At 41.2% G+C, this 68,768-nt stretch overlaps 10 protein-coding genes, 1 long non-coding RNA gene and 1 pseudogene across 12 annotated transcripts in view; 7 read left to right on the top strand and 5 right to left on the bottom strand.

Moving 5' to 3' along the window:
- Positions 1 to 5,056, bottom strand: part of LOC135624862 (probable protein phosphatase 2C member 13, mitochondrial) — a 5,279-nt pseudogene extending 223 nt beyond the window's left edge.
- Positions 5,057 to 18,463: 13,407 nt separating this feature from the next.
- LOC135624860 (probable protein phosphatase 2C 8) lies at positions 18,464 to 19,483 on the top strand. Its single transcript, XM_065128882.1, has one exon. It carries the CDS (start codon positions 18,580 to 18,582, stop codon positions 19,318 to 19,320), a length of 741 nt encoding a protein of 246 aa, XP_064984954.1. The 5' UTR covers positions 18,464 to 18,579; the 3' UTR covers positions 19,321 to 19,483.
- Positions 19,484 to 23,964: 4,481 nt separating this feature from the next.
- LOC135624859 (protein ABCI7, chloroplastic-like) lies at positions 23,965 to 27,423 on the top strand. The gene is made up of 3 exons (XM_065128881.1): positions 23,965 to 24,930; positions 26,399 to 26,658; positions 26,763 to 27,423. The coding sequence occupies exons 1-3, from the start codon at positions 24,022 to 24,024 to the stop codon at positions 27,064 to 27,066; spliced, it is 1,473 nt and encodes a 490-aa protein (XP_064984953.1). The 5' UTR covers positions 23,965 to 24,021; the 3' UTR covers positions 27,067 to 27,423.
- A 5,337-nt stretch (positions 27,424 to 32,760) lies between these two features.
- LOC135625160 (probable F-box protein At3g61730) lies at positions 32,761 to 35,730 on the bottom strand. Its single transcript, XM_065129554.1, has 7 exons — positions 35,159 to 35,730; positions 34,296 to 34,495; positions 34,164 to 34,208; positions 33,929 to 34,096; positions 33,788 to 33,835; positions 33,346 to 33,706; positions 32,761 to 33,267 (listed from the first exon to the last, which is right to left on the bottom strand). Exons 1-6 carry the CDS (start codon positions 35,356 to 35,358, stop codon positions 33,483 to 33,485), a joined length of 885 nt encoding a protein of 294 aa, XP_064985626.1. The 5' UTR covers positions 35,359 to 35,730; the 3' UTR covers positions 32,761 to 33,267; positions 33,346 to 33,482.
- A 195-nt stretch (positions 35,731 to 35,925) lies between these two features.
- Positions 35,926 to 37,854, bottom strand: LOC104000840 (protein SOMBRERO). Its single transcript, XM_009422978.3, has 4 exons — positions 37,485 to 37,854; positions 37,127 to 37,312; positions 36,756 to 37,027; positions 35,926 to 36,596 (listed from the first exon to the last, which is right to left on the bottom strand). The coding sequence occupies exons 2-4, from the start codon at positions 37,293 to 37,295 to the stop codon at positions 36,102 to 36,104; spliced, it is 936 nt and encodes a 311-aa protein (XP_009421253.2). The 5' UTR covers positions 37,296 to 37,312; positions 37,485 to 37,854; the 3' UTR covers positions 35,926 to 36,101.
- Positions 37,855 to 40,602: 2,748 nt separating this feature from the next.
- Positions 40,603 to 40,905, top strand: LOC135625730 (VQ motif-containing protein 1-like). Its single transcript, XM_065130818.1, has one exon. It carries the CDS (start codon positions 40,603 to 40,605, stop codon positions 40,903 to 40,905), a length of 303 nt encoding a protein of 100 aa, XP_064986890.1.
- Positions 40,906 to 43,367: 2,462 nt separating this feature from the next.
- Positions 43,368 to 45,647, top strand: LOC135625889 (glucan endo-1,3-beta-glucosidase 11-like). The gene is made up of 3 exons (XM_065131012.1): positions 43,368 to 43,520; positions 43,606 to 44,681; positions 44,990 to 45,647. The coding sequence occupies exons 1-3, from the start codon at positions 43,481 to 43,483 to the stop codon at positions 45,074 to 45,076; spliced, it is 1,203 nt and encodes a 400-aa protein (XP_064987084.1). The 5' UTR covers positions 43,368 to 43,480; the 3' UTR covers positions 45,077 to 45,647.
- A 1,504-nt stretch (positions 45,648 to 47,151) lies between these two features.
- LOC135624857 (uncharacterized) lies at positions 47,152 to 48,878 on the bottom strand. Of its 2 annotated transcripts, none has more exons than XR_010491803.1 (3): positions 48,738 to 48,878; positions 48,477 to 48,646; positions 47,152 to 47,887 (listed from the first exon to the last, which is right to left on the bottom strand). It is a non-coding gene; the product is annotated as an uncharacterized LOC135624857 (long non-coding RNA). The 2 variants fall into 2 exon arrangements; XR_010491804.1 differs by having other exon boundaries at positions 47,152 to 47,884.
- On the top strand, positions 48,760 to 50,966 carry LOC104000842 (transcription factor bHLH30). Its single transcript, XM_009422980.3, has 2 exons — positions 48,760 to 49,533; positions 50,191 to 50,966. The coding sequence occupies exons 1-2, from the start codon at positions 49,246 to 49,248 to the stop codon at positions 50,671 to 50,673; spliced, it is 771 nt and encodes a 256-aa protein (XP_009421255.1). The 5' UTR covers positions 48,760 to 49,245; the 3' UTR covers positions 50,674 to 50,966.
- A 419-nt stretch (positions 50,967 to 51,385) lies between these two features.
- Positions 51,386 to 53,071, top strand: LOC135625945 (GDSL esterase/lipase At5g45910-like). The gene is made up of 5 exons (XM_065131100.1): positions 51,386 to 51,738; positions 51,809 to 52,024; positions 52,106 to 52,257; positions 52,328 to 52,604; positions 52,673 to 53,071. Exons 1-5 carry the CDS (start codon positions 51,498 to 51,500, stop codon positions 52,897 to 52,899), a joined length of 1,113 nt encoding a protein of 370 aa, XP_064987172.1. The 5' UTR covers positions 51,386 to 51,497; the 3' UTR covers positions 52,900 to 53,071.
- A 1,768-nt stretch (positions 53,072 to 54,839) lies between these two features.
- LOC135624856 (GDSL esterase/lipase At5g45910-like) lies at positions 54,840 to 58,209 on the bottom strand. The gene is made up of 5 exons (XM_065128880.1): positions 57,916 to 58,209; positions 57,558 to 57,776; positions 57,342 to 57,490; positions 56,963 to 57,239; positions 54,840 to 55,345 (listed from the first exon to the last, which is right to left on the bottom strand). The coding sequence occupies exons 1-5, from the start codon at positions 58,115 to 58,117 to the stop codon at positions 55,110 to 55,112; spliced, it is 1,083 nt and encodes a 360-aa protein (XP_064984952.1). The 5' UTR covers positions 58,118 to 58,209; the 3' UTR covers positions 54,840 to 55,109.
- A 9,559-nt stretch (positions 58,210 to 67,768) lies between these two features.
- LOC104000845 (transcription factor PCF5-like) overlaps positions 67,769 to 68,768 on the top strand; it is a 2,611-nt gene continuing 1,611 nt past the window's right edge. The window contains exons 1-2 of the mRNA XM_009422983.3: positions 67,769 to 68,285; positions 68,409 to 68,768. The exon at positions 68,409 to 68,768 is cut by the window's right edge and continues 1,611 nt beyond it. The gene's annotated coding sequence lies outside the window, so the exon portion shown is untranslated. The remainder of the gene's footprint in view (positions 68,286 to 68,408) is intronic.

The following is a 68,768-nucleotide window of genomic DNA, read 5'->3' as shown; positions in this document are numbered from 1 at the left end:
CAGGTGATGTCGATGTCAACAACCGAGCCAGCAGCCTCTGGTTCTTCCTCCACTCTTGCAAGGGACATGGCATCCTATTTGGACAAGTCATATGGATATGATCAGCAAGGCACTTGGAATAATTATATAGCTACAAGTAGCAGGAAGGATGTGAGTTGATTGATGAATGTCTCGGAGAGAGCATTGGGACCTATTATTTTAGTAGACCAGATGGTGACAAATTACCTTTCAGTTTCAAATTACCAGCAGATACATGGGAGAAGCTATGCTCATGAATCTGAATTTACTAAAAGTTCAAGAAACATAGTGATGGCAAGTTAAAAAGTAAAACTTGGAGCATAGATTCATGCGGTTGCAGAAAATTTTTAGGTCAAATGACAGGGTCATATATCAACATTAGTCCAGTCTATCATGAAGCAAAATGTTGCGTGTATGACTACAAAAGCACAATTGATTGTTCTACAACACAAAAGAATTCTGTGAATTTGCAAGAGATTTCTGTAACTTCAGATAGATTTCTAGTATCATCTACAAATTGCTCTCCCTGCCTATGTGATACATCAAACTACATGGTATGCTCACAGATCTCTACACAAGATAAGCAAATGTTACAGTGAGTGGAACAGCTAACCTCCTTTGCGACAACATCCCACAGCCCATTGCTTGCAAGAACCAGCAACTCCAAGTGCTCATCAACCCACAGCCCATTGCTTGCAAGAACCAGCAACTCAAGTGCTCATCAACCTCTTCCTCCTGCAACAAATGAAACAAAATCTTTTACAAGATATTAACTTATGGTAAATACATATCTACAACAATAGTGGTAACTGCACAAGGTTACAGAACATTTATACAATTCTGATTGAGTCTCTTGTGCTTCTGTTAAAATGTGACCAATTTTCATAAGGGGTCTCAATTAACCTGAAAGGTCTAATGAAGCATGTGACACCACTTAATGTAATTTTCTTTGACATCTAATATGTGTAAGTCGAAGATGAATTGAATTCATAGAAGTGCTATTTTGCTGGCAGTATTCCAACAGATGGTTTAGGACTCTATAACATACAAGATAAAGTTATGTACATATGCAAAATGTTACATCAATTGCAATCAGCACTGTCAAACAGGTAGCAGAAACAGAAATATAAGATCCTCAACTTTTGCTTCGTATACAATTCCAGTTAAATAATTTATTTAACATAATATAGTGACAGGAATATCAAAGTAATCATTGTCACCATAAACCACATACAGAGACTGACAGCAGACAGTTATGTTAGAGCGCAGTTCTTATCTGATAAATAAGGTTATATTGATTCACTTTGGTTCAGATTTAAAACTAAATTAAAATTCATTTGCCATTCTTTTTTTTTTCAGTTTGCATCGAAGTGGAGCACAAATAGTTAGCACTTACGACTTCGTTGTTGTTGTTGTATCGAAGTGGAGCACAAATTGCAAGATAAACAGAACCCAAAAACATTAAAGAAAAAAATCTTCAGTGTAGTCTGATTTGAACTTGGCCTATTGATCCATCAACCAAACAGGTAAGCAAAGATAACACCCACAGGGGACGCTGCTGTCTGAACTTTCGCTGATGTTAGACACAAAACCATCAATACAATTCTCAGTTTATTAGTCTTCAGGTTAGATGTCAAAGCCAGTGTGAAAGAAAACATAAATTTCCTTAAAATAACAAACTGTCCAGTTTAAAACCTGATTCATTTATACATAGTGTACCACTATAAGAGTCATAAAGTACTGGACATTAGATAATCTTTATAGACTGGAATCACTGCTAAACAAATTCAAGATCTGTCTCCGTAAGAAAATCTTAATGATTATTATCATGGTCACATTGTGGCAGGCATATTATGATAATGGCTAATAAAGAAAAAATTGAACTTTCATCAATTATTAAAGCTGGAGTTTCCCAATTAAAAATGAAGTGACGTTATGTAGGTTTCACTAATCTGTTTCGTGAGATTGTTAGGCTTTGGTGTAATATTGACACCAATTAAAATACTAAGCTGCAGCTCAGGAAAAGCCTCAAGAAATAAATGGTTTCTGTGGCTAATGTGTATATTCAGCAAACACTTCTAACCCATGCAGCAAAATGTTCAGATCACTTTAGGCTTGCATAGATAGCTTAATTGTTCTTATGGACATAATATACCAAGTCAGAGATTTGACAAATAAATAATTTTTATGTCCCATAGAGTCAAACTAGCAACACATCAAGTTACAATGAGGACACACAAATAGTGTGGATTGTTAGGTATAATTGTATAGCATGATTGCCAAAGCAGTCAAAAAGTTGTACAGGACTTAAATTTCTTCTAAACCAGGATTAACAAACTGATGTACTTAAAAATGAACACATAAAACTTGTCATAGCATGCAGCTCGTCTTTTCATCTATGTCCTATGATAACTGATGCAATATGACAACCTAAATACAGCTACCTTAATATTTTGCTAAGGCCATACAAGTACTGATAACTAAAAGAGCACCACCCTTGGAGAATGGTAAGATACTGCAAATGATAACATGTGGCACATGACATTTGGGTCATGCAGCTCTTCCAGTAGTACACACAATTACAGGAGTTGCTGATGTAGTAGAGTTCCTGATGTAGTGGATTACCCGGATCTCAGGTTCTGCCACTACGCACTGTTTCAAAAGGCGGTTGCCAAATGCACGTGACATTGCCAGAACAACCCTAACCTTCCATGTACCAGCAAACTCAAAATGTTTACAAACCACAAGCATCTGCAATAATCTAAGATATTATGAGCTACGAAATAAAAAAATGTAAAAGATCTTTTTTATCACTCATATATCTTCCAGATTTGGTAATCTAGGTCGTAGGCCTCAGTTCACGGGGTTCAGATAGTTATAAACTTATAATCATAAACTAAATATCCGACTATAAAAATCTGATCTGGGCTTGAACTCATAGTAAGCTCTTGGGAGAATATAAAACAGAACCAACAAGTAAAAACAAGGCCTTTAGTATACTTCAGATTCCTGTTAATCAGAATGACAACTGACTGTAGTAAGTTCTAGAACAGAGACTCACCAGCCCACATAACAAATCCTCCAGCATTTTCAATTCTCTTGCGCTCATCACTTCTGTTTGGTTTGTGATCATCAGATAGAGGGATTGCTTTAAATAAGAACATAAAAGATAATTTAGTCATTGCTCATGAAATGCAGCATGTAGGCAGTGGAAGACAATAAGAATTCTAGATCCATGTCACATAAAAGGAAATAGATTTTACCTTTTCGAAAATCTAGCAGGTTTTCACTATCAAAGTACAAAGTACAAACGATGCTACCATCATCAGCATCTTAAGAATTGTAATATATATTACATAATATGCTCCTTAAAATGCCAAATAATCTTCTGAAGACATGTTCGTTAGATCCCTAGGCAGTAACAGGGAAGGTGAACAAGACAATATAACTTCTCTTTTAATGAACAGAAACTGAAGTTTTCCAATAATACTGTCTTTGCAACAACATCGACAACAAGCCATAATGTACCAACTATCTATCGAGAGCAATATCACTAGTCAAAAGAAAAGCAACCAGATCCCTTTGTATCATTTCTAATAAAGTTTCCTTACGTATCCATCTACCTCATCTTGCATCACTATCCTAATTGACTCACCTTGTCTAATCCATGCATCTATAGGTCTCCAACAGACATGTCCATACATCAGAACCACACTTAGCTGTTCATAAATTCAAGTACTTTTTATTTGATCCTTTCAAGTAATCTCACATGTCCATCTCAACATCCACATCTCCGCTACACCAACTTTTTCATACACATTTCTAGTTAAATAATTCTAATCAATAAAGCACAATTGACCTAATAGTTATCTTTCTTAATCTAAAAGACACATGACATAAAGCTCCAAATGCCCCTATCCGCTTTATCTCCACCAAGTAAACTATCATCAATCTCCATTACATATATTTATAACTTTTGTTTCTATGATAACATTAACAATTATGAAAAATACAGAATCTTTCACAACAATTGCAGCTTGGACAATCAAGTCGAAGATACTACATGGAACTCCTTACATGTGATGAATCATATTCTTAAGTGCAAATCTAGGATTACGCTGGATTTGTGTTCATGAACATGTACTTAAAAGAACAAGAGAAATTGTATATACAAATATACAGGAACTTCAAGCATTAATATGAATAATAAGTGATACAACCAAATGATAGCGCACATCAATAGTTAATCAGTCAGCCAAGCAAAATTTACTCTCCAGCCTAAATGTGATTGTCCAGAACATGCATAAAAATAAGTTTCCGCTTTAATTAACAGATTAAGATCAACTTGTACCTTCACCTTCCTTTGACATCACAGTCCGTGAATCCCCAACACTGGCAACATATTAGCAGTTTCCAATCAGAATAGCAGTCAAAGCCATAGAACCATCATCTCTAAAAGTATTTCTTTCAGCTTCCAGGAAGTCTGAATCAGTTTTTTGACATGTTTCACCTGTAGCATGGCCAAACATAGAAAACAAAGCAGGAACATATCCTAAGCCATTTCAACAATTAATTACCAATATATAGAACCAGATCTAAATAATTTAGACATACTAATTGCGAGCCTTGTGTCTGTCATAAACTGTGGATGGTTCATAAGGTTGTAAAATAAGTGATCATTCAAATATTCAGCGGCTTGTGATTCACCATGACCTAAGGTATTAATAAGTCTATATAACACATTTTTTGCACATAAGAAAAATTTAAAAAGAGAGCAGAAATCTCAAACCATCGAATATTCCAAAGAGGCTAACAGTTTGCTCATTGATATTAGATATTTTTACATCATAAGAGTCCTCCATGCTTGCTTTCCTTCCCCCAAAACTTGTATATCCATAACTCAATCGGCCATCCTCACTGCCAATCACCAGAAGATATATGAAGCTACATACTCAATTTAAACTCCACCCTCCTGCACTCTCCTCGCCACCCCCGCCACACACCCGACACCCCCACCCCCATCCTCTCCCCCACACCCCCCCATGGGATCCCAACGTTGACCCTCTTCGAGTGGGTGCGAAAGGGGGCTGAGGGCGACGAGAGGAGGAGGTCGGTTGAAAGCACGGTGCCTTCATTAAATCGGATCTCTATGTCGTGAAAACCGTTATAAACATGTGATCACGGGACTGTGATATGCAGACTACATAATTGTTACGACATTAGAATTGTGATATTGAAGTTAGAGTGATTATTATCTTCACTAACAAATTGTTAAGCACAACCATTTAGTTTTGTTTAGGTATAAATTTTTTTTGCTAATCCATGATTCATTCTAATCCAAGAAATAAACATAGATAATGATAATCTTTCTAAAAAAATTAAATAAAGGATTTGATATTTTAAGATGATCTATCAACGTTGCCATGTATCATATAACAGTACTATCTTTGTTATATATGCTAGTAATTTAACAACCTATTCATAATTTCATTCATACCCTAGAATAGGATATTATATTTTTAATTTTATTATTATTATTGATAGAAGTATAATAAAAAAATAATCTTAAAATTAAAACATGTTACCTTACTAAACAAAATGATAGAGTTTCTTCTATACATAGTATTTTTAATATTTATACATAATTATAATGTCTAACTAAGAAAAAATATAAACATAAAATACTCAAAATTTATAGATAAAAAATATCAACGGGTCATCATAGGTCATTCCTAGACCAAAATTTATACACTATTGACGTGTGGTCTAGGAATGCATGTATATATTATAAAGTTTACACCTAGTATATATATATATATATTATAACATAAAATGTATGTATATGTTGGGTTATTGTTTAGGTCTTTTACTTCGCCCAACATAGTCTAAACTTAGGCTCATTTGGTCCTTAATTCTGTTAGCCCAATTCTAACCTAATTATATATTAACTACGAATTTTAAGGTATACAATAAGTTAAATAAATATAGTAAGTCTAGGTGTGAACTTTCGACGATCTCTCGATAATATTCCAACAGACTCCCGACAAGCTCCTAGACTTCACGATGATCTTCTTGGCGAGTTCCGACGAGCTTCTTTGGCAAGCTCCTAGACTTCTCGATCAATTCTAGTAGAACTTTTGACGAACGTCCGGACTTCTGACGAACTCTTGAACTCCCAACGAAATCTCATTGTTGACTCTGGGATTTCATTTTGCTTTATGTCTTGATTGCTATCGTAGTTAATCCTACACATTTAAAACCTACTTTGATCTAGACAATTATTACAAAGCTAATCAAGTATTATCCGACATGTCATTGATTCATCGTCGCTTCATCTGATTCTTCAGCACATCATTCTCTTTTGTGGCTTATTGTCTAATTTTTGCTCTTTTTGGCCCGAAGCCTTATGTCGATGCATTGACCAATCTTCCGGCTCAACATCCAATCTTCTGACATGTTCTACTCCGGCCCAATATGATTCTTCCTACTTTTAATTGTCTCTCCCTGATCGAAGCTTCCTGCATCACTCAAAATATAGATCAAATAAACACTATCGATTTGTTTCATCATCAAAATTCGAGATTCAACAATCTCCCCATTTTTTATGATGACAACTAATTGATGACAGAGTTAACCTTAATACTCTCTATCAATATGTCATATTGATAGAACTCTTAGATTCAAAAATTCAAGCAACATGTTATCATAAAATTATACATAACATCATCATACTTCTCCCCCTTTGTCATCAATAAAACGGAGAAGTACAATTATCAAGTGTTTTAGTTGCTAATTTTACAACATACAAGTTAGTAACAATTTTGAGTTGTGAAAGTTTACAAATTTTACTTATTAAGATAGGCAAGATAGCACTTTTGTTTCTTTTGAGATTGCAAGCTAGCAATTTTTGGTGATGTTCAAGCTAGCAAGTTTTTGAAAAAGAATACGAGACAGTAAATATCAAGTTTAGAACATCCAAGCTAGCAAGTTTTTCACGTATGAAAGTTCGACAAAATTTTTACAAGATAGCAACTTTTTGCTTCTCATTGTAATATGCAAGCTAGCAATTTTTGGCTAATTTTTGTCATGCACAAGCTAGTAAGTCTTTCTCTCCCTTTGTCATTATCAAAAAGAAGGGAAGAATATAATGTTGTAATTCTTTTCCCTTTACATCAATTTTGTCATGACAAAGATAAAGTATCATTCTTAATTCAATATGTTTGTGCATCATTATAGTTTCAAATTAAAACATACATAATTTTAAAATCTTACATTTCATTCATGCATGATACCAAAAATAAATCAATCATCACTATGAGCATATCATACATGATACTAAAGCATTCATGATACCAAACATTAAATCAATATTTTTTAAACATTTATCACTTTATGATTATTGGTACCAAACATTTATCATTTATTTTCTCCCCCTTTGTTATAGGCAAAAAGAGGGAAATAACACAAATGTGTAAAGATATCAAGAAAAATTTGGTGACGAGATATACTTCATGAATTCAAGGAATTATCACATAAAAGGAAAGTCCAATTACGATAAGATTGCCATAATAGTAAAAGCTCTCTTAATTATTATATTAGACTATTTGCTCTCGTCTATAAAGGGATAAGACCTCCTAAAGATGAATCATGAGAAATTTGGATTATAAATCTATACTCAATCTCTCTATGTCTCTATTTCATTGCTTATAATTATCCTATTAAACATAGGAAGAAAGAGGAGGTTATTCTAGCTCACCTTGAAAATCAGATTCGATAACAGTGTATTTTTAGATCAAAGAAAGATTTTTGAATAGAGGTATATAATCCTGATCTTGATTCATTTTTATTTGATTTCGATTCTAGCATTAAAGAAGTTTTCGTATAACAAAAGTATTATTTTTTTTTATACTTATATTGTTCAGATATAAAAAATATTTACTAATCCACCGAGTATAGTGATTTATTCTATGGAGACAATGATAATCTTTCTAAAATAATTTTTAAAAAATAAAAGATTTGATATTTTTATCTAGTATTCATGATCCAATAAAATATAACAAGAGATATATCTAGAACTATTTCATGTAAACAAAATGATGATACTAGGGAAAACTACTAACGCTTCAAGATGATCCGTGTCATTCAACAACACAATCATTGTTATATCTGCTAATGATTATAAAGTTCAATCATATAAGATAACATACATATCGTCTATTTTACGACCCAATTTAGATTGAATGATAATATACACTCACTCATAAACAGTTATCAAGCATCATTGGGCAATCTGAAAACCATCATCAATCAAGGTAGAAGAAGATAAATTAAAAGAATTTTATATCAAAAAAGGTAATATCTACTCATTTACAAGACTTCAAAATTTTCATTCAGATTCTCATTTTTAAGAGTAGATTTTGACGCGGAATAGGAAACACTACTTAGTCTTTATTAAGATTCAGAATCCACGCATTGGCTTCGGAATTGCAGACATCCGCATCTCTTCTTCATTGAATCTCACTATCTTTTGTTCCACACTTTCTCTTTGCTTGTTATGACACCTTTTCTGTTTGTTTTGACAAAGGTGGATGCTCGAGGTGGTTCAAGATCATGGAGAGAGACTCATGCAATAAACACAAGAGCGCCGGCGACGACGACGTTCGTTTTCATGCCATGCCCGAGTGGGTGAGCAACTTGACAAGGGTGGAGGGTGGCACCGATGTCCGCTTCATCGCGACCAAGACCATCGGGAACTCCGACCTCGTCTCAGACCAGAATTGCTTCCACCTTCCTGAGGACTCCGTCAAGGCGAATCTTATTCCCATGCTATCGGAATCCGAAAGGGGCGCTGCAAGCCTCTTGGAGGACGACAGAAAGAGGAGCAGGCCCAACGACAGAGTTGCGCAGATGGGTAAACCCGTGGTAGGGAGGGAGCACGGGGGGCTGCCGGTTACGGTGTTCCCCAAGTGCAGGTTCCGCTGCTACTTGGAGCTCACGCGTTGTGACTGCAACGGAGACACTGTCATCAAGGGCAAGGAGCTGAAGGTCTTCAACCTATGGAGTGCCCTGAAGGCGGGTGATGAGGTCGACGTATGGGGCTTCCGTCGAGAAGGTAAACTCTGCTTCACCATCGGGAAGTCCACCTCGTCATCATCAAGCTCTTGATTGTGTTAAGCGGAGAATAGCACATACTATATAGACTCTTGGCTTATCTCAAGAGAAGTCTTAGTATGAGATGCAGGATGTTGATCTTATATATGTTAAAAGGACATTTAATGTCAAAATAATCATCTACATTTGATTTCTAATTGAATCCGAAGCTTTTTCCACTCTTTTGGTAATGTTTAAAAACAACACACACACACACACACACACACACACACACACACATATATATATATATATATATATATATATATATATATATATATATATATATACTAATTAGAAATAGAATATAGAGGATCAAACTCATAGTCTAATAAAGATGCAGAAGGTCACATTCAGTTCTTTTTATGAGAGTATGTATGCTTAAGAAGCCTTTGGGACATCAACATCGACAAAATTTTTTCCATGTAGCATCGTTGAACAATCTAATATATACGAAATTGAAGAAAATTTTGCTAATAGTATACCAATCTAATATATACGAAATGATTAGCCTAAGATGATGTCTGTGTTCTTCTAATAGTATACCAATCTAATATTGAAGAAAATTATACGAAATTGAATTATGATTAAGAGAATCGAAGACTGAGTTATACGTAGAATATACACCATATGCGAGAATCATGAGTTTGCTCAATATTAATATATTAGGAGTTAAAGTGTCATCATATTGAGTTGGCATCCTCGTATTAATAAGGTATGGATCATATGTTATCGAGATATTAGCAATTCTTCCATTGTTTAATCAATTATTTTTAATATAATTTTCAATGTCTTTGGAATGAGATAATAACGCCAAAGTACAAGAAAATAACTAATGAAACAATAAATTACATGGCATTTTCTAATGATATCAATTAGTTATCTCTAAATCAAAGCACAAGAAAATAAAATTGGACCCTACTCAAACTATGGTCCAACCGAAATTATTAATTTTTCTTCGTTGTCCGAAGTCAAATTACGTACTTACATATAAACAAAATTATGTTGACTATCAAATCGAATAAATGCAACACTGTTACTTCTCTCTCTCTCTCTCTCTCTCTCAAATCACATTCTTTTTCCTTGGTGAAAATATTTCCCCTTTCCTGTTCTCAATATCTACTTGTGTAGAGACAGGAGGAAAGAGAGGAGGCATTGATCAAAACCTCTTGTTCTTAATTTCTTTCTTTTTCGTTCTCTCCCTCTCGCTGTCATCAATTTCCTATATTTCTTCTCCTAATGGTCTTCGTCTTTTGGCTTCCAATCACCATGGAAACCTAATAAATTCTGATCACCTAACAAAAAGGAGAGAGAGAAGTTTCTTAGCCCGAGAATAAATTCACCACTAATGAAAATAATATTTAAAATAAGATGCAAATTATCAATCATCAGTGCCAATATCAAAAAGAGAAAAGGTAAATAAAAGAAGATTAACTAAAATAATCCGATATCAAAAAGATAATACACATTCATTTACAAGGCTACAAAGCCCATCTAGATTTCAATTTTCACAAGAATCTATGCTTCCGAGAATAAGCAATTCTTGACACAGAATAGGAAACACTACTTAATTCTGTGTTAGGATTCAGAATCCATACGAGTTTCATATTTTCCATACTTCACCTTGCTCTCACTGCCTTCTTTTCTTAGTAGTTCCTATAAAGATGGAAGTTGAAATCGATTCAAGATCATGGAGAAAGGCTCAACAAAGGAACCCAAGCATGCCATGGACGATGATGTCCACATTCATCCCATACCTATGTCGGTGAGCAACTTGGCAAGGGCAGATGTTTGCTTTATTATGATCAAGATGGTTAAAAAGTTCATATAAATAAGATGTATATATTTTGAGTGATATGATTTATGATATTTATGTTTTATAAATATGATAAATGATATACTCATATTCTCGATTTTTAAAGTTGAAATACATGCTTTTCAAAAATGTTATTCTCGATGTTCTACAAGCATAAGAATCGACGTTGACCTTAAATATATTTTACAACAAAAAAATTATAATTCTTTGATACAACAAGCTTAAGTGTACTAGCATATTTGAGTATGAGATTAAATTATGATAATAAATAAATATATATATAATGACTAGATGTTACGAGTGAATTGTGATGGACCTTAAGTAAATCTTAATGCTAGAATGAGTTTGAATATGATTAAACTAAGAAAATTTATATTTCAAACATCATATATGTCGAGGATAATAAGTTACTCATGAATGAAGTAAAAAAAAATCAAAATATAAATCAAAATGATTGTTATACTAAAAAATGTTGAGATAAATTGTACGATGAGTTTTGATAAAAAAAAATATATCTTTTTAAAATCAAATTTGACTCAATTAAAGTTATTGAAATCTTATAATTATATTAATAAAAAACTTAAAATAAGGTCTAATGGGAGTGAACCTTAGACCCCAATATAATCTTTTAAGCACATATACCTTATTTTAGCCTCGTCCTTTTTACCAACCTAATAACTCATGATCATTTCTCTTCTTCTTCTTATAAAAGCAGACAATGATTTTATCATCCTAGTGGTGTATTTGGTCCTTAGACTTGAGACACCAATGATGTCATGTATAAATACTTCTCTCTTTGATACCAGACTTATAAGTCTAGAAGTTCCAGATCTAGCATAATCAATAATCGAGAGTGACAATTAATCTTATTAGGACAATTGAGTGTCGATAGAAGATTATCCACTCTCGGTGTCATGAGAGAAATATTCTATGTGTTCTTACTTAAGCAAATCTCTAGTTAGGGTCATTCAGATTGAGAGAAATTTTTTTTTTGGAGAATCCAATTAGAGCGAGATTTGAGTAGAAATCGTATGAGCCCGAAAACACCATGTCCGGTATATGGTCTTTGAGATATTAGATGGATGAGGGACTATAAATATATGGTAATTGAGGATAGATATATCCAATATGTTAGATTCCCCTATATTGTTTGGGGACTACAACATAGTGGCCTAGTACGTCCGTAGTCGATGAGTCAAGTGAGATAATAATGCACTGCATTAGAAGGAGTTATATATGACTCACGGCCAGCTTGATATTATTAGGATCGAGAGCACTAAGAGGGGGGGGGGGGTGAATTAGTGCAGCGGAAATCTTACAGCAATTTAAAAGCTAAAGCTGCGTTCGTCCGATAAAAAATGATTTCGATATAAAAGCATAATCACAATGCAGTTTGCGTCTAAGCGCAGTTTTGCGTCTAAGCGCAGTTTGCGTCTAAACACAGTTTGCGTCTAAGCGCAGTTTGCGTCTAAGCACAGTTTGCGTCTAAGCGCAGTTTGCGTCTAAACGCAGTTTTACGTCTAAACGCAGTTTTACGTTCAAACGTAGTTTTACGTCAAAACGTAGTTTTACGTCTAAACGCAGTTTTACGTCTAAACGCAGTTTTACGTCTAAACGCAGTTTTGCGTCTAAACGCAGTTTTACGTCTAAACGTAGTTTTACGTCTAAACGCAGTTTTACGTCTAAACGCAGTTTTGCACCTTGAAAAGCGTTTTACGTAGAAAGCAATTTGCAGTTATAAATGGAATCCGAATGTAAGCGTAAACTGCAGTGTGAAGATCGTACGAAAACACGATTTACGTTTGAATGCAGATTCTGAAAGATCAGAGCTTAGAAACTCGTTCGTAAAGGCGCAGAGGGCAGTAGCAATGTAGGAGGTTTGCAGTAATGATAAAGTGCTCAAGGTAAAAGCAAACCAGAGATTTAGAGTGGTTCGGTCAGTCTTGACCTACTCCACTTTTGGCTTCCTCCTCCGACGAGGTCACCGGCGTCAACTAGCTGCCTTCCTTCAATGGGCGAAGGCTAACTGCCCTTTTACAGTTTCTCTCCTTTTGACAGGCTCAGGAGACAACCTTTACAGATCCTTTCTCTCCTCTCTTTACAACTCAAGACTTGAAGAACAGAAGGAGGAGAACTTTAGGACTTTACACAAATTTGAGCTCTTAGAATCACTGAAAAGATCAAGAATTCGGTGTGGATCTGTTGCTTTTCAGTGCTGAATGGGTGGGGTATTTATAGGCCCCAACCCAGTTCAAATTTGGAGCTCAAAACGATCAAATCGATCAAATCCCAGAATTCTGGGATCAGGCGGTTGCACCTCTTGACTGGAGAGGTGGCACCGCCTGACAGAGCTCGACGACTGAGCTAAGACGATTGCACCTCTCTGCCAGAGCTCGAAGACTGAGCTCGATGGTTGCACCGCCTGGCAGAGCTCGAAGACTGAGCTCGATGGTTGCACCGCCTGGCAGAGCTCGAAGACTGAGCTCGGTGGTTGCACCGCCTGGCAGAGCTCGAAGTCTGAGCTCAGGCTGATGCACCTCTCTGCCAGAGCTCGAAGACTGAGCTCGGTGGTTGCATCACCTGGCAGAGCTCGAGACTGAGCTCAAGCTGATGCACCTCTCTGCCAGAGCTCGAAGACTGAGCTCGGTGGTTGCACCGCCTGGCAGAGCTCGAAACTTGAGCTCTGGCGGTGCTACCTCTTGACAGAGGAGGTTGCACCGCCCAGTCTAGCTCGAAGACTGAGCTCTGGGCGGTTGCACCTCTTGGCTGGGGCGGTTGCACCGCCCAGCCTCGCAGCCCTGGCGGTTGCACCTCCTGGTGCAATCAGGGTCCGAATGGTTCGCTCCATTCGGCCCAATTTGAATCTTTTCAGGGGCCCAATTGCCCCAAGATTAAGCTAATGGGATCACCTCCCATTTTCAAGCTTAATCATCGTGCTAACTACGATTAACTCTAAGACAACTTCTGCAGCTATGCTCCGATGCGTCAGTCGCTTCTTCCGGCGAGTTTCCGGCGAACTTCCGTCGATCATCCGATAAACCCTCGGTGATCCTTCTGCGGACATCCGGCATACTCCTGGACTTTGCGACGATCCACTTGGCGAGTTCCGACGAGCTTCGCTTGGCAAGCTTTTGGACTTCTCGGATCTGTTCTCGCTAAACCTCCGACGACCGTCCGAACTTCCGTCGAACTCTCGAACTCCCAACGTGATCATGATCTTGACTCCGGCGCAACACCTGCTGCTTGTCTTACTCTTATCGTAGTTAATGCTGCACAACAAATCAAAACTTCGATCGAGACAATTAATCCTAAGCAATTAACCAAGTTGTCTGACATGTCATTGGTCCCTCGACGCTTCGTCCGATTCTTCGGCGCATCGTCCTCTTCTGCAGCCTATTGCCCAATCGGCCAGTTGACTCCGCAACTCCGATATCCTTGGCACAATACCCGTTCTTCTTGGCCCGATGCCCGAGTCCACGGCCCGAAGCCTTCTGTCGATACGTCGACCGATCCACCGGCCCGACGTCCAATCTTCTGACACGTTCCTTCGGCACAACATGATTTTCCTGCTTTAATTGTCTCATCCTGATCGAAGCATCCTGCGTCACTCAAAACGCAGATTAAATCATAAACATATATCAAGTAGTTTCATCATCAAAATACGAGATTCAACAGATATTGGGTTTAGAGGGTCACACATATAAGTATTACGACGAGTAGAAGTTCAAATATGAGACATTCGTTGAAGCTTATATCTTATTGGTTATCCAGTAAGCCTTTAAACTATTGGATCTTATAAATAATATACAATAAGAGTCGATGAGAGATTATTGGATAGAGATTCATTAATCTAAGAAGTTTGGGTATTTGGATGGTGATCCAGTACCCAATAAGGCAGGATTCATCATGGTTAAGTTGATAAGAACCTATATAAATAGGAGGGAGCCTAAAGAAATAGGCTAGACCCTTTTTCATTGCCACCTCCTATACTTCTTCTCTCCCTCTCCTCCTTAGCCAACGGTCCCAGTTTAGGGCGTATTGATAGCAAGAAGGGTCGACCCCTTCTTGATCGCGTGGTGTGTATGGAAAGGAGTATTGTGTAGCGATTTAAGAAGTGTCTTCGTAGCGCCTGTCATGTGGATCACCACTAGAGATGAGGACAATTGACATCCTTCACCCTCTCTCATAGATCTGTAGGTTTTCAGAGATATACGATCTCTCTAGGTAACACATCTTTCATATACGCACAGTTTTTCGATTTTATATTTTTTTCGCGCACTAATCTTCGCACGATGATGAGAAACTATTTTCTACGGGAAATCTAAGATTTTGATTTTTTGTTTTTCCACTATGCATATGATGCTACCCTAGGTTTCCCAACAATAATTAGGTTCTATCCTTTTGATATATTTTAAAGGTTCTCTTATCGTTCTATAAGATTTGAAATTGAGTGAATACCATCTTTGTGTACGAGATTTATAAGTTTAAATGATTCCAACCTAGTTTCAATAGATAAGAATAAGTGTTAGTAGTAAATTAAGAGGGTGATTTAGCCTTCAAATGATTATATTTTAAGCTAAAATTAGTATATATTTAGTTTTGTATGTCTTCTAGTTTTACGTAAAATTTTATGATAATTCAATATCATTTGGTCAGCTAGAATAGTGAAGTAAATTTTTTTCATAAAATTATATGATAGTTTGATTAATACTAACTAGTTCATTTGATTGCATAGTGAATTATTGAAAATTGATTGTGGAATGTAGATAATTTTTATGTTAAGTATAGTATTTTTAAGAAATTTTATCAATTTTTTTAATAAATTATTATAAATTAATAATTCAAGAGATATGATTCTTAATTAAGATATCTCATGACCCTATACACCTAATTTGATAGGTGTATCGCTCTTAACACACTCGATCGAATATGATCTTTCATTAGCATCTTCATTTTTTTTAATTCAGGTAAGTATAAGTTTAATTCACTATAAAATAGTGATCATATAAATTATCATATTCATAATATATTTTAGAAAGCATGTTTCAAATGATATGATTGTTATGAGCTAGATATGAGCCAAATATAAACATATTTTTTTTTATAAATATAAATATATATATAAATTATGATAAAAATATATATATATTATATATATGTAAATATGATGACGTGCGATGTGGGAATGTATGTGTTTTCGATAACGTACAGTGTACGAGTGCACAAATGTATTACAACATGCAATGTATGTATATACTATGATGTATGGTGTGAGAATGCACGAATGTATTATGATGTGCTCATATATATTATAACATGCGATATAGAAGTATATATATATATACATATATATATATATACATACATATATATATACATATATATATATATATATATATATATATATATATATATATATATATATATATATATACATACATATATATATATACATACATATATATACATATATATATATATATATATATATATATATACATATATATATATATATACATATATATATATATATACATACATATATATAATGGTCCCAGTATTGATTAATAGAGAATAAAAATGGATTTACCAATATGTCACAAAACCCTATGGTTCTTACCTATAAATTTTTAATTTGTTTAGAAATAATTCATTGAGATCGTGCTTTTTTTTATTTCTCCTATAAATATCATAAATAAAATATATTTATTCTTGAAATATATAATTAAAATATAATATTAAACTCATAGCTCCCAATGGATGGCTAACGGCTTAAGTAAACCAAAGAATCGATTCTATTTTTTTCATATACTCCCCTCTATCATCGATAGAATTAATAAAGAACACATTTTTTTAGTTCTTTTGATCGATTTCTATTTATGGTTTTTATACACCACAGCTTTATAAAAAGCTTTAAGCTTTCAGAAATTTCCAAATAATATTTTTTTAAATGACGATATTACACATGTTATCCATTGCCTCCGCCCAACGTCGTAGCTAGTCATCTTTGTTGTCCTCGCTCATGTCAAGATAACGATAAGCAAAGAGATGGCTTGTGCACTCTTGCCTATACCTCTTGTGCTTATGTTTTTGTTGCTAGTTGATTAGTTACGAGTAAACAATGATGGTGAGACACACGAAGGATGCGTTTGATAAGGGCCAACAAAGTCTATGGAGGCAACAACCCTCATGCCCCTTCCTTTCATGCATGAGAGTTGCAAGTGAGGATATCGGTCACAACCTCCTCTATCGATAACTATTTATACCATAAGGATAACTAGGTGGCAGTGGGGCTCGATAAAAATCCGTGGAGACAAGGATAGTCCAGTAAAACAGAAGAGAGGAAAGATAGGGTAACGATGCAAGATGAACACAACAATGAGTTCGATAGAAGCAGGAGTAAAATAATCTTTTTAATAAAGAAGAGATACATTATAAGAAATTATCAAAAATTGAGACATTTTTCATAAAATTTACTCTATATATATATATATATATACTTCTCCCCTGATGACTGATGACCACAGTGACCGGCAGCCGCCCGTACTCTCTCCCTACTGTCTTCTCCTTCCTCTGCCTCACCTCCGGCCCCGCTCCTCGATTCTGTCGTAGGGCCGGCTCTTTAGTCGTCCGAGAAACTTGCAGCGGCTTCTCCGATTTCGATAGCACGGGGATGAGGGTCGCCGGAGTCCTTGGGAAGGTAGAAGCGATTCTGAGCGACGAGGTGGGCATCTTGATGGTCATGGTGGATGAAGCGGACATCGTTGCCGCCCTCCGCTAAGTGTTTTACTCACTCTGGGATAATGCGAACGTCGTCGTACATGACATTGCGTTTCTTGGATGAGTCTTTCTCGATGATCTTAAACCGCGATTTTGAGCCAAAGCATCGACGCTCCCAGTGACCTCTCGGAGTTGTTAATGCCACCTGAACTCTCTCTCTGGCTCGCTTCCTTTCTCTTCTTTACTGGCTACGCTTCCCTTGACTTGAACGAGAAGCCGCGCTGTACATAACGGCAGCAAAACAACCTTGTTCATGTCTCTGCCTCGAAAGGACACGAGACGCATTGGTGCACGCGCCGCCCGCCATGGTTCCCCACCACCACGCGTGTAACGGCGCCAAAGCCCTCCGGGCGACCCTCCCTACCCCCAACCCTCGCCTAACACCCCCGTGGCCCTCAGAGCCGAGCCGACCCGAGGGAGTAGCCTCAAAAGGGTCCCCGATGGCCGGAGACCGGCGCAACGTGTCCGGCTCTTTAGATCCCCACCGTCCACGCCCTCCTGCCTAGCGATCTATATTGCGGGGCTCGGGCTCTGGCGGCCCACTGCAGGCCCAGCACACGCGGATGGCATCCGGTAGATTCCGGGCTATCCGACGGCCCGGCGTGGCTCCTGGTCCTGTGCTTTCCAGGTGTTACATTATAATATAAACGCGTCACACAGCTGCAGCGTACGCTCGGCACATCAAACCCCCCGAGCGTAACGGCCGGCGATTCTCATATCAATAAAAAACGGCATGGTATGCGCCGCAGCACAGCAAACGTCGCAGCTGCGGACACAGCCTGAGTCGGAAGGCCCACGTCACATAAGCTTCCAAAATGGAGGGGACTCCCCCCAGCAACACCAACACAAGCAACCACCACCGCCGCTGCCGGGACCGCCGCTCCCGTCCCCAGAACCTTAACGCCCATAAGCGCATCCGCGAAGAGGGCGAGAGCTCTGGTTCCGCCTGCAGCATCTCCCCTGCGGCCCCCCCCGTCCGCCAGCCCTCCGAGGACGACGGCGGCGGGGAGACTGAGGCAGAGGGCACGGCCGACGGCTTCGTGATCCTCCTCGCCGAGCCCGTGCCGTCGAGGCGCGTGCGGGACGCGCACTGCCCGTCGCACGGATCTGTATCCCTAGTGGGAAGGCGGAGGAACATGGAGGACGCAGTGGTCGAGGTGACGGGGTTCGCGGCGGGCGGGTACGGATACTTCGCGGTGTACGATGGGCACGGAGGAGCAACAGTAGCGCAGGCGTGCCGAGACAGGCTGCACGTGGCGGTCGCAGAAGAGGTGGGGCGGCGGAGGGCAGCGGGGGAGGGGGAGGGGGTGGACATGTGGAGGCGGGCGTTGGTAGCGGGGTTCGCGCGGGTGGATGAGGAGGTGATGGGGGAGACAAGGCAGCTGCGACAGGGGATGGTGGGGTCGACAGCGGTGGTGGCGGTGGTGGCGGAGAAGTGGATAATAGTGGCCAACTGCGGTGACTCCAGGGCTGTGCTCTCACGTGGCGGAGTGGCCGTGCCCCTCTCCATGGATCACAAGGTCTACTTCTTCCTTCCTATTCCTTTCTTTCTCTAGGAGGGGAAGAAAGGAAACTTATTTTAGGCTTCCCTATTATTTTTATTCTCTTAAAATTGTGAGTATATGCTTTATTACATGTGATTCTGATATACTATATAACTTTAATATTGTGTAGTGTGTTCTTAGTCCTCTAATGCAGAATAGTAGACAAACTTCTTCATGTGTTATTTTATGCTTCTGCATGTTGATTCCCAAAATGCTCCTCATTTTCTCAAGTAGATCAGTATGTTGGGTCTGACTCAAACCTGCAAAGATATATTGTGGTAAGCTTCTTAAGTTTTATGTTGCTATAAAGAATTCTGAGGGTAAGTTATTGTTATTCTTAGGATAAGTTATTGTTATTCCTGAAATGCCCTTGCATGACATGATTCGAGCAAGTGCTTGTTCCTATAGTCCTGTAAAGGGGTAGATTGTGGCTCTTAAGAATTGCTGGGATAGCAGACTGCAGATGCAAATTCATGGAAGAGAAAGGGGATGAGCAGCTAGGACTTCGAGATCCTACTCTATATAGCATAAAGTTATCATACTTGTAAGGAAAAAAAGGCTGATTCATTAATCAAACATATATGTTTTAGGACAAGGTCTATATATGTTTTAGTGCTCAGCATTTTGGCATGCAACCCTGACCAGTTAGCTGGTAGGTTACATCCTCCATAAGTGCCATTAACCTTATTTGTACATATAAAAAACTCAAAAGGAAAAGAGAAGATGATGCTAAAAGTATTACAAGTCTTCACATCACCATCCTTCTGTGATGTGAGCCGAGACTGGTAAGTTGACTTGTTTCATTTTGTAAGACGAAATGTCAATAAGAAAGAACTACAGGAAAAAGAAATATCAGTTTAAGTGTTTGCTTGCTATATAATCGAGTAATAAACAATCAAAACAAGGCAGTCGATGATTAAATTCTCATAAAGTAAACAGGAAGTTCAACAAAGATCTAGTTAAAGCACTAGCGTGCAATCTAATTGACCATAAAACACCAAGAACATGGAAGCAGAGCTGTTAAATTCTAGAATTAAAGAGGAAATGGACAGAAAACGTATTAAAATGATTCACATGACCTTAGAACATGACGGCAGATAAACTCAACACTAAATTAAGAAAGTATGACAAAGAACTTCATTAAGTTTATTGCATGAACTCTAATTGATTGATGAATGTTTGAAACATGGCATTAGATAACGTTATTTGTCATGTATGACATTAAGATTGTTCTTCCATATTTGTTGTTAGGATCATTTGATAAATTTCAACACAAAAGATTCATTCAGGTTGAATCTGTGCATGTGATAGGTGAATAAAATGTATAATTTTCAGTGTATTGATCCTGGGATTGCCTTTGGCCATTCATGTTGTACTGTCATAGTTAATTTTGAGCTATGCAGCACATGGCATGTGCAGATGCTGTGTGCCTATGTATGCACAAAGTCTTTGATACTTCCCTAGTTTATACAGGTAAGTGAAGTTGTCTTCATTACATGCTTTGAAACATCTTGGTATAAAGTTGTGTTACTACAATTTTGGAAGTTTTTGGTCAATTATTCAAACTTAAGTCACTGGTTTGATGCCTATCACTGTCATTGCATTATATTTGTTCGTTTATTATCAGATATTATCAGATATATCCAGTGACTGTTTTTTAATTTCTTAGTCGACCAACTCGGATCATTTGTCTTTAGGCTATCATGTAACTTTTCTTCAATCACTCGATTATTCTCTGCAGTTATCTAGTTAGTCACTTCCATCATTAATGGATCAGCCATGTTATCTCCTCTGCATGATCAGATTAGCTGTTGTCTATTGAAAAAATAGTTGACCATAAGGAACTTAAGGATTGATTTTGTCACCTTATTTGTTGCTTAATATTTCCTAGGTATAATTTCGGATTGCCATCCCCAGTATAATTCACAATATATGCCAGTACTGAGTTAGGCAACTTAAGTCCGAGAGACGGCTGTATAAGTTCCATAGTGATACAAGCCAAGAAACATTTATACACACTAATATGTATTATGTATATATGCACTTGTATGTGTCACCTGTAGATAGTAGTATAACCACTTGTCTTCTCAATTCACTCTGTATGATGGACAAATACTTTCATGATATTGATGCCTGGGGCTGTAGCCAATGCCTTGTTTCATGTGCTTGTTGGTGAGCAGCATGCTGTGGTGGTATAGCACTAGAGATTATGTTAGTGGATAAGTATCTTGAAATTCAATGTATAAATTTATGCATCTGATTGAAATGACTAGGTGGAGGAAATTCATGCAATTTTCTCGGTTAATCTTTTGTTTCCTTTAGCATATTTAACATCTACCAAGATGATGTATGCTGTTTTGCACTGTCATTAAGTGTTTTTTTTTTTTCATTTATTAACCTATAACTGGATAGTTGATGTTTGTTCTCAGCGCATATGCCCTTGAGTCAATACTAATGAATTTATCAGAAAAAAGAGAAAGTCAATACTAATGGTTAGCTTCTTCCTAAACAGCCTGACAGGCCAGATGAGCGAGGAAGAGTGGAAGCTCTAGGAGGGAGAATCCTTTGTTGGGACTGTCCTCGTGTCTTAGGAGTACTGGCCACTTCTAGGTCCTTTGGTACGTGCATATTTATGCTTAATAGATGACAAGGATAAATACATTCATCCAATCAGTTAATGTTGAAATACTAAATCGAATGTTCAACATGACGACAATTGACAAATGATCTCCAATTCATCGAGGTCATTCCTTCACAAAGAAGACACAGGGTAAAACTCTTCTTCTTTTGATACTGAGTGAGGAGAGTCTACAAAGCGAAACCGGGCACAAAAGATTCTAGAACTCAGAACTCTGAATCTCATGAGCAGGCAAGTTAAAAATACTCAAGATATTGTTTTTGTTATAGTCAACTTCAGTAAACCAAGCTGAGCCTATCATTTATCTTCTTCATCTTATAAGTTTGTAAAAACACAAATTTTTTGCCCTCATCTTATTTCTACACTTCCTCAACAAGGATTGGTTTATGCTCTTTGCTGCTTTTTTTTTGTTTGTTTGATGCATTTAACTATTAAGGCAGAACTCAAAAAACTTAACTTATGTGATTTGGTTACTATATAGGCGAGAGTAGAGTGAAAAAGTTCTCAGTTGGTGTTGTCGGACTAAAAGGGAAATCGAGTTTTTCTACTTTAGGTTTCAACATTAACAAGGTGCATCGTGATGATCGACCTAAATTTACTTGCATATCAAAACCTTAGAAAGTGCCAATTGAGTAGATTATGAGAAAATGTCTCCTAAACAAAAGATGTGCTTCCTCTAACTATGAATAGCTATCCACTTGAAGCTTGAATGCTTCTTAACTCGGTTGCGAGCTTTCTGCTTCAACTCCAAGTCATCCTTAATCCTGCTTTATGTCTTGCATAGCTTCATTTATTATCTTATGATTCATCAAGTCTGTGTAGTTTGTCTTCAGAGTCCTGTTTCTTCAATCCTGAACCTGTGCAGGAGACTACCTTCTCAAGCCATATGTCAGCTCGGACCCTGAATTTATGGTGACTGATCGATCGGAGGAAGATGAGTTCCTCGTTCTGGCAAGCGATGGATTATGGGATGTAATATCAAGTGAGATGGCATGCAGAGTGATAAGAAAATGCATGGCGAGTCCAACAGGCAACAATTATCCAAGTGGAATTGCTGGTTCTGCTGCCCGAGACGCAGCTGCTGTGTTGGCCAGGCTTGCAATTTCTCGAGGCAGCTTTGACAACGTTAGTGTGGTGGTGGTGGAGCTGAGGACTTCCAGGGTGGCTGTGGCCGCTGAATAATTGCTCATTTGCACTGATAGATTGACTCCAAGGTGACCTTTATATTTACCCTTAACTTGTTTCAGGTTACCTGAGAATGGGGGGGAATGGATTCATGTGAATGCTGTTCAAGTGTAGCAGTACAAAAGCTTCAGTGTGCAGTCTCGTTTAAATGTATATAGATACGTCAAGTCTTGCGCTTAAATATAAATGCCTCAACCTTATATGCGCTTATGTAAGTTTTCATGTTCCATGAGATCTGATATGCTACAGGAAGCGTAGTAATGGAGATTGATGGGCAAGCTTCTTGCTAATTGCCTGTGTTCTTTAACTGTATAAACTTGTTGCTACTTTTCGGAACATCATCAATAGGATTTTTCTTTTTTTTTTTTGGACTCATCAGCAACATATTTGAAGGGGTAAATTTAAGGTCAACTTTCTAAAAATTATAGATATTTTTTTATAATTAGTTATTTTTAGTATTTTCATCTTTATATTTTTAAAAATTATATTAAGATTTCTAACATTTGATCGTGTTACTCCAATAATTTTTTTTTCCTAAGAAATTATATTTTTAATCCTGTATAGTTATCTTAATATTTTACTTATGTAAATATAAGAATAATAATATAATTTTTAAAAGAGTAAGAATTAAAATATTAAAATAATTAATTATAAAAATATAATTAATCCTATTTTAGATGGGTCCCAAGGTCGAACTTTGGGTGCGGGAACTCGTTGGACCCAACCCGATGATGAAGCCGTCACTGACGCGAATGTTTATTTTGACCAGCTTTGTTATTTTTTCGTTTTTGTTTTTCTTTGAATATCTCAGATTGAAATCCACAGCCACCACTCCGTGACTGTGCGCACCCAATTCCAAATCTACTCATCTTTAAGCCAAGCAGCGAACCATGTCCTGCTGCTCGTCTTCCGTCCCGATCGCCCCTCCCCTTCCCACGACGCTACCCCCTCTCCGCCGCCGTTGCCGCGCGGCCGCCCTCACCCTTCCCACCACCGCCCGAGCACACCGCACCGCGGCCGCCCGCGCGGCCCTTTCCGACCCCTTCGTCCTTGAGATCGCCGAAAAGTTCGAGGACTCCCTCTCCTCCTCTGATGCCGCGGCCTCTCCTCTCCCTCTCCAGAAGCTGCGCGATTCCGCCTCTCAATCCCTCCTGTCCAAGCGCTGGCCCTCCACCAAAGACGAGCCCTTCCGCTTCACCAACCTCTCCTTCCTCAGGAGCTCCCTTCTCCTCCCCGCCCCCTCTCCGACCTTTCCCCTCGATCCTGCCCTCGATTCCCCCTCCCCTCACGTCCTCGCCATCGTCGATGGCCACGTCGCCCCCTCCCTCTCCCGCCTTTCCGCCCTCCCCTCCGGCGTCTTCGCTGGCAGCGTCTCCGCCCTCCCGCCCGGCCCCACCCTCGATCGGGTGCTCACCGCCCTTGCCCAAGGGTTCGGAGATGGGGACCTGTTCTGGGATTTGAACGGGGTAGGCGCCCCCGATATGGCGGTGATCTTTGTGCCTGCCGGGGTTCGGGTCGTCGACGAGCCGGTTCACGTGCAAATATGCTATTCCGAGGGGGGCGAGGTCGGGTCGGAGCGGCTTCCCGTTTCGAGCCCGAGGGTCTTGGTTGTGGTTGAGAAGGGAGCAGAGGTCTCAATCGTGGAGGAGCACATGGGGATCGGGGGTAGTGAGGAGAGGTGCTACTGGGCCAACTCCGTGATGGAGATTCTGGTCGGCGAGGGCGGCAAAGTGGTGCACTCCTATGTGCAGAGGCAATCGGTGAATGCTGCCCACATCAAGTGGACATTTGCGCGGCAGGTGAGTTCATTATAGGGCTTGCAACAGCTTTGTCTTCGACGTTTGTAAATTAACAAGTAATTGCTGTTTTAATCCATTTGCTAATGATACTGTCGAAGAGAATTCTGAAATGCAGATTAGAGATGATCAGGGTGATTAATGGAATGTTATTTTCATAATTGGACTGTAATCATGTAGGTGTACATATAAGTGTAGATAACTTGTTATTCACTCTGAGCTAACCCTTTTCTTAGGTGTATCAATAATTTTAATCTTGCACTTTCTATTAACCCCTAGGAGCATAGCTTGATCTTTCACATTGTTAAGGGAAAGTAATACTAGAAAGTAAGAGAAAGAAGCAACACAATTGTATTCTATATATATATATATATATATATATATATATATATATATATATATATATATTCTGCAGAGAAGGTAGACAGGCAACATGATATATCTACATTATTCACACTGTAAACAATTTTTTGTGGAATAAACATATCCATCCTTTGTTGCTAGCCACATTGTGTATCACACCAATTGCTAGTTAGCTCAGGAACAGGCCATTAAAGGTAGTCCTTGTTTTGATGTTTTGTAAAGTCATTCATGGATTTGTGTTGCACTTTATCACTGACCTATGTTGAAAATATCATATAAAACATTTCATTCTTCTCACCGTCCACAAAGGGAGTTTCCTTCATATGAGAAGTAGATCTAGTGGCAATTTGTGCTTATGCTTGAATGTGAATGGGACTCTAATCATTATCTGACTCTTCTAGTGCCTAGTAGTGACAAACCATACATAGTACAGATTCTTTTGCTTCGTTGATTCTCCTTAGATAATATTGTTAGAAGTGAAGTTTAAATGACTTTTGATAACAAAAAAAAAAGATTAAAATGTTTGCTCACATTTTCTATCCATCCATGCTTTTGAAAGTTCTTTTTACAAGAGATAAGGTGTGTTCAAGATTCATGTTAAGTTGCATATGCGATTTGACAAATTATGTTTTGCAGTGTTCTAAAAATCCAGAATTATTGTGTTAAACTAAGTTGTGCTTTTTATGATTGATTATTCTAAAAGTTTTGTATTGCCGTCCTGGATAAGATTAGTGGAACATAAATTTTAGGACTTTAAATTCAGTATAGTTCTAAAGTATTCATAACTGTTGGATATTTTGCAAATACTTGGTATGAACTGCATCGAAAGGTAGGGCTCATCTGATGGGCAGACATGTAGGTATAAAATGTTCTTTTCTGATTCATAATTTTGGTCACAATGGAAAAAAAATGGAGGTGGATTTTATCAATCGAGAAACAGGGACCATTAATTTTCTGAATTTTGGATGATTCAAGGTTCTCCAGTTTTGCTAGTATCACTTTTTTATATTTCAAATTTCAAGAACTGGTTTTGTGGTTGCCTGTCTTGCTAAAAGCCCAGTCATGCAGCCCCTAAAGGATCATAAATATTGTGTGTTGTTATTTTCAGGAGACATCCAGTGTTTATGAGCTCATCGAGGTCAGTAATGGTGGAAGATTGAGCAGACACAATCTCCATATTCAGCAGTTAGGCCCTGATACTGTGACCGAGCTTTCAGCATTTCATGTATGTCAAAATAACCAGACACAAGATTTGCACAGCACGTTGATCTTGGATCACCCTAGAGGGTATTCTCGTCAGCTTCACAAGTGCATTGTATCCCATTCCTCAGGACACGCTGTATTTGATGGAAACATCAGGGTCAACAGGTACTTTATTCCTCTTTTGCCAAGAAATTAGAGTAGTGCAGAAACTTCGTAAAGCATGTTTTGTGGTTCCATTATATGATCTGATCAGGTTCGGGGTTTCACAGATTCGCACAGCAGACTGATGCTGGGCAGCTGACGAGAACACTTCTGTTGGCACCTCGTGCTACAGCCAATGTAAAACCTAACTTGCAAATCGTTGCTGATGATGTCAAATGCTCCCATGGGGCTGCCATCAGTGACCTTGAAGAAGACCAGCTCTTCTACTTCCAGGCCAGAGGCATCGACTTAAAGACAGCAAGAGAAGCACTCGTCTTCTCCTTTGGATCAGAAGTGATATCGCGCATTCCATTTGAACCCATAAGGAAGAGCGTAACTAGTCAATTGAAGCATTTGCTAGCAACTCAATGATCAAATGGCTCAATGGACTGATCCTGCCCTGCCGCTTGAAATCCAGTTATTTTCAGCATTGGTGCATGACGGAGCCAATGGTGTGATCAGTTTGGTTTATACGGCTGAGCTGTTGTCATATTCGAAAATATCTTTCTTTTTCGTTTTCCTGCTTTTGTAATTTTCCAAGTTACAACAGAGAAAGGAAATCAGGTGTCATGCTAGACGAATGCAAAGCGGAACATTAGTTACTACTGTTCTCGGTACATGTTATTCCCCTAAAGTGTTGTATTAATTTGACTTCGTTATCCTCGGCACTATGGTGCATGTTACAATCTGCAAAGTATTTTTAACAAATTGGTGAAATATTGTTGATTATGTAGAGATTCAAAATGTGTATCATCAGCCAAGCTGGCCATCATTGTTGTGTGTGTCAGGACAATCTTGTCGTGATGAACACTTTTACCATTTCCGAACCTCTGGATAATGTTGGAAAATGCTATCATGATTAGTGCATTATTGCATGAGTAAACATGTTTGAATCGTCTAAGCGTCTCGTATGATATTTGATGTTATACAAAAAAGATTTTGTTATTATTTAAAAAAATACTGCAATCACAGTAAATATGATTTAGAAATTTCAATTTTTGTACGTGTAGCAAAAAACACATAGATGTAGTGAGATGACGACTGGATTAAAAATAATAATAAATTATTCATGCAAAATATATGGAGGCCTGACAACTTGGAAATTTTAATTGTAGTCTTCTACCCAACAATTATATGTTCTACGCCATCTGTAACTATATGACAAGGTCAATATTTTGGATCAATTAAAATTCAACATGGGATTCATCGAAATGATATATCTAATATTAGATTTGCACATGTCATGAGAGACTCATCGTTAAGAGTAATATCCGGTTCTCAAGTCGATTCGACTTCATCATATGGTTCTACAATCAATTCTGACAATAGTAGTGTTATCGTTTGAGATGTACATTGGAAATGGATCCAATTGAACCAAATGGAGCCAAATTTCGAGATCCATAGTCGAAAAATCAAATTGAATTCGGGTCAGTGATTGACCAAATTGGTCGAATCCATTACAGTGCTGGGTCGACACAAGGATCATCACTACAGCTTGCCTCGGTGACGCGATCGTCATGTCATGCTCATCTCAGCAGGAACGAGCATCAGGAGTCAACAGTGCGTCCCAACCTCCGAAAACGACTGTCCCCGAAGCCCGTGGCCATGTCAAGACACTTAGAAACAGCTATCGACGTCGCCCCTTTCGTACTCATTAAGATGCGTGATTGAGTGAATGACCTGGAAACAGTGGTGACCATCTGGTCATTAGCTCGCGAGGAGGGATGAGGAAGACGAACGAGTCCGGCACAGCGTGAACAAATCCCGCAGAATCAATGCCATCTTGGTGCTTATGCAAGTGGTCTCTCCCTCATAGGGACATCCGTCCATCTTAGGGTTGGAAATCTTGAATCTAATAACCTATGTAACATTCAATGCCGACTGATTCACACCTGCTGCGTTCGGAAGAGTCCACATGCCGGAACGTGTCTTCCTTTTCCTCTCGTGCCTTGTCGGCCTTCTTCTTGTTTTCTTGCTAATAAAAATCGTAAGCTTGTTCTCCCTCCCACCTTTTGTTTTCAGTTTGGTTTCTCTCACATCCCTCTTGTCTTTTATAATCACTCATCTGCAGCCACCCGTCTGCGATAAAAATGGAGAGGCGGCCTTTCTTTTTGCTCTGAAGTGATCACCTGATAGAAGTGGAGAGTGATTCCTCCCTTGTTTTGTTGCGTGATGCATGTAGCACGATATATATTTCTTGGATCATGACAAATACGACTGGTCCTTCGCAGAAACCGAGAGTAGTAGATGCCCTGTGGAAGTAGGAGCCGTGGAAGACTCGAGTCAGACAACGCGCTGAATGGTGGAAGCTACTCGGTCATCCCCTCAGCTGGGCAAAAGGGTAAAGCTGCGGATGAGTGCCGGCAACGAGCCAATGAGGACCAAAATGAACTAAGTAAAGCGAAGAACACAGCCCGGCAGAGAAAAGTCTCCACTGACAGATACGAGTGTTGGGTGCTCGGCACATTCGCCAGCAGCAGTGGCACTTTAGGTCTGCACAAAACCAGTCAAATTATATAAACTCCAAGAGACTTTTAACACAGGACGGCATGCGTTAGATTCTATCTGATTAGATTAGAAAATATTATAAAATTGATTAGATTTTAATTATAATTATTGATTAATAAAAAATATATAATTTTTTAGAAGACATTCTTAATGACAGAAAATCTCCTAATTATTCATCCTAGATTATTTCTTTTTGTCTATAAATAAATAACATAATATTATATTAAATTATACACATGGAGAGATTGTAGATTCCATCACTTAAAATGATAGGAATTTCGAATTTGACGTTGGTTTTCTTTTTTTCGAACGTTTGTAGATCAAATAATTTTTTTAAATAATATTATATATATATATATATAATTTAATTTATTATTATTTAATTTTAACTGTTAATATTAAAATTTTGGTATAAAAATATAATTATAAGTTTTATGCGTACAATCCAGCGGAGTGGTGAGGCTGCGCCAAAAGAAAGCCGGAGGTGAAGCAACGACAGCTACTTAACCCTGCCTTTCACCGCTTACTGCGTATCCACCACCGCATACTACGACGTCGTTGTCGACGGAAGGGGAATCCATTGTTTAATCTGTTGTGCTTGAAGTCACCAAATGCATGTTTCCATTGGACCCCCCATGTGCTGCTTAGCTTTGGCTTGTTAAATCCCTTGGATCACTCCTCCTTTTACTAGTGGGAGAAGGTTCCTGCCACCGCTGATTGCTGATATCTACTCCTTTCTCTCTGGTTCCACTTGGTGCCTGCAGGGATCCATGGGCAACTGCATGGAGAGAAGCGCTCCGAGGAAACGGGGAGAAGAGATGGAGCCAGAGAAAGGAGATGGAGGTGTTGCTGACCAGGCAGGAGGCTGCAAGGTGAAGATCTTGCTGACAAGAAAGGAGCTGGAATGGTTGGTGCTTCGCTTGAAGGAGAAGAGCGAGCAGAGCCTGGAAGATGTGTTGGTGGAGATGGGTAGAGAGCTGGAGAAAGAGAGAGGAAAAGCCACAGGGTGGAAGCCCACTTTGGAGAGCATAGTGGAGATCCCGGAGACTCTCGACGAGGTTGTATGAGTTTTTCTTCTCCAGCACCACCTGATCCAAGACATCCTTTTTGTCTCTGTGTTTATGGCTCAGGGAGCCAAATACCATTAGAGATTTCTCTGTGCCTCCATCAATGGAGTGGGAGAGATTAATCTTTCTCGTGTCAGGGTGCATTATATGGAGTGCTTGTAAATACTTGTGATGTCCGAATGATGAGTTACTGATCTAGAGTGGAGAGTCTTGGTTTATGTGATACTCGTTTGTGATCATTCCAAGATTCAGAGTGGTAGGTTCCATCTTCCTCTTCCTCATCAGCAATTACAACTGGTTTTGCCACTGTTTCCATGTGCAGTTCACTGAAACATTTGCTGTCAAAGTATGGTTTCATAACATTTATGTCAACGACTGTGTGTGTGTGAGAGAGAGAGAGAGAGAGAGAGATAGTGAGAGAGGGAGGCAGATCTGGAAATCACATCGATGCTTTGTTATTGAATACATATACAAAACAGAACTTATCAGCTATTACTGTCCTTTTAGGCAATTTAAATGGTGTTTTATGTCATCCGCCCCGCTAAAGATGTAACCTACTGCAAGTTCATCGTGCATCTTAGTGTTGTTCTACACTCGATTGCTTGGCGTGTGTAATAAAGACTGCTTCAAGTAAATTATACATTAAAACGTTCTGCCCACGTAGGTGAAGCTTAGACACAGCCAATCTACCCAGTGAGAAGGTTGGAGTCCAAAGTCTGTGGGAGCTGCAAACTGGCGTGATCATCTTACCAGTGTAATCCTTTGGAGGAGGAACTCAGACTTGGAGCATATCGGGTTCCAGGATTCCTTCAAGAATCATCAAACGGATCGAAGATTATCTAACATATCCCATTGACCGATATATCGTCAGCCCGCAGATGTAGTCTGCTATATGTAAAGGCCAGAAGATGGAGTATCTGTTTACCGGGGTTTGTTGAGACATGCAGAGTTGCTGGCGTGTGATCGATCACCAACCAAAAATCCTGTGTTGTTGAAGTGGGTAGGTGGTCTCGTTTAAGTTATGCAACCAGGGCTTCAACCATGCAATTCACCAACAACACTACGTTCTTGCTTTCCATTTCCGAGCTAATTGAACTCTCATTTGTTGTAGAAGAAGCTGAGACTCGTGTTAGCTTTTCCCTTCAGACGTTACCGACAACAAATATTCCAAGAATAACTAGCAAATTAAAGGCAAGTGAGACATCTTCAAGAATCACCCATACAAAATAGTGAAACTACAAGTCTTTTTACGACATAGGTGGAAACAAACTATAGGAAACCGCCATTTCCTAGTGCAGTATTTAGTAGAGAAGCATCAAGAGACCGCTACGTCCTATTTAAATGTCCCTCTTTCTCCTCATATTTTGGCTTTCATGGGCAGAAGACATCATAATCTTCTCGACGATTCCTAGTCAGGGATACTATCTGCCATCGGTCTGCACATAGCATCTCGATCCAATTCAACTTTGCAGCCTCCATCTTTCAAGCTTCCTCACGGTCTTCGCGGACAACTTGCCTTGGACTCTGACGCACATGGCTAGCAGCCGTTCTGCTTCCTTGTAACCACCGCGTTACTCTGACGATTCTCTTATTCTGATGACCTTTCTTCATCATATGCTTTCAAGAGCTTTCTGTGCCTACGAAGCTGGGGAAGCAGAGGATCGAGAACATGTAGTTTCTTCTTGGTAAAGTTGACTCCGAAAACCAAGGTGGTCAAGCAAGATTATGAAGAAAAAGTGATGATATGTAACTGTAATTCTTTCATAAATAAAGAAAAAAATATCTTATATAAGTATGATCCTATCTCGAATAATAATAAAAATATACTATTAACACAAGATCAAATTAAACAAAAGAAAAAATTAAGATGAAAGTAAAAAATAATAATAATCAAGACAAAAGTTTAAAAAAAGTTATATTGAATTCCTTAAAAATAAATCTAAACATATATATATATAATAGATGTAATCTATTTATAGATATAGAATAATAATTTAAATCAAGAGACTGTTTTTTTCTAAAATTTTATCTAATTTATTTATTTAAAATATAAAAGATAAAAAAAATTATTTATTTTTAAATAATAATTTAAGAACTTGTGATTCATTAACAGTGTCATGTTGATTCATGACATCTGTGGGCATGACTCGGGGATCATTGGATCATGTGGGTTGTTGGTCATAGAAAACCATAAAATACAAACGAATTATTGGACCCCGTGACCTCTACTTGCCTGGTTTTTGGATTTACAGCTAAGTTCTGGAACTGACTAATTTATTTATTTGATAAACATGTGCTGAGATCCAAGGCATCCGAGACGTCCATGGAAGGTGATTCCGTTCTTGTCGACAATCTAAGAGATAAGGGAAACAAGGCTTTAAACCAACTTGTGATGGGTTTGTCGTGTTCTTGATTTAAACTTTTCCTACTTATTCAAGGAAGATCATCATTTCTTTTCTTTTTCTTTTGTGGATTGTAGACATCAACTGCTTCCCATGAACACGGCCCGAAAGAGCGGTTGTATTATGGGTTGATGATCCCAATTCTGTGTCCACACAAGGGCCGCTTTTGGTGGGCATGGCGGGTCTAATGAAATGGACTAATAGCCCATATAATACAAAAAAAACATATGCCAGTCACTGTTTCCCTGAGATTTGAGTCATGCCATATATGCCATATCTGAGAATGTTTACGTCGATTCCAAAACATACAATCAATCTCAAACAACTACATGTACGTGGTCGCTAAAATCTACAATAGTATGCACATAAAAAACAGAATGCTCACAGTATTTAGAAAAAAAAAGAAAAAAAAAAGACTATACAATGTAAATGCTAGTAGAAGAGTTAGTCTGTGAAGCGAGATCTTATCTTGTGGAAAATTACTCTTTGTTCTACAAAGTGGTAATAGTCCTAAACGAGCTGCTGCGAGATTCTAATAGAAACTACCTTCCGGTCCGCCCCTGTGCTCCGCATCGCCTGGAACCGCACTTGAAGCCCTGCATGGTTGGTTGTATCCCATAGTAATAAATTTAAAGACTGGATTCTTATCAATCTTATTACGAGTGCAATCTCACCCTCGTTCGGCTGTAGATTGGTATTGACGGCGACGGCGTGGAGCGACAGCCTCGCCTTAGGCTGCCAGTCATCCTGCTGCCCAATCCACGCCTTTGCATCCAGGACCCCTTCCACCACCAGCACCGCCGCCGCCGTGTCAATCTAAAACTAGGAGGAAAAGCAATGCGACTGAAGCTACACGGGCGTTACCGGCAGTGGAAGGATCAGGCAGGTGCTTGGAGTCGAAGATGGCCCCAGCGGCAGCGATGGACTGCTTCGCGATCCGGTGGGACCCGATGTCTTCGAACTCCCAGCTCCCGTCCTTGAAACCCTCCTCCAAGAACAGCTCCACGTGTCTCGCATCCAGCACCTGCATCGTCCCTGAGTAGACACCCGTAACTACATCTTAAGCCGTCTATTCCACGAACGACAAGTTTAGTTCTCCGCGTCGTCCGGTTATACCTTCACATGTGTTGAGGTTGCACACTGGGCATCGAACCAGTTGCAGATCTGAAACGTCCATTAATCAATCACGTTAGGATGTAGAAAAGAGAACAAATCGAGATTCGAACGGTCGGGATCAGCGGTAGCCAACTGGATTACCGGCGATCCAGATTCCAGTCCGGGCGCCAGCTAACAGGCACGTGCCGGTGGTCTGAATCGTCTTCGCGGGGTCGTCCTCCGGCCGCGGCAGCATTTTGGGCAGCGTCAGGTTTTCCGTCAGCAACACGACGGGCGAATCAAGTAAGAACGCACCAATCCGAATCCAGTCTAACGGCCAGGCAACGGCATTAGCATCACCAAGAACAAATATAACAATTGAACAGGTGCTTCTTACCAATGTGCTTTTCCTGCTGCCGATAGTTATAAGAGTGGCTGCCATCTGGAGGGAGAAAAGGGCAAGTGTCAGTCAGGCGGGGGAATGGGGAATAAGTAATAGCCGGGAGTGGGAGATGGATGGTATGTGTACCAAAGGCTGAGCCGTAGATATCCTTCCAGGGAAAGGAAACTTCTCCAGAAGGGGGGACATGGAGGTCGCGGAGGCTGGCATGCATCCAGACGCTCTCCTCTGCGATCAGATGGTTGAACCAGCGGTTGGCCAGGCTCAGACGCATCAGATCGCTGCCGTCCAAGTATTTGGCTATCTCCGTCCACAAGTCCACGTCGTACCTTTAATTTAATTTGTATTTATTTTTCAATTTCAAAAATAAAAGGGCAATTTCCTTTTGTCACTGACACAAGACCAGACAAAATGAGTTAGCTCTTAAATTAAACCATAAATTAGGACGTTAATTGATGAGATTACCCTCATCGTGGCGACCTGGTAAACTGTATTAAACAAAAAGCAGGGAGAACCGAGTCGGTGATGTACGTGTATGTATGTATATCAATCTCGGACTCGATAAATCGGACGGTTATGATCGAATGAGTAAATGAATCGAAAGCGATGATTCATCTTTTGGCAGAATTTTAAAGTTCACCCACTGGTAACCAGATTGGAGGTTTGATAAGTAGAATCAGGAATTTAAGCAGTCCTTAGGAGTTGATAATTCTTTGAGATCGGCAATATGATCTGAAAAGAGAGAAAGATCAAACCCCAAAAGTTCCAACCTAAGAGCATCCTGAAGCGGTAAATTCTGGCAGAACAGATGTCAATAGGTCTCAGTGAGCTCTTGGAAACGATTAGAATTCCATATCTGAAGCAAGGTATGATCAAATTTCATAATGAAAACTCTTCGGATCCAAAGAGATTAACTGAATTAACCACGAAAAGAAGAGGATAATCTGATCTAAGCGTCATCGTGAAATATAACAGAGAGAGAGAGAGAGCACCAGTTGAAGCTAGAATGGCGAGAGAGGAAGGTGGAGCGAGGCGAGTTACAAGAAGAGATGCTTCTTTGTCGCTTCCTTGATCGCTGGATCAGTCCGCCTCCGCTTGCTCTCGTCCCCCTCCTTGACAGCTGCAACGCTTGTCCTCCTCGTTCTTCTCGGCCCTCTCCTTTCCTCAACTCCTCTCCCTCCTCGGAACCCATTGAAGTTCGAAGCGAGCAACGAAATCACCACAGACCGATCTCTCTCTCTCTCTCTCTCTCTCTCTCTCTCTCTCCCTGCATTTATAGGCGCGCGAATGAGTTCCCGTTGCAAGTCATTTCAAATATTCGAATAGACTTTTTTGTGGGTCCCACTCCCAGAGGTCTCCAACGACTGCGAGTCAGGTGGCCGAATGGGTACCCGAGAAACAGGTAGAAAAATATTGCCCTGATTCTGTTTGAGATGGGTTTCTACATTAACTAATCCTACTTGCGTGTCGCCCTCCGACTAATGATTCATTGGGACCCGCACCGTGTACATCTCTATAGAGCGAATCGAAGAACGCACTGCTTAATAAGACTGAAGCTTAGTAGCATGCGGCAAATATATATCCATGGTGGCTCGAGAAGCTCTGCTGGAAGAAATTGGTGCTTCATCAGCATACAAAACTTTACTTTCGGACAAACGATTTAGAAATAAGAAAAATCAGTATATGATAAGTAATTTAATCCAAACGAAAATTTAGTTGATCTCCACAAATAATGGCTTGAGGTATAATAAGGTTCGTCATGTTTTCGCTGACAAACCCTACGTCTGAATCAACTAGATAATTGCACCATTTAAATCAAAGAGAAACTTAAAATGATCATCGTCCAAACAGCACTGAATCTATATACATTTACAACCACAAACCTGTAATCGTAGGTAGATATCCATTCGAAACAAATGGGGCTTAGTGGTAACCCTAATTAGAAAACCTCAGGAGGTCAGCCTCACTACCAAGGAAGAGCAAAGGGTTCCTCCGGACTGATGATCCCATGTCCATGAGTTGGGAAGGTGGGTTGCATTTGCTGTGAAAAAGCTGGTCCAGATTTTTGTGAGATGCTAGAAGCTTGTCTAAAATGGACCAATCCCCAGTAAACCTCTCCTGTGGGAGAATACCACCTCCACTTGATGTCAGTTTCATGAGGTTCTGAGAACACTCGAGGTCGAGCGAGTTGATGGGGAGTGGAGGCACGAAAGGTGGAATGGTGGGTTCAGAGCTCAAAAGCTGAGGCAGGTGGAAGGAGCGATTAAATGACAGATCACATGGGTTTTGGAAGTGCAGCTTCTGATCCACTGGAACAGACCTACGTGCCTTCAACGAATTGAACTGGTCTTCGTCGAGGATTGCTTCCGGTGGAACTCCACTTTGATGATTCTTCTTCTTGAACACCCTGCAGACAACCCATCCGTCTTCCTAGATAACCAAAAGAAGGTTTCTCTTAGAATGGCTTAAAATGTCGATTGTTACATACTTTTGTCAAACTGCATAAAAAGAAAGAAGAACAAGAATGAACTTTTCCACCCAAAGGGTTGCAACAACAGAAGAGAGTGTAGTTTGCTGTATTCACGATACCTGAATGTCTGAGCTTTCGTCGTCAAGGCGATACTCATGCATGATCCATTCAGTCTTCTGGCCATGAGGCGCTCTGCCGGTGTAGAAGACTAGGGTTTTCCTCATGCCAATCCTCTTTGAGTTGCTAAGGTGGATAGTCTTGTCCCTCCCTGTGGCCTTCCAGAAGCCAGCAGTAGTTGCTCGGTTGGTCCGAGTTCCGGTGGGATACTTCTTGTCCTTGTGGCTGAAGAAGTACCACTCGTTTTGAGGCCCAGATCCAATTCTGCACTTCTCTGCAAGAATTCGGACTCCAAGTTAGATTCATTCATATCATGATCGTGATCACACATATGACCTGCCTGCGATAGATTCATAATCTATAAGCGGAAAACCTTTGAGATCCCATGGCTCCAGTTTGTTGACGTCGACGTCTCTTATAATATCAAGATCAATGGCTTCATAGGCTACTTTCTTCCTCAGGTAATAATAGAGTAGCTCTTCATCTGTTGGGTGAAACCGGAAACCGGGGGGCACCGATAGCTGCCCGTTGCTCGGCATCATACTCGTTTGCGTTTGCTCTGAGAAAGAGACGATGGGAGAGCAAAGGAAAATGAGGAAACCAATCAAGATTTGAAGAGGAAACAGAAAAGGAAGTGTGTGTTAACTTGTGTCATGGCTCATGTCTAAAAACCAGCACTAAAAGCAATTTGAGCTTCCATAAGTTACCACATGAAGAACACTGAAACACACCTTGACGGAACTTGGGTTTCCTGAACTCCTTCGAACAGCAACAGCAAAGGACGACAAGGTGAGGCAAGAGGCAAGGGCAGCTCTTGGCTTGTTCCAGAAGGAGATGGGCTTTAAGGGAGAGAAGGCAAGCGAGAGAAAAGCTCACAGCCAGCCATGAAAGCGGTACATAATATATTTATATATCTAGGTTTAGTGTCATAGGCGTGGTTTTTGGATGATTCTTAAAGAGGCCGATGAGAAGAAGGGGAGCTGTCCGTTGAACAGGAAACCTCCCCAAAAATCGCCTCATAAGAAGCATGGAAGTGTTCGCGGATTGTCAATCGTGCAGTGGCCTTTTCAGACTGTGACAGCGGGTCAGAGGGAATGAAAAGAATCACAACTCTCATTCCATATTCTGCTTCCATTCCTGCGTCCTCCTTCTATTCCCCCACCAATCAAACCTATTTTATTCTCCCCGCTCCTGCAGCTCTGACGTTTCTCCCTTATTTTAGTTCTCTTCTGCCCAGAGATGATTCACGTAAATTCTCAAAAGTGCCCCTTTACCAGCGCGGGGTTCACTCATAACGGGACACTATGATGACTAGTTTGCCCTCTCCTCGCTGGTCGCCTTCTGCGGCGGTGCACGTGAGGTGGACGTGGGTGACCAAAAGGGCAGGATCGGCCAAGCGGGTGTGGCACCAGAGGGGTTGGCACATGCGAGGATCCCGCAACCGCACGCCACCGCGGCCCTGCGTTCGGGGCGGCCTCGAATCCAACCAAAACGAAAGAATTGTTATGCTATCAACATAATAGGAAGCGAGCGATCGTTGTGGCACGTGGGCCTCTAATTGCTGACAGGGGGATTCTTACGCCATCTCCTCTCTCCTCTCCGTCCCACGCCCGGTCAAACACGGAGGCGATTAGATTACAATAACAATATCTGTTATCAATTATTATTATTATTATGGATAGAGGAGGAAGAGACTAACCTCTGCAATTAGCAGTGTGGTTGTCGGTCCCCTTTCTTGCTCAAGCGAACAGGAGCTGTGAGCCACCCATGAGCTATGTCTATCGTTTTGTGCTAGATGACGTGCTCTCTTGCTGCCATGGACAATGATTTGCATGTGAGTAATGGGAATGCACATGACAGACATCGACAAAAAATTTACTGTTTTTGCCTCTTCAATAATGTTTTCCTTTGTAGTGTTGGATTATCCTGATTAATGATGATAAATTGAGGTGTAATATGGTTCCTCTTTGGACTAAATTTACTGCTTCGACATTTTATATCCGATGCAATCTTTATAAGCTCACAACTTAATGGTTTTGAGGATATTACATTCTATCGGTTCTTCCCTCGATATTTCACCTAACGTTTATGATTTGTAGATGAGCAGTTATGCACTGAGACAAATGAGAATCCAGATCCAATCTCAATACATATATAATATCATTTCTAACTATATAGTCGGTGCATCACTGTCATAATGTGGTTATATATTGTGGTCAATGGCTAAAAGGGCTTGTGGCTACCTTAATGTGTATTGGAACACGGAAATAGGAGGAGGGGGCCTTTAATGTTTCAACCTCGAAGGGTGAGAGGGGAGAGAGGAAGTAAGAGAAGTTGAGAGGTTACATACAAGTCTCTGACCTCCCTTCTTCTTCGCCTACATTTCTGTGCTCTGTCTCCCCTCTCATCCCTTGGAAAGGGAGGCGGTGACTTCCTTCTTCCTACCACTTTCCTTGATTTCTTTCCATGCCTTGTCCCATATGGGAGCACGCTGTTCTGTGCATGCAGTGTGCCACTGGCTACACTCGAGTCTGATAGATTGGTATCTTCACAACATAGTTTAAGAAGCAGACAAAGGATGATCTTTACTGCTTCTGCAACACCATCTCCACGTTATTGCTTGTCCTCAATTTTGTATTAGGTAGTAAATCAAATATCAAGATTATTGTCCAAATATGTATACTCGAATTATGTATCTGTCTTAATGTTTGAAGCATCTAGTAATGAGCTAGTTTGTATGGCCACTCTTTCGTCATATCGTGTGATCACGTCGAGGTATCATAACTCTAGTATTTGAGGTTATCTCTTGGTGAGAGAACGAACGGGTGTGATGGCCTCACCAGAAAACTTAAGCTGAGGTCAATTCATGCGGAATTCAGTCCTCTTGACGCATTTTAGGTTCTGCACTTAGATAATCCCAAGCACAACCAGTGTAGTTATTTCATCTTTCACTCTCTTTCTTTTGGTGTTGAACGACACCCATCAGTTGCATTGGACGAATTCTCATATATAATTATAAAGAAAAATAGCGTCCTATCTAAAGCATTGAAATCGTCGTCAATGATTGACAAAGAAGATATAATCTGCCTACAAGTCAACCGAGTTTTATCAAAAAAAAGAAAATTTCAATCGAATTCCATCACCAATAAATAACCTTCTGTCGTTTTGGATCTTAAAAATAACATTCAACGAATTCGATCACCAATTTGCATGGAGACTTTGATTTGGAGACGGCTGAATTGAGTAGCAGGACACCTCGTCGAGGAAATTGAGCCACCGGAAATATCTCTGTGGAATTGCACTTGGAGGCTCGATCCTGTGGTTGAGGCCAACCAGCTCCAGACACAGCAACTCTCTTGCGTCGAAGCTCCGCCATCTCACGTTCGTGCGAGGGTCGTCGTGTTGGCCCTTCGGTAGGAATTGGACCTTCAAACGAGATGGCTTGGTGAGCAAGAAGCCCAACGGAAGCGTGTTTCGTGAAGACGCCTGGAGAGGTTTGTCTCTACATCTACAGACGTCCAGTGATCACACTGGGGACGTGACGTTCAGAAGATCAAGGTAGAGTCAAGCACTACGTGGCAACCAGTGAGAAGCCCGCATATGGAATGTGCGTGTTGCTCACACGTACGTACGAAATGAATCGCATTTGTACTTTTCATGTCAGTCGACTATAAGATGACTATTCTCAGTCGCTGTACGCCTGTTTCTCTTTGTTCCGACTGGTCTACAAGCCCTGCCTCGGCCTATCACGCGACCACCACCGTGTATAAATACGTTCGTGTAGAATTACACCAGAAATAACGTTACAGCAGAGCTCCACACGATCTACAGAGCTCTCTTACCGTTCCCATGTCTTACAGCCAGGGGGAGAGAGTCCCGACGAAGGTGCGAGTCATCGTCACCAAGTTCGTGCAAGTCGATGCCGGGCAATTCAAGTCCGTGGTGCAATGCCTCACCGGGAAGGATTCCGTCGTCGCTGAGGCGCCGGAGAGCTGGAACGGTCGTAGCGAGAAGAGCCATGTGGTCGATCGAAGCTGCCGCAGAGGCGGAAAGCGGGTGACACTGGGGGATCATGAGGTGCAAAGGGAGGATGAGGGAGGAGTTGAGTTGCTGCCTACTATAGACGAGTTATTTGAGTTGTTGGGAGATTAAGTTTTTTTTATCTTGCAGGAGCAAAAACAAAATTATCTTTTACGGATGTGTTAATATTTTATGAATTAATATATGAATAATATTTGTTACTCTTTTCGTCCGAATGTACTAACCAAAATAGATGTCTCAACAAAGATATTTCTAACATATGAAGAAGGAAAAAAATAAAATTATTTTTTACTGAAGGTGTTAATATTTTATGAATTAATATATGAATAATATTTATTATTCTTTTCGTCCGAATATACTAACCAATATAGATAAATGTCTCAATAAAGATATTTTTATCATATGAAGAAGGAGAAAAACAAAATTATCATTTACTAAAGGTGTTAATATTTTATGAATTGATATATGAATAATATTTGTTACTCTTTTCGCCCGAATGTACTAATCAATACAGATGTCTCAACAAAGATATTTCTATCGTATCAAGGAAGGAGAAAGATAAAATTATCTTTTACTAGAGGTGTTAATATTTTATGAATTAATATATGAATAATATTTATTATTCTACGTCTGAATGTACTAACCAATACAGATGTCTCAGCAAATAAAGATATTTCTATTATCATACGAAGGAAGGAAGGAGAAAAACTTGTCCTTGACAATGACATTAGAGAAAACTTCCCATTTTTAGTGTTGAATTAAACCTTATTATGCCGATAAAGATTACTCTTGTGATGATTTATTTAAAAGATACATGGTAGCAATAGAAAAGTATTTATTTGTTTAGAAGATACAAGATCCACCAAAACCTTTACATGTTCTTCTCTATTCTACTCTCTCTTCATCCAACAGATCATGGAGATTAGACTAAGCTGACTCTTTAATCTTTATGTTTTTGACATCCTGCCCATCCGCAGCACAGAACAAAGCAAATGGATAAAGCTTCCTTTCCACACTCGTGCATGTTGACCATTTCAAAATACATTCACAGGCCTAACTTGGACAATGGGAAAAGCACCGGATCTTCCATGCAAAAGAGTACACGATCCTCCATGCAACCCTTCGACAAGACAGTGCAACTCTCAAGTCAACTTTTTCTTTTCCTTTGGCCCTTGCTGATGCAAATTCCATAAAGGGGGAGTAACAAAGCAGGCTGTGTTCCAATCTCCACGTAACAAAACCATTATCCATGACGCAGTATGATGCATGCTTTTGCCCTTCTCCGAGTCACCCGCAACAGTGCTCATCGGACATGAAACATGTGATTGCTTGCTGGGTTGTCTGAGGTCCATGGATGGTCATCCTTATCTTTCCCAACCCACCAAACCAAAGTTCTTCTTCTTCTCTTGCATGCCAAATCATCCGCTTTAGACATTTTGTCAGTGAAAAGAAGGTATATGCCTGCGGGATCCAATCTGTCAAACATGAAGCGATAACAGAGTTCGGTTCATCGGCTGGAAGACCTTTTATAGTTGCAGTCAGTTCTGAGGTAGTGCATAGCTGCAGCTAAATGTTAATAAGATGTTGATGGTATAGAGCCACAAAACCCATGTTTCATGCAACTTTCGGCTGCTCAGCAGTTAAGTTGCCACTAAGCCTCACTGGATTATGACTCGATCTTAGTTTATTTTCAGCATATCGTCTGGGCCATTCTACCCACATCAATATGTTGGTCCTTGCAAAGCAGCACTACAATTCGACCAATGATTGTAATCTTGTAAGATCATCGATTCACCAACCCTCTGTCGCCTATGACCTGAATCTTGCCGTGAGGATACGCAACGGGTGTGTAGATGATAAGTAAATCGAGTCAAACAGGAGAGGCAGCCTTTTCATATCAGTGACAGATCGTATGATTCGGACTCGATCTTATTAAATCCATGTCTTGATGCCTTTTCCCCTTTTTCTTGTCGTGTTTCAGTCGCAAAAAGATGGCGCAGCCTATTCATCATAATCTGATCCATATGTATCATCTTTCACCAAAGGTTATAGCATAGACTATTTCACGAAAACTGATTGATCTCAGTGGACACAGTCATCGATTATGAAGAGTGCTCCTTTTTTTGTCTGACCAAAAGTAAGTTCAAGCGTGTTGAGACAACTGTGGGTCTCTTCGATCACCTAATACTGCATTAACATCTCGGTGGTCAGTCAACGACCAAATCTTGAGATAACTTCATCAATGTGGAAGGCTCCTTTGCCCATTTTGAGCTGCTCTGCTCTGCTCAAACAACATCGAGATGAAGAACGGAGAAGCTTCCTGTCTTTGGTTGCATGCAGTTAGTGGATCATTAGGGCTCAAAAATTGATGGAAGAGGAATCAGCATCGTGCTGTCTCCTTCTTCCCCTTTGGACCTTCTCCTCCTCGTTTTCGCGGTCTAAAGTAAGCAGCTGTGTGGCCTACCCGCCACCCGGGTCGAAGTAGAGCGCAGTGTAGCCACGTGTGATGCACTACAAACTCGGAGAGAAATATAAATCCTCTCTTCGAAGGCAACATTGGGAAAATAGAAGAAAACTTCCTTCTAACTTTCACGCAAGCAAGCAAAGAGGGAGGTGCCAAAGGTGATCGCCTTCCTTTCCTCTCTCTCGGTGTACAAGAGGTCATTTGATAGTCATCGAATCGAGAATGACTCCCGTCTTCGTTCTGTTCGTCCTTCTCTGCTCAGGTGCACTATTCTTATCCATGTCAATGAACTTGTAGTTGAGGTCTGATAGAACTTAGAATGACTCCTTTTCTTTTTCTTGGGACAGAATTCGGCTTCCTTCGTCTTGGCTTCGCATTAGGCATCAACTATGGCCAAGTAGCCAACGATCTTCCCACTCCAGATCAGGTTCTCAGCATCTTGACATCCCTCAAGATCACGAACACAAGGATTTACGACACCAACCCCAAAGTCCTGGCAGCGTTCGCGAACACTGGTATCGAACTCATCGTCACGGTTCCTAATGAATCCGTCGGCCTGCTCACCGACCCTCGACAAGCTCTGCAATGGGTGGCGACTAACGTGAAACCTTACTTCCCTGCCACAAAGATCACCGGCATCGCGGTGGGGAACGAGGTGTTCACGAGCGACGACCCGACGTTGATGTCGAACCTCGTCCCGGCCATGGTCAGCATCCACGCCGCGCTCGTCCAACTCGGCCTCGACTCGTACATCCACACCTCGAGCGCCAATTCCCTGGCCGTGCTCGAGAACTCATACCCCCCTTCCTTCGGGTCATTCCGGCCGGACCTCGCGAACCTGATGGCGCCATTCCTCCAGTTCTTGGCCGCAACCAAGTCCCCGTTTTGGATCAACGCATACCCTTACTTCGCCTACAAGGACGACCCCGAGAGGGTTCCCTTGGACTACGTCCTGTTCAACCCCAATTCGGGGATGAAGGACCCTTCCACAAGTCTGCACTACGACAACATGCTATACGCCCAAGTCGACGCCGTGATCTTCGCCATGGGTCGGTTGGGGTACGGCGGCGTGGAGGTGAGGGTGTCGGAGACCGGCTGGCCATCGAAAGGCGACCCCGACGAGATCGGTGCGAGTGCAGAAAATGCGAGGGTCTACAACAGGAACCTGTTGCTGAGGCAGATGGGGAACGAGGGGACTCCACTGGTGCCTCACCGGCGACTGGAGGTGTACTTGTTCGCACTGTTTAACGAGGATATGAAGCCCGGGCCAACGTCGGAGAGGAACTACGGTCTGTTCCGGCCGGACGGCACCGTGGCCTACAACATGGGGTTGACTGCACTGCCTGCTTCTTCTTCTTCTTCTTCTTCTTCTTCTTCTTCTGCTGCTGCTGCTTCCGTTTTTCTCACATCCTCTGCCACAAGGGTAAGCTGCAACTCTGTTCTGATTTGTCTTATGCTCCATCATTATCCTAACATATAAGAAATACCACAATTGATCTTTGTTTCTTTCTCATTTAGAAATTAATATTAGTGAGGTTCGTTGATGCAAAGCAAGAGTATCAAACATTTAGGAACATACAAAACTCATGAGAATTACAAAAGGTAGACATGCAAAAACAAGCTTCCATTACATGCTAAAGGAAGAAGATGGAAGAAAAGAGGGTTGCCACTATTATTGGTCAAATGCATCTTTATATTTACAATAACATGATTTCGGTACATCTGATGCAGGAAAGTAAGGAGACGGGCAGCTTCTGGCAATGGGGGACTTTGGTATTCTCTCTGACCATCCAAGCTTTGTTGAGAAAAGCATTCTAACAAAGGCGGATTGGCTTTGGTTCTCGTTTACAAGGACTCAAGAAAATTTGCAGGATCCATTGTTGTGCTTGCTCTCTGAAAGACACAGGAAATTTCCGAGCCCAAAGGAGATGTACCAAACCAAGGCAAAGACCACCGCTGTACCATATCCTACCTTTCCGAGAGCACTAAAGTTCCTTTGGAGGATTCTTCTTTGCATGGCCAGTGACTCAAGAAGAAAGTCCTTGGATTCTCGAGGATACAAGGAATGGGACGGGCTCTCAGACGACAGCCAAGATGGGACTTCCGTTTCCCACTTTGCGGCCTTTGGCTTCCGCTTAAAGCTGGTATTGAGATAAGCTAAATTATAGTTGACGGCAACTCGATTCGGTGAACTAAACTAAGTGTAAGAAAGATTGGATACGGTGGGTCTCGTCCGAGTGCACTTTATTCTCTGACCGAAATGTCGGCAGCGGATCCGAAGCCATGTGATGTGAGCTCGCTTTGTGTTTGTGGGCGGTGGGATTCATCTCTCTCAAAAATATGGATTTAAGCTTTCTATCTATCTCAGAAATTTTTTGATACAAATTAATCATGCTATGATGGGATGTGCCAATTTCTGTAATGATATTTTAGTGATGAACTTATTTATTACAAACTTTATTGATACAATAAGTTGTAAATTATGATACCAAAATTGTGTAGGGGAAGAAGAAATCTAATATCAAAATAAAAAGGTATTAGTGAGAACAAATCATCATTATTCAATTGGATCTAATAAAATAATCAAGATCGATAACCAAAGTTTCAATTTCAAACCGGATCAAGTGATGGGCAGCAAAGAGTCCAATGGTCGATGGACAATTAGGTTATCGAATAAGGGATGATACCAATAGAGTAATCTTTAAGAGGATGGAACTATTTGCAACTACAACCAAATTCTTCGTAGATCCGATCAACTGTGATTTTTTAAATTTAATTTTTTATTTATTATATTAAAGAGCGTACGTGAGATATTATTATTATTTATTTTTAAAAATTTAATTTAATTTAATTTTTAATTTAATATTTTAAAAAAATAATTGATAGTTTACTATTTGACTATTTATGAATCGAATCCATATGAAATCAAAATCGAATGGGGTGAATAATTTGATGGTTTCGAATTGAACCGGAATCGATGCGTATTGATATGAGTTTGAATCTTAATAGAATATTTTTTTTTTCAATTGAAATTAGTAGGTCAAATCAAAATCGAAATTAAACTGATAGTTTCAAATCTGATTCTAAATTTGATGAAACCAAAATAATTTTGGAGCGAATTTTGGAACGATAACCCAATGTGGTCACCGCTCATTAGAACCTCAAATCATCCTAATTCTCATGTTTCTCGATCACCTTTGAGTCGATTAACTTAATACAATAGTTTTACTCTTATATTTCCAAAAAGAAAACAACAACAACAATAATAGCGATAAGAGGACGGACAGGAATTCACATCAAACGAACGAGGGCTGATGAATTCTTTTGGTCCACCTAACCATCACGCTCAAATTGTTAAGTAATTTTGGTTATCATGCTAGTCGAATTAGGTATGTTCTTGGATTATTATTCTTGTTGTGGCCGAATTAGGTATATTGTTGCTATCTATAGCAAGGATTGAAAGCAACATCGAGCATCAAAATAAGGAGTTGTAGAGAATAAAAATAATAATAAAATCAATAATATTAAGACTATAAATAGTAAAAACAGTTATTATTTCTTGAACATAAGGGAAACAAAATCGAAGTCATGCTCTATATGAATATATTATAATTTATTTCTATAAAGTGATGCAATCTTGAAACAGGAAGGAAAAATTTTCTTCAATTATTCGCATAGCCAAGAAGGCGTAAATATGTTTTACTTTGATTTATTGCTTTCTTAAGGCTTCTCCGTGCATGCATTTTGCTTGGTGGCAAAGACTACAATCCTTCCCTTTTTTGCCCACAGGAACGTCTTTCCTCGCTGAAGAAGCTAATAGATGATAATCTCTCTATTTTGATTTTGTTGAGAAAAATCCTCTAATCTGTTGAGAGAAATCCTTTTTCATAACCTGTATAAATAGGAGATTTATGAAAGAATGAGCCGGTAAGAGTTAGAAAATGCCTTCTCTTTCAACTCAAGTTTCTTCGACTTGTTTGACAAAGACATCACATCTTCCTTCATTATTTTCTTTTCTTATGAGCTAAGGCTTTCGAGATGACATTACACGTTGGCCAACTCTCTGCTAATCGAAGTTATCTGCTACAACTTGCATTAGAAACTCACACAGATGTGATAGATTCCCAACCTCTGATGCGAGGGGGTGAGACTTTTTTGGGCCAAATGCGAATGTTAACAATCATAAGACAACCTTCTTATTGTTTGTCCGCTTATATAAGTTGCCAGGAAGTCTCCTCTTCCGCATGCATATCAACAACAAGTCTTCGTTACATGTCCCACACCACTGCCCTTAAATTACCTCTTCCGGTCTTCCTGCCCTAATCATCAATCATGTTATGTTCTCGTATTTTGTTTCTGCAAGCACGAGAAGAGCCATTCAGGTTGTCGTTCCATGACAGCCACTTCCGTGTGGAGAAGACGACTTATAATGATCTACTTTTAACGACCAATAAGTGAAGATTTATTCTCAGTTCTCGCTGTACCTGCAAAAAACGAAAAACTCGTAATCTGTTGTCATCTCTCTAATGCTTCTTAGAGAACTCGTCATTAGGTGATCCGTCCCACCGGCGATCGACGTGGTGGACCAACCCACCGCCCCCTGGTGTGACACCACGTATCGAAAGCCTTCTGCACATATACAGATAATTAAACCAAGAACCTAATCCCCAATGTTTATTTAAGTAATCTCCACCTTATCTACGATCAGATCAGCATAGACTCCATTTGTCCGTATATTATTTTAATCGACGATCGGTGGAAGATGCAAACGAGACTCGATATAAAAATCCAAGTACCTCAAGTCCTACCCAAACAATATATAGGTTCTCGGCAGGTCAATGGGTCGCTGGGAGCAACTCATTGGCCAAACACGAGATGTCCCGAGCTGAACCATCATTTTGGCATTATGAAATCACAGGAAGCTGCTGTTCTTGAATGCTAAAGATCACCAAAAGCAGATTGGTGATAAGGTATTATTATAAGATGCCAGAAGAGATGACAGACGATCATCTCGTCACTTGTTAGGTTATTGAGGTGGACTTTCAAGGCGAAGCTGCAGGTCTGCTGTGACCATTTAAAATGAACAGGTAAGAAAAATAGTGGTTTTGACAATAATATATTACGTTCAAGGACGAAAGTAAATAATAATAATAATAATAATAATAATAATAATAATTGATTTTGATAATAATAAATTTTATTGCTGAATTTAGATTACCAGCATGTCATCGGGTCCCATTCCCCCCTGTGCTGATCGGGCAACCACGCTGCGATAGGTCTTGGAGAAATCACCTCGGAGGAAACCCACTCATCGCCATTGGAATATTCCGCAGATTCTACAACATGCTTCTTGATGTCTCTTATCATCTCTCATGTTACTGATCGACTCTTGAGTTTAAATATAAAGAAAAAGAGCATCAGCAATTGTCTTACTCTATTAATTTATCCGAATTAGTCATATATAAAATTCAATACCCACTTGCTCTGTTCTGTCCATCCACATTGCCTCCTTTCTCTTCTCTTCTTCCGAGAGTTCACTCCCATCCTTGGAGGTCTGCTTCTTCCCTCTTCTGAGTAGAAGGTTCCGCCTTTGCGACGAGTCCATTCTCCTCTGCTCGTGATCAGCGACGATCGAAGAGAGATGATCGAATTCAGCAGAAGATCGAAGATGAAACCCTTGTCCCAGTAGCTCCTGCCTCCAAATCTCTCCTTGTATCGTAATGGTAATGGAAGCAATCGATTGGATTCTAAGAAGAAGAGCGAAACATGGATCCATCTTCGGCGAGTGGGTAGAGGGCGAAGTGAGGAAGCTGCGGCGCCTGCGACTCTCCTTCTGGTCCTGCCCCCCGAACCGCCCTCCCGGTTCCTGACTTCCCAACAAAGAAATTTCTTCTTCCTTTTCCTCCTCCTCCTCTTCTTCTGCTTCTTCTTCTTCAAGCTCTTTGCCTTTGGATTCTGGCTCTGCTCCTGGGTCGTTTCTACAGCCGATGGGTTCTGTTCCTGTTGGGGATTTGGGGTTCTTGAGAGGGTTTCCGAATGGACTGGGGTTCGGTTTCGGATCGGATTCGTCGTCGTCGTCGACAGTGTTGGACCTGGAAAGAAGGGAGTTTGTGAAGGCGCCTTCGAGGCTGGGGGGCAAGAAGGAGGGCGGCGGGGTGGTGGATGCGAAGACAGCGTTGGCGCTGAAGAGCCATAGCGAGGCCGAGAGGCGGCGGAGGGAGAGAATAAACCACCACCTGGCCGTGCTGAGGAGTATGATCCCCTGCGCCGACAAGGTTGGTGGTTGCTCCCTCTCTCTCTCTCTCTCTCTCTCTGTTCTTGTGCTGTGTTTATGGGCCGCCGTTGAAGATCGGTGCATCTGAAGCTCACCAGGCCTCGCCAAAGATCGTTCTTTGCTGTTAAATCACTACCTACTGCGATCCGGTGCGCGACTTTGGGCACGAGCCACGGTGATGGTGCCCATCTGGAGACACACCCCACCACCTCTGGCGCTCTGGATGCTTACCACCTCCGCAGCACCGTGTGCCTAAACTCGTGGGTCGAGTCGCGGTTCGTCTCAGATGCCTATGCGATATTATTATTTGCATCAATGCCCTCCAAACCATAATATCAATTATTTTTTTTCTCTTTTTATTATTTTATTAAGCTATGTCATCAGCATGCTCGTGATGGTACAGCACGCCCGTGATTGACACGGAGTCGTTGCACGCCAGAAAACCCTTAGTAGTTTATTATTAGGACGAAAGAATCAAGGTTACCCAAGATTCATCTGTAATGAGTTTTGGGAACTGGTGATGTCGATATCCTTCCTCGTAGGACGTCCCCACTGTCAATGTTTATAGCATTTGCTTCGTCGAAATATTATAGATTGAATGAATGATGTTAGATTCATTGATACTTGCGTAGTAAGACGTACTGGTTACTTCTTGCAGTTGGACAAAGCTGCGTTGCTCACACAAGTGATCAACCACGTAAAGAAACTCAAGAAGAATGCCGCAGAAATCAGCGAAGGCTACACTATACCATCCGACGTCGATGAGGTGAGGGTCGAAGTTGAAGGAGATGCAACGAAGAGTGGCAGCTTTATAGTCAAAGCATCTCTATGTTGTGAGGAAGGGCCGGAGATCCTGACAGATCTAAGACAGACACTTCAGAGCCTGCATCTGAAAATTATCAGGGCTGAGATTTCAACTTTAGGTGGCCGAGTAAAGAATGTTCTTGTGATGACATCTGATGGAAGCTCCCGCGCCATCGACAAGCATGTTTTAATGGCTACTGTTCACCAGGCACTCAAGTCCATACTTGACAGAGTCAACTCACAGGTGGACTTTCTGCCAAGGACCTCATTTTCTAGCAAGAGGCGAAGGATCTCACCGTTCGAGTCCTCAAGCTCCTCTTCATCACTTTTATACTGAGGAGTCGAAGCTTGCGACTACGCTATTGCTGATGCTACTTTGGTTTGCTTACCGTGTGTGATGCTTTCTTTCAGATGTCCTGTAATAAATAAACTTCAGAATGCTTGTTAGGGAAGCCTGCAGTAGGTTTCTGTTGCTTTGAACTTCTAGAGCTTCCCTTCTAAGAAGCTGGTGCTTGTTCGATTGATGTATGATCTCCGTTGTTCATGAGAAGTATGTTGTATTGGGGTTGCTCGTATGTAAAACAGCTCTGTATGTGAACTCGATGAATTACAGCAGTAACTCTTTGATTATATTGCTACTGTCATCTGATTCCTTGGGCTCGTTTTGGTTTGGAGATTGAAGATTAGATTCAGCTGATCTTATTGCAGAGTAAGAACAGGAACGTATAGAGGGCGTTTGAAAAGGAAAATATACGAGGATCGAAGGTTGTTTGGTCCATACCTTAAGGAAACTAAATTTACGGCTCGTGATCCATCGAATAATAAAAATAATCTAGAAAGTCAACGGTGGTTGGTTTGGGCGATGCATTCGTTGAAAATGGGCATTGAACCATATACCACATTCTAAAATGATGAGAAACGAAAGGGACGATCTAAGCAATAGGTAATGTGGAAAGTCAACGAAATTGATCATGTATCAATGCTCAATCGTGCACGCAATTCACTTCCAATGCTAAAAACAATGACTATCACCTGTTCAACTGGGCAGCACGGTCGTCGACTGGTTCAGCTATAGATTTCGCGGAAGAGCGAGCAGAGCAGAGCAGATCAGAGTTCCAGATGAGACCGTAAAGCTTCGTTAAGGTCCTTCAGGTGCTTACCATGCAGCCTCCTGTCTGCATCTTGTTCCTTTTGATCTCGTGCTTCCATCTCTCCTCCTCCACCCGCACTTTTGATGCCATATTCAACTTCGGGGACTCGCTCTCCGACACCGGCAATTTTCTTATTGCTAACGCCAATGCCTTCCCCGCTCCAAATATCGGCAATACTCCTTATGGCATGACCTTCTTCGGCCACCCGACGGGCCGCTGCTCCGACGGCCGCCTGATCATCGATTTCTTTGGTACCACCACCTTCATCTTCTCTTTCTTTCTTGGCAAAATAATATTATACCGCACTCTGTTCTGATGCAGCCGAGGCTTTCGGACTTCCGCTGCTCCCGCCATTCCTGTCGCGAAACCAGAGCTTCGCCAGAGGAGTAAACTTCGCTGTCACTGGTGCCACGGCACTCGACGTGTCCTTCTTCGAACAGAGAGGACTCGGAGGGATGCTTGGGACGAACTTGTCACTGAACGTCCAGCTTGGGTGGTTCGAGCAGCTGATTCCTTCCCTCTGCAACACGACTGAAGGTCACAGCAGCTTACTTTTGTTACTGTTGTCGGTCCCCGAGAAAGAGGCCTTGATTACCACATGAGGTGAGATGCGTGTAGACTGCAGGAAGCTCTTCAGCAAATATCTCTTCCTGGTTGGGGAGATCGGGGGCAACGACTACCTGGTTCCTCTGACCTTCCACCGACTGACCGAGGAGCAGGTGACCGCGTACGTGCCTACGGTCGTCGAAGCAATCAACAATGCCACCGAGGTAGGAAGCGCCATACCGCCACGACTTTGCATACCTTGACTGACCACCTCCTCTTTCATGGCACCTACAGAGATTGATCGAGCTCGGGGCCGTGAACCTGGTGGTTCCGGGGAACCCACCGAGCGGGTGCTTCTCGGGCATCCTCACCATGTTGAACGGCACCAGCAAGCGGGATTTCGAGCACGACACCGGATGCTTGAAGAAAGCTAACGATCTCCTCAAGTATCACAATCGATTGCTCCGCGAGGAAGTGGTGAGGCTCAGGAGGAAGTACCCTCATGTGAGGATTAGCTATGCCGACTTCTACAAGCCCATCATCCGTTTCGCTCGCTCCCCCGGCAAGTTCGGTGAGTTATACTATTTACCATGCATTCAGATGAAGAGTGAGTGACCTACGCAACTCTTCCACATGCAGGATTTAGCTATCCATCTCTAAAAGCTTGCTGTGGCGGGGGTGGGCCTTACAACTTCAACATCCAAGCCTTGTGCGGGCTACCGGGATCGAGCGCCTGTGCCAATCCCTCGGCCGCCATGAATTGGGATGGTTGGCACGCCACCGAAGCTTCCTATCGACAAATCGCAGCCTCTTGGTTGCACGGACCCTACGCGCACCCGCCCATCATGAGCCTAATGAAGGATTAACGGGTGAGACGCAGCAAACGAAACCTATCCAAGAACCAGTTGCATGGGCAACTCGGATCTCATCTATTTACCATTTGATCTCTGGAATCGTTTCATCCGTTTTCCTCCGGTGATCTTATGTACCATGTAAGCCTCACTGTCTGCAAGTACTTTGCTTGATCTTATGACAAAATCTAATCTTTCTTTAAATAATCAACATCACGAAGGATTTAGCTACAAAAAACAAAGATTTCAAATTCACCCTCTAGCATACGTCATCAGTGACCATTAAGTGCACAGGATCCATATTCAATCAAATTTCATAACCTGCATACGCGTAGCCATTATTACATGAGGAAAAGTGTGCGATTGAAGGTCAAACCTGACTAGCCAAGGGTAGAAACAGATACTGGGATCACTCAAATAAAATTACGATGCGGATAGTAATTATGATAAGACTCGGCTGACGTCATATGATGCCTCACGGAACAGCACCTGGTCAATGCAGACCGGAACACCGATCGAGGCACATTAACATCCTGCCAAAGCTCAATTCTTCAAGCCACGCCAACACAAAGTCAGACGCTACCAACCTGCCCCCTGCAAGCGGGCAGCTCAGGAAGCAGTATGCTTCCCTATAAATACCCCCTCGTTCATTAGAAAAGGGGGGGGGACAGACACACAAAAACACTTCTTCATCTGAAACCCCCTCCACATCTGCTAACTTGATCGTCGGAGGAGTCGGGCCGAGCGCCTCGGCCCGACCTTTGTACAGGTGCGAAGCCGAAGGTCCCCTCCGGACGTGCAGACGAGGAGTTCCTGCCCGGAGGAGACGGCTACACCGTCCCGATTGGACACTGCACTCGACCGCCTCAGTAGGCTCGAGGAACGCCCCAGGGAGATCCCCGTCGTCTGGACCCGAATCGAGCCGCGTCGGCCCCGAGGCCACGGCTCAAAGTTGTTTCCCACAACACATATAACTTTGAATTTTTTTGTATCAAAGAAAACTCGCCATGCACACCAACACAAGATTGTTGTGCCTCATCTTTCAATGGACATGTAGATCTGCAACTCAAGTCAAATTTCGTTCTTCTGGTTATAGTCAGCATTGTCAAATTTCATGGTTTGAGATGTCGACCATGAAATCTATGTAGAATGACTAACGTTTCATATTCTAAACCATTATGAGAGAGAAACAAGTTTATCATAGTAAACGTTTCTTTTATAATATTATCGATCTCAATTAACGAATCCTTGCTTATGTTAAATTAATTTTATCATACTTTTTATGATCTTTTTAATACTTATGATTTTTCGAGTTGAAGAATTAAGAGCATAAGAAGTGGTAGATGTCAAGATAACTAGATCCGACTCAGTTCAAGCGTGCATGCATAAAAAGTCTGACGTTACTAAAACGAAGACTCGGCTCAATAGTTGACCTATATGAAGATCAAAATCGAATGACTTTTCAATATAGTCCCTCCGATGCTCTAATCAGTTTTTGAGTAAATAGTCATCATCTTATATTTCTGTGGTACGATGAACTTAGCTCAAGGGAATATTCTACATTATGGATGAGATGTTTTTTTATATTAGATTAATATTCATATGACCCGATTATGAATTAGTGAACTTAGTGTGAGAAAATATTTTACAATATGAATAAAATATTTCTATGATATTTTATGTTCTTGACCCCGATAGTTTCACTTTGTTGCCATGTGATGATGACTGGGGTGAATATTTTCCATATTATTATCAATTAAAATACTTGAAAACTTTGATCTCTCGCCCTGTCTCCATCAAATGGTAACCTTATTAATAGATAGAATGGAACAGGCTTATATTTATATGGTGGGCTGAAGATTAACATGATCATTCTAATGACTGTAAGATCTACGAAAACAATCATAAACCTCAGAGCTCTAATTTGGGAGAGAAGGTATCAGATGGACAATTAATGAAACCAATTCAAGAGATGTATATTTTCCCTTCCCGTTCCTGCACTTGGATGACAACGACTGGCTTATGGGATGAATACAATATCAGATCGAATGATTAACATAATGGAATGCAGACGCTAAAGCGTTGCAGTCCTGTAACAATTCCTTCGTACAAGACACAAGAATCTGCACTGGTGTTCGATGAGCAATGACCGTTCCTTGAAATGCTGACGCCAAGCCTTGCGTGTGAAACTTGCAGAAACGTAGCAGGTATAGGTGATGATAGTATCAGCTCTGGGAGGAGGAGGAGCTCAGGATGGGCGGGTCGACGTAGGGGCCGTGCAGCCAACCGGTGGCGATGACACGGTGAGCGGCCTCCGTCATGTGGATGCCGTCCCAGCTCACATGCGTCGACACATTCTCGCACACGGTGTAGCCCTTGTCGTTGCACCTCCGGCCTTGATCGTAGTTGTAGATGCCGCCCCCGTTCCCGCAACACGTTCGTAGAGCTCCCGCAGTGAACCCTGACGAGCAAGTTTCACAAGATGGGTGGAGACGATGAAGATTTCTACACATAAAACTTAGGCTTCTTTCATTTCTATACGCAAATTAACTACTAAACTTGCCAAACTTGTTCTTTTGTGAATATGTTCTTATGTCATTTAGATATGAAAGATTTGGTCCAAGATATTGTTGTCGATATCATGAACAGGTGAAAATAAATACTTGCTCAATAATTGTTGTTGCTATCATCCAGAAAAAAAGTGGTTCATACTATTAGACCTTTCAAAGGAGGAGACAAAATGAGTGATCACGCCTTTGTCGATTTCTCCTTTCTCTATTACTTGCATCTAAATCAACCGGTCACGGTTAAACCGCTGGACAATCAATTATATTCAATTTGATTGCCACTGTAAGTGACGAGACGATAAATGGCAGACCTGTTCAAGTTGCCTACAATCAACCACCCTTAGCTTTATTGAATCTTCAAACACACTATTAAAAGCGCACACGTTATTGACGAGAATTATCAGCCGTGCATGTCGACTTCCAAATGCGCGCCCTAAGCAGAACTTTATTCCAGAGATCACGAGCTTCCTTCCCGTCCGGGCACCTAAGCCATGTTCCCTGATCTTTCTTCCAGAGAGACACATGTAGATGTGACACTCGACCAACCACCCTTACATACATTATGTACTTGATGACACAAGAAAAGATAATAAGAGTCACGATTCCAATCCTTGCGCTCGTAAGCCCGACACCGACCTCGTGCCCCCGATTGGCTCGAGCAGCTGGTCCCGCTAGATCGAGTTAAGACTCGGTGCAAAAGCCCAATCGTTGGGGGTTGCCTAGTGTTCATTTAATAGTGGGAGGGCGCCATTCAAAGGATCGCCACCCATCATTATCATGGATGTCTCTCGATCATCACTCATTCCAACTACCACCACGTACCCATATGATCGTAAGTTTATTATGAATAAGAGAATATAGACATTGAATTGGATTCACGCTTAAGTAATGCTGATGTTTAGACTTTGTCAAATCCCACGTGTGACACTAATTCTTGGGAAGTGGTACGAAGCAGCCTTCTATTTGTCCACTTTCTTCATCAAAATATATCTTCTTTTTTGCTGCTAACAATTATCTCCCCCTCCTAATTAGATCTCATCCGAAAATGATAACTCATCTACGACAAATAATATGCTCTCATGTGACAGGTTAAAAAGATTCTCCGCCACACCGTATCTAAACAAAGAGGAATCGACAAGTTGAACTACCCCACTAGATATGGCCCACTAATGTTCCATCACCAAAGGAGGACTCCAAATTTTACTACGTAAGATGCGTGCTTAGAACTTCTCAAGACTGGCTTTCCTATGATAAAAGAATCATTAAAGAAACAGAGATCGAACAGGAGCACACGTTACCCTTCCGATCACGTAGGCAATTAGTCACTGACAAGGTAGTTCAACCTAAAGCTGGCAACGATGGGAAATATTATACACTCTTCCACTAATCAAAGGTTATGTCTTGAGGAGATGAGATTAATAGACTATTACTCGGAAACCTGGAGCTATTCATGATCAGCAACCCATGCATAACGGAGACTGTATGCGAACAAAAGGAAGATAAAGACTGACCATATTTCAACGGGTTGAGGGTGAAATCGATGATCTGCGAGTAATAATCCGCGTATCTGATGGATACGGACGGGTACTTGCGCTGGAGATGGTCGAGAGCCTTCCGGAGCATTGCGTTGTGCAGCCATGACAGAGCGTTGTACTTCCTTCCGCATCCAGTCTTGGGGCCGTAGTCTTCAGGGTCAGGTGTGTGGTAGTTCGTCAGGTACAAGGGGAAGCACCCTACCGGCAGCAATCCTGGCACAACGATGTCGACGGCGCCGAGGCCGATCAACCTCTGCGTATATATGAGAATTTGTATGATCTTGTTGAGCCATGGCAAGTAGTGGGATCAAAGAACTTGAGGCGGTATGGTCGGATAGATATGCCCGAAGCTTACCTCAACACCATCTGAGATGGCACTGACGACATGAGGCACAAAGGTGCTCACTTCATCGATTCGTCTCCCAAAGAAGAGCGCGGTGCTGTAATCGTTTCCTCCGAACTCGCCCACGATAAAGAGTGATTTGCTGAGGAAGTCCTTGCAGTCTGCCATCAGTTTGTACAATTCTTTAGTAGCGAGAACAAATTGAAGTACAGAGTTATGGTCGATCACCTTGTGGCGCGCCGCAGATCGTCGGCAACAGCTTCTCGAACCGCTCCACCTGGATGTAAATGGAAGCGTTGACCCATAGACCTTTGCTAAGCCCTCTCTCGTTGAAGAACTCGAAGCCGAGTGTGGTGGCGGCCACCACCGCGAAGTTTGCACCCTGCTTGAAGTCGTGATCCAAGAACTCTGAAGACGGCGGAAGCAACGGAAACCCGAGGTCTTGAGCTGCAACATGCACAGAAACACCCGCGAACAGTTAGTGTTTGGTCGGTCTACAGTTGGCCATGATTGGCTCGACATGCTCGACAAGCAAACTTAAACAGGGGAAAGGATCCATAGGAGTTTATTCGCCGGCAGTACGTACCTATGAAGTCGATAACCAGGCGTCCGTCGGAGCACCGTCCGGTGGCGCGGCCGAAGAAGGTCATGCCATAAGGGAGCCTGCCGATGCGGACGTTGCCAGTGTCGGACATGGAGTCCCCGAAGTTGTACAACGCATTATAGCGATGAGAGACGGATGGACGGAGGAAGAAGAGGAAAAAGCAGATGAAGATGGAGAGCTTCATTGCTGGAGCGGAGGAGGAAGGGGGGAAAGCGCCGATGCTTTGACGATTCCCTCGTTTCTCGAGAACTCTTCCCTGTATTAATTTCTGGCCAGCTTACAGCATCCTTTTTATCTTTTTCTTTCCCATTTACAACCAAAATATCTTGTCATCGTGACCAGTATGCAGGGGTGATCGTTGGACCAGATCACCCATGAATCCCATCACGGCTGACGTATCATACGCGCAGGTCACATCAGGTCTGACAAGTCTGCGGAAGCCCGCAGGGATCGACTGTAGAGTATTTGGCTTCAACAACAGTTCATCAGATGCACCACATGAGTAATAAAATAATGGAATTCGAGAGAGAGGCCAATGACTGGTGAGCGTTGACTAAGCATGAGGGCCTTCTTTTAAAACTGTTCCTGGGGGTGTAGTAAATTGTTCCCACGACAGCGAGCCAGTGACTGATAGTTGACTAAACCTATACAATATGCAAACAACTAAGGAATCAGAGAGCAACAATAATGTTGATAAGCCTTGCCTTTCTCAAGCTTCATGTGCAGTTTCTCTCCTCAACTACATCGCTCGACCTGAGACCACCCACGCGTCCGGCAAGACTCCGGCATCGCCAACGCCCGCTTGGGTCCACCGCTGCCGAGGAGGAAGTGGGAGGGGAAAGAAGATAAACTTTAGGGAAAAGTAAAGGAAAGACGAAGGACAAAAGGAGGATTAACGAAAAAGTGGTAGAGATAAAGACAGGGAGTGCATTGGAATATGTTTCTCGATCGCCTTTGTTTACTGTCGTTGTCATTGTCTTTGCTCTTTTATCTTATTCAGCTGTGGCGCGTCTACGCTAGTGATTTAATTGCTTTCTTTCTTAGCGACAGGAGACAAAGGTTATACACAGTCTTCCTCCAGGAACCCATTCAGAGAGGGCTTTTCCCATCCATTGGTGATGGGCTGCTCACATGGTGAAGCAGTCATGGCTAGACTCGATCTCCTGGAGTTGTTATGAACAAGTCCACAGCACTTAATCAATTTGTCTTGTTATTTATATAAACTTGCAGCCCTCTTGTGGCTCACCTAACCTAATTTTAGTCATAAGATATAATGGTCAATCTGCCTGCTGCATTAATGGTCTTAAATTAGGGTGTTGCAGGGATGATATGTTGCCTCTTCAGTTGCCTAAGGGATTCATGATCGATCTTATTATTGATCTCATGCTTATGGGTTCGTACGTGTTATTCACAAAACCTTGCCATCATCCTTATGGCTGATTGCAAGTGATCCATAAGGCCACATTGAGAAAGTTTGATAGGTTGGACTTGATATGTACACACACACACATCTTCCATGCCACTGCTAGAACAGATAAAATAGAACTCCATTGCACGTTAGCAAGTTGGAAATCATTGGAAGTTCATTGATTGTATTTGATATCAAGCTGTCCTTTAACATTGAGGAGGCTACTTTAAGCAGTGGTTCGGTCATACCTCCTAAAGCATCCCTTGCAAGGGGGACCATAGATGCAAGACTCCAAAGACTAAACCATATCAATATTAGATCATGCGCTGCACGGGCGAAGATGCAATCGACATGTTGGGCTGCCATTATTTAAGAATCTGTGCTATCGATAGCCTCCAACTGTAAGTTCGTCTTCATGAGCATGCAGTCTGCAAACACTATTGCCTTACAGTTGATTCTGGTCCTCCATTTCCATAAGCAAATAAGAGATCATTGTGCAATCATGCACATCACCGTCACATTCTGTCTTCTCTGTGCGTGTGGTACTCCCACTCATGTCCAGCGAATAAGGGAAGATCTCTTTCGAGTACCAAAGCGAGCACTAGTACACTGTCACCAGCAATACCAAGTCTCCCCACTGACAAGACGTTGGCTTATGTTCATAGAAGGCAAATCTACCAAATTATAGGAGGCTGACTTGTGAATAGTCCCTTCATATTATCGCCTCCAGCATAAATGTCAAAGCATAGTTGCTAAGCTTTTGAGTTGTCATGCAAATCTCTAGTATCCCTTAACCTGATCAGGGTTATTTCAATCTCTGCTCACGTACGGATACATCTTAACAAGGTTTCGTCGGTGCAGAGATGCATGTTCTTTGTACCAAACTTGCACCATCGGCTGAAAGAGAATAAGCTTTCCAAGTCTATTCCATGATTGAAAGGTAAGTTAGCTACTATCTTTAGCCGTCAAGGGATGAATGGACTGAAACATCAGACACTCGTAAAGCCTTACTTTGATTCGCAATAAAGGGACCGATTCGATGAACAAACCAGACCTCTGAGGTTAGAAGCGAACAAGGCCCGCAGCTGGTGGCTCCATTTATTATCACTGAAGAATCCAACTGCATGTGGAGAGTGTTCCTCATCAGTTCCAGTGTTCTCACAAGGTCCAAAGTAGATTCACTACAGATGCCCTTTAAATAAAGCTTAAAACAATGGATTTCTTTTCGTACTTACTTCTCTTACAGTTCATTTGTGTTGGGGTGGTTAGTGAATTGCGAGTAATTACTCTGTTTTCAGACAAGTGATGAGCACGTCTTCCTTGGCAAAATGGCATCATAATCATTTCCATGCTTACAAAACAACGTAAAAGAAGCGACGAGATTTGCCTATTTTAAACAGCAGAATCACCGTTTCCTGATCTCATATTATCGAGAGTCGCTTTCGTGATTTATGTTGCGACTACCGAGATTTATATGGATATATCAAGATTTCAATGAGACGGAAGAAAGATGATTCACATAAAAAACAAGGAGCCATATTATTCATTAAAGCCACCCACCTTCATCGTCACATTGCAGTGTCAAACATCTCACAGTGCCACAGGCTCAATAATAGAAAGGGCAAAGCAATTCCTATTCCTGGAGAAAAACAGAGACAACAGCTCACACTTGGAAGCTTTTTACAAGGCCTCGTCGAATTGAAGGACGCATTCAATGATGCTGGGGGTCGGGACCTCCAGGAATCCGCCTCTTCGATCCTTCGTACACCTTCTCTGCCGACCGATCCCTTTCTCCTCCTGCTGCTGCTGCAGCTACTGCGGCAGTGATCGGCAACGATACGTCTGCGTACCCCAGTGCTCTCCGCTGCATTAAGCGAGCTTCTGAGCTTCCGACGGAGGTGAACAATAGTACAAGGATCCACAGCCGAAGCCTGTGCACCACAACCCCACTCATCTCTGCTCATCAATTCGACCTGGAGAGTGCGAGCTTGCACCCGAAGTATTTTATACATGTGTAGAGGCAGCCGAGCGCCGACTCGTTTAGTTTTGTATGTTATCTCCGACTGAGTGGACTCAACCTATGATAGGGGTAGGAAACTGTTTTGACATGACACCCCAGATTCGACGTAACACACCCCCACGACGAACGTCTTATGCGGCACACTACCCCAGAACAAGCATTAACAACGACACGACACGCGCCCATACCGAACGTACCCAAACGACCCCCTCGGCGGAACCCTCATGATCAGCCAAGACAGGGGGAGGAGTTGACTGACACCCCCCATACCCTGCGGCAGTTCGGCCCTCCACGCAACGACCACGACAGCGACAGACGCCATCAGAGGTACGACCCTGCTCCGGCAGTATGGCACATCAGGTAACATCAAACCCGCTTATAAATACCCCCTGATTCCTAACGAAGAGGAGGGGGCTCTCTCACTCAACACTCTACTCCACATCACTGACTCGATCGTCGGAGGGGTCGGGCCGAGCTACCGACCCGACCTATGTGCAGGCACGCGACCGCAGTTGAGCCCTCTCGGCGTGGCGGAGTTTCCCAGCCAGGCCCACTGCATCTGCCATCTCAGGATCCCAAGGAGGAGCCACGTCTGAACCTAGCCATTTGGAGCTCTGAACCAGCCGCGTCGACCCCGAGGTCACGGCTAAAAAGTTACTTACCGTAACAACCTACTTGCAATCGAAGATTATATATGAAGATGAGACACTTGCAATTATAGTAATGAATGAGATATTTGGTCAGTACATATATTGTCTATAGGTCTCAGATTTGAATACATGACATACGTTATTTGATATAATATATTTTTTAAAATAATAATAGAATGAACAACATACAATCTATTATGACCACCATAATCGATCGGTTCGATAATTATTTTAAAGCATGATCGACGCTGAAGATAACACTTTAGGGGCTGAGATTGGGCCAAATTCTACATAAGCATCAATGAAATATATATATATATATATATATATATATATATATATATATATATATATATATATATATATATATATATATATATATATATATATATATATATATACTCCTACGTAATCTGATAAAGGTATACATCTACAAATAAAGGAAAAAAAGGGCAAGTTCATTAGAGTAATTTTCAGCTGATTTGTTGATTCCACTTTGACCAAGTTTTACTCGGTTAGAAGATATATTATTGTGTTTCCAGTAAAAAGAATCGAATTTTCAGTATGTATGTGACCGTTTACTTTGTGCATTCTGTGTAGGCTAGGATGACTTATTATGTATATACGAGTATAAAAGGATTCATTGAATTATGTGTTTTCGTCTCGGATCAAATTAATTTTCTTTTTCTTTTACGATTTATCAGAAAAAAAAAAGGCTCTAGTTCTAGCTTTTACATTGGAGGTTGTTCATTTCGAAATGTTTATCGTGGCATGCCTCTCTTCTTTCTCTCCTTTTCATGTGAATTCTTGGTTTGACGAAAAAAGAGAAATTTTTTGATTTTTTTATAAATATTTTGGGTATGGAGAAAAAAAGTTGAACTATAAAAACTCTTACGAGGGTTGTCGCTATATATGTCTTGTCAGATATAGTTTATTAATCTATAAGATATTTCGTAGAATCGATGAGCTTTACTAAATTCGTAGTTCCACTAATCCAACCAAAACCAAGGTGGCTACAGTGATCGATAACCTTTGATCGCTCAAAATGACATATGTTCTCCTATGAAATAAAAATTTAAAAAAATAATATATCATAATACAAAGCGCGATGAAATTTATTGAATGCAATGTCTATTTATATAGGTTAGAGGAGAAGATTTTTGTCGATTGATCAGTGAGATTTCTTCGTGTAATTAAGAAAATCTTATTTACTATCATGCCCTCTCAAGATTGAGCTCCTGTCAAGGATGTCGATATTAAACCGATACAATAAAAATAGTTTATTGGTAAGAGGCTTCGTGAGTGAGTCTGCTAGTTGATTAGTTATATATATATATATATATATATATATATATATATATATATATATATATATATATATATATATATATATATATATATATATATATATATATATATATATATATATATATATATATATATATATATGAGAAACACATAGTTGATGTTTGACAACTTATCTCGTACGAAATGGAAGTCGATGACATTGTATTTCATGCGTGAATAAAGCACTGAATTAGCACATAAATAGGTAGCTCTAACATTATTATAATATATTATAGGAATAAGGGTAGAGTTGATGTTAAGTTTTTTGAGCAGATTCGTGACCCAATTGAGTTATGCAATAGCGATGGCGATGACACGGTATTCAGCTTTAGTTGTAGCCTGTGCAACTATCTTTTGTTTCTTAGAATTCCAACTGATTTGATTAGCTCCAAGGAAGACAATATACCCTGACATTGATGTTCTATCATCAAAGTTTCCTGCTTAATCAACATCGACAAAAGTATGAAGATGAAGTAGAAGTGTTTACGGAGGAAGAAGCCATGATTGAGGGTCCCTTTAATATGCTATAAAATTTGTTTGACTACAGACCAATATATAGTAAATGACCAATGTATAAATTATGATAATTTATTGAATGCAAATGAGATATTTAGACAAGTAAGAGCTAAGTACCTATCGGTATTGAGTAAAGTATATATTAAGATTTTCATTATATAATTTGAGTGATACACTAGTAGAAAGGGGAATTGTAACATCTTTTACATTCTGCATGTTTGTTTTTTATAAGAAATCTTGAATATACTTTCTTTGTGATAGGAAGACTTAAAGATGTAAATGTTGCTTCGACTCCCATAAAGTAGGTCAAGGTTCATAGATCTTTGAGGGAGAATCGATCAGCCAATTATTTTATGAATACTTGAATCTCCAAAGAATCATTGCCCATGACAATAATATCATTCACATACATCAAAATATATATTGTGCCTCCATTTTATTACTATAGGAATAACGATATATTAGACTTGGAGTTGATGTTAGAAACAAGCCAAATTCAATATACTAAACTCTTGGAGGTTAACGAAGTCCATAAATAGCTTTGTGTAGTTTACATGTATGCCTTGAATACTGAGGATGAATGAATTCAGGAGGTTGTTACATGAAGATGTCTTCAATAAAAATCTCCTATAAAAAGACATTGTTAATATCCAATTATCGTAAGTATCAACATTTTAAGATGACTAAACTCAGAATAAGTCAGATTGTTATGGGTTTAACAATGGGACTGTGTGTCTCTGTGAAGTCAATACCAGGTCGTTGATGAAACACTTTAGTTACTGGACGTACTTTATATCTGATAACAAATTCATCTGGGTTCCGCTTAATTCGAAAGACTAATTTACACCCGATAATATTTTATATATGATGAAAAGGTACTAGGATCTATGTAGAGTTATGGATGAGGGCATCATATTCTTTACGCTTTATGCTAGTATGGAGATTTTTGAGCTTGAGTAATTATGGTGGGTTCACTAAATTAGGTTTTCTTATGATGTTGATCATTGTTGATGGACAACGGAGAGAGCCATCGATGTAGCCTAATAGATCATATCCAAATAAGAGATTAAAAAATTGTGCATACCAAGATACGTAGTTGTCACCTTTGGATAATTTGAAGGGAATGTGTGCTGTATTGATGATAACAAGGCTTATATGTTAAGAAGTGCTATGGTTCCCTACGACGACAATAACTAGAGTATCAAAGGTAGACGACAAAGACATTTTGAGGATATGTATATGAGGGCACAAGTTGGGAGTCGTCAACTGTAGAAGGAGGGTGGAAGATGGCTACGACGAGGTGCAATGCTTCTTCTTGGGGCACGGTTGCTACAGCGACTATAGCAGGTCAACGAGGTGCAAAGACATCAACGATCAGGGAGGAAGAAAGCGTCAACATAGATCAGTGTCATCGGAGGTAGGCCGAGATAGAGGTGGAAGCCTAGGACAACGCAGATGGATTGATCAAAGCAAGTCTCTCTGGACACCAAGTAATAGTCGCTGAATCTTGGTGCTGCACAAAGGAGCATCAATCACTATAGCAACGACACCTCGATGTGCTTTGGTGTGGGCTATAGTGCGTAAGAGGATGAGGTGGCTACAACAGGTGCCATCATTGGCGGACAAGGGGGTGGTCATTGTGTGCACACCGGTGAGCACGATATAGATTGGGCCCAACGATCGTCGTTGACAAAGAAGTGGGTGTAGGCTATTGCGATGGGGGAAGAGGAAGGCGCGACGAACGATAAGTAACGATGAGGAGCGGGCAGTGAAACCCACGAGTAGATGGCGGTGCAAGGGCAAACAACATAGCAGTTTATTAAGGGTAGCAAGAGGGTTGTCAATGTTGGTGACGCTGTATACCTCCGAGGATAAGGCAGTGAGCGCTCGCTCTCCTATTGTGCAACCACCGAGAGGAGACAGCAGGCGCTTCGTCGATATCTCTTGTAGCTCCTATCATTGAGGGTGATGAATGAAGAAAGGTATAGTAGTTTATTGAATATAATATCTATTTATAAGAGAAGAATTTTCTTAATTGGTTTGTAAGATTTTCTCGTGTAATTGAAAAAATCTTATCTGAAGATCGAAAGAGATATGAGTGAATAAAGACTTCATTCACATAGGTAAATATAGTAAAAATATTAAAGAATCGCAACATGTAGCTAAGAAGAGTCATTTTCAATTTGTATGCTGACGAGGGAGGGATACCGAATGGGATTCATGTTTGTGTTGTTGTGGAAGAGTCTTAAGCCAGAAATTAGAGTAGGATACTTGTTGAAATAATTATCACAATAGATTAAGTACTTGATCTCATATTTGCATATTTCGGTGGTCACTTGGCTTCGAAATAAATATAAGAAATTAATACAAATATCATATTTAAACCTATTTGGCCTACTTAAATTGGAATAAGACGTACATTTAATTTAATTGAAATTGGGATGGATACGGTTGGGCAAAAGTGTCTGATCGGGACAAATTTAGGTGGTAAGATTCACAATAAAGTTGTCGGACGCATGGCCATTGCTATCTCTACCTACAGCAGACAAGGGACGCCGCAGCACTGCAACCGGAAGGGGACAAAGATCCCAGTCGCCTTTAGCCATCATCAAACTTTCCCCTTCCCTTCTGCGTGCTGTGCTGTTATCTTCTCATCTCCCTCGTTGTCCCTCTCGGTTGCCGTCGGTGGTGGTGGTGTTGTTGACCCCTCTCGCAGCTTCGCCTCAGCCGGAACGCCCCACGCCAAACAACATCACATGCATGCCTCTTTCTCATCTTCTCCCTCCCTCTTCCGGAGACGGACAGCTCAACCTACCGCCCTCTGCAACGTGTACTCATTGCCCATGTGATTCAATATCATCATCCTACGCTTTTTTACGAGAGAGAGAGAGAGAGAGAGAGAGAAAGAGAGAGACGGGGTAATGGCGTGGGCGAAGAATTTTGATGTGGAGAAGTGGGGATGAGAGCCGTACCGACGTAGGCCTGTAATGAAGCAGAGCATAGGGTAAAAAGGAAGCTGGCCAAAAAGAATGATCCAATAAATTTTAGTAGCTATGGCTGCTGCAATAGCCGTAAGCTGCAGCCGTGGGAATCTGGTTCTATGATTGTTACTGTTGCTCTTAACTTTTGACATCAAGCGTGGTGTATGCATCGGAGATGCCAAAGAGAAGGTACGCATTTCAGACCATTCTTAGCTACGTTATCCTTTGCGTGTTTAGATGCCACGTATCAATTAAGTGATGAATGATCACAGTGAGGATGCCCCTGTCTTCTTCAAGTCTTAAGATCTACAGGGCGGCGAGGCAAAGAAAGCGACGGTACGCTTTCGAGCGAAGCAATTCGTGGCAACCCATCTCTGACCGTAGCAAAGGTCGTTGGATTTTTGGCACTCGGAGATTACCATCCAAGAAAAAGAATCGGTTGATTTCTTTAGTTGAGATCAAAACAAAAATGTCGCGTGAGATGACAACTTAAAGGCTGCACGTCTGGGAAGCTGCAAGGAATCTTTGATGATTGCTAGATTTCACGAACAATAATATAGATTTGGAAAGCGGAGGAGGAGGAAGAAAAAGAAGATAAAAAGAAGGGCACGATTGTCAACCTTCGGAGAGGCCATCATCAGCCTGTCCATGGCCTCGTGTCACCGTCCTGAGGAGATGCCCGATATGCCCTTGTCTGCCGCAAGCCATTCCAAGGGGTGTGTGTGATTAAAATAATGGCGTGATGGGAGTATAAATGATCTTCGTTCCTGGAATGTCGCTGGCTGGCTATAGAACTAAAGTCCGCAGCAATTTATTACTTGGTTACGGTACTGACTCGAGGTGGAAGAAGGAAGGAGAGGGAGAGAGAGAGAGAGAGGTAACAGCATGGGTGGGGGTGGGAGAGGTCATGTGTCTTTTGGCAAAGCAATAAAGGAGTGAGAAAAACCAAAAGCTGCGTCGCTGTCGAGGCTCGAAAGCATGGTGAGAAGATTTTGTGGCTTTGCTCGTCTTTCCCACAGGAGCTGCTGCTGCTGTTGATGCCGGTGTCGGAGTGGGCCGCGAGTTCACCGTGATCTTTTAATCTCTGACGCGACGCTTTAGTGTCCTTGCCGAGGAACCCTCACTTGAGTGACTCTCCCTTTCTTTCTCCCTTCGAACCCCTCTCCCACAGTAGTTCCCGGTAGGCCCATGCCCAAAGCAAAGAGTACCTCATCTTTCTCTTCTCGCTGTCTCTTCTTTCTTTCCAACTAAAACTTAAGCTCTCTTTGCCAATCTATGACTCCTTGTCCTTGTTCTGCTTCCGGCCTGCTCCCGTCCTGTGCTTATCCTCTTCTTGGAAAAGTGTGATGGTTTAGATCTGGCTCCTTTTAGGGTTTTTAACCCAACGAAAAGATCGAGTTGGGTTTCCTCGGATTACCTTGCGAGCGAAGGTAAGTGGCATTTACCTTGCCTCTCTCGCTCTATATCCGTCCCGTTGTTCGATCTTGTCCCTGATTCACTGTCGACAGTGGTGTGTGGTTGGTGGTGGACTGAGAGCTTGAGTTGTGGCATAGGTGATGGAATTCTGGGACTTGGACGGCCAAGCCTTTCCGAAGAGGAAGCAGGAGAGGCACGATCACTGTCATCAGCACCAGTACCACCACGTGCTACCAGACCAACGCCAACAGGAGTAGCAGCAGTGAGAGCAAGAGGCCAAGAGAAATTGCACCCACTGATGACAACAGATTGAGCAATCTGAAGTCGGAAGTGGAGCGGAAGAGGGACAAGGCGTTGGATGCCCGGAGGAGTCGATACCATCGATTACAACGTCGTTCGAGAGAAAGCGAAAGAGAAGGAGAACAACAAGTGCACTGAGAATCAGCTACCTGCAGTAGCGGCAGAAGAGCAAGCAAGCTTCCGAAGGTTTCTAACTG

This window comes from Musa acuminata, chromosome BXJ2-10 (genome assembly GCF_036884655.1).
Source record: "Musa acuminata AAA Group cultivar baxijiao chromosome BXJ2-10, Cavendish_Baxijiao_AAA, whole genome shotgun sequence".
Classification (NCBI taxonomy): domain Eukaryota; kingdom Viridiplantae; phylum Streptophyta; class Magnoliopsida; order Zingiberales; family Musaceae; genus Musa; species Musa acuminata.
The sequence above is the reverse complement of the archived record's forward strand: the minus strand, read 5'-3'. Positions and strand labels throughout refer to the sequence as shown.

What these genes read in the sequence shown, in the direction of transcription:
- LOC135624856 (XM_065128880.1), bottom strand. Translation starts at nt 58,117, where the DNA reads ATGAAGCTCTCCATCTTCATCTGCTTTTTCCTCTTCTTCCTCCGTCCA. An exon ending in CCTGGTTATCGACTTCATAG is followed by an intron (nt 57,777 to 57,915) that starts GTACGTACTGCC and finishes TGCATGTTGCAG; the next exon opens with CTCAAGACCTCGGGTTTCCG. An exon ending in CCATCTCAGATGGTGTTGAG is followed by an intron (nt 57,240 to 57,341) that starts GTAAGCTTCGGG and finishes ATATATACGCAG; the next exon opens with AGGTTGATCGGCCTCGGCGC.
- LOC104000840 (XM_009422978.3), bottom strand. Translation starts at nt 37,295, where the DNA reads ATGATGCCGAGCAACGGGCAGCTATCGGTGCCCCCCGGTTTCCGGTTT. An exon ending in GGAGCCATGGGATCTCAAAG is followed by an intron (nt 37,028 to 37,126) that starts GTTTTCCGCTTA and finishes GAATTCTTGCAG; the next exon opens with AGAAGTGCAGAATTGGATCT. An exon ending in ACGAAAGCTCAGACATTCAG is followed by an intron (nt 36,597 to 36,755) that starts GTATCGTGAATA and finishes TTGGTTATCTAG; the next exon opens with GAAGACGGATGGGTTGTCTG.
- LOC135624860 (XM_065128882.1), top strand. Translation starts at nt 18,580, where the DNA reads ATGGAGGGGACTCCCCCCAGCAACACCAACACAAGCAACCACCACCGC.
- LOC135625160 (XM_065129554.1), bottom strand. Translation starts at nt 35,358, where the DNA reads ATGGGTTCCGAGGAGGGAGAGGAGTTGAGGAAAGGAGAGGGCCGAGAA. An exon ending in CGCCATTCTAGCTTCAACTG is followed by an intron (nt 34,496 to 35,158) that starts GTGCTCTCTCTC and finishes ATTAAATTAAAG; the next exon opens with GTACGACGTGGACTTGTGGA. An exon ending in CAACCTCAACACATGTGAAG is followed by an intron (nt 33,707 to 33,787) that starts GTATAACCGGAC and finishes GTGTCTACTCAG; the next exon opens with GGACGATGCAGGTGCTGGAT.
- LOC135624859 (XM_065128881.1), top strand. Translation starts at nt 24,022, where the DNA reads ATGTCCTGCTGCTCGTCTTCCGTCCCGATCGCCCCTCCCCTTCCCACG. An exon ending in AGTGGACATTTGCGCGGCAG is followed by an intron (nt 24,931 to 26,398) that starts GTGAGTTCATTA and finishes TGTTATTTTCAG; the next exon opens with GAGACATCCAGTGTTTATGA. An exon ending in GGAAACATCAGGGTCAACAG is followed by an intron (nt 26,659 to 26,762) that starts GTACTTTATTCC and finishes GGGGTTTCACAG; the next exon opens with ATTCGCACAGCAGACTGATG.
- LOC135625945 (XM_065131100.1), top strand. Translation starts at nt 51,498, where the DNA reads ATGCAGCCTCCTGTCTGCATCTTGTTCCTTTTGATCTCGTGCTTCCAT. An exon ending in CCTGATCATCGATTTCTTTG is followed by an intron (nt 51,739 to 51,808) that starts GTACCACCACCT and finishes GTTCTGATGCAG; the next exon opens with CCGAGGCTTTCGGACTTCCG. An exon ending in TCGCTCCCCCGGCAAGTTCG is followed by an intron (nt 52,605 to 52,672) that starts GTGAGTTATACT and finishes TTCCACATGCAG; the next exon opens with GATTTAGCTATCCATCTCTA.
- LOC135625889 (XM_065131012.1), top strand. Translation starts at nt 43,481, where the DNA reads ATGACTCCCGTCTTCGTTCTGTTCGTCCTTCTCTGCTCAG. An exon ending in GTTCGTCCTTCTCTGCTCAG is followed by an intron (nt 43,521 to 43,605) that starts GTGCACTATTCT and finishes TTCTTGGGACAG; the next exon opens with AATTCGGCTTCCTTCGTCTT. An exon ending in TCACATCCTCTGCCACAAGG is followed by an intron (nt 44,682 to 44,989) that starts GTAAGCTGCAAC and finishes CATCTGATGCAG; the next exon opens with GAAAGTAAGGAGACGGGCAG.
- LOC135625730 (XM_065130818.1), top strand. Translation starts at nt 40,603, where the DNA reads ATGTCTTACAGCCAGGGGGAGAGAGTCCCGACGAAGGTGCGAGTCATC.
- LOC104000842 (XM_009422980.3), top strand. Translation starts at nt 49,246, where the DNA reads ATGGGTTCTGTTCCTGTTGGGGATTTGGGGTTCTTGAGAGGGTTTCCG. An exon ending in TGATCCCCTGCGCCGACAAG is followed by an intron (nt 49,534 to 50,190) that starts GTTGGTGGTTGC and finishes TACTTCTTGCAG; the next exon opens with TTGGACAAAGCTGCGTTGCT.